Consider the following 72,089-nt stretch of genomic DNA (forward strand, 5'->3'; position numbering starts at 1 on the left):
TAAAATGTACAAAATTTTCTCCCCGGGGGGCATTCCCCCGGACCCCCCTAGAGGTGGTACACCAAACATATTTTTATAAATTACAGTGGGAAAATAATGTAGCCTACATTTTATGAATTTTACTCAAGAATAAAGCTCCTTTCATGTCAGTAAAGTTGTTAACAGAAAATTAAATTGTCATTGGACAAAAGTTGTAATTTCGTACAGTATAAACAGCTCATTAAAAAAAAAATTAAAATATTAAATTCAATAATAAATGTTGCAAATATTATTTGTGTTATTTATCTCATATTTTGTAATGTGATTTTTCAAAATAGTGTAATAGTTTAATAGTTTTTTGTAGTTAGGCCTACTGGCTAGTTATTTTGGTGAACTGTATTAAAACCAGACCAAAAATCTAATAATAAAATTAAATCATGATATTTATTAATGTAAAATGTGGAACCCACAACAATAAAAAATGCACTGTCCCCGTTTTTTAATTATTGGAAAACAACAAATGAGATTTTGGTGGTATTTTGACCACTCAAATAGGAAATGTCCCCGGTTTCCATTTCAGAAATCTGGTCACCTTACTTTATAATGGCAGTGGGAAACAATGAGTATGGAGCTCAAGAAAGTGCATCCATCCATCATAAACGTGTACTCCACACGGCTGCGGAGGGTTAATAAAGGCCTTCTCAAGGGAGGTGATGCATTTGTGTAAAAATAAAATCCATATTTAACAAGTTATACAGTATAGCTTCCGCCAGACCGTCTTCCGTATTCAACTTACAAAAAAAGTCAATGACATTTCCTCTCTCAAGATCCATGAATGTACTAAAGGTGCTTTCACGCGGCCTCGTAATTCCTGTAGTTACGAGATTCTAGCTTGTAAAAAGCGCTCACGTCCTCGTAATTACAGCTTGTAAGCTGGGAGTTTTCTGAAAGCTCCCACATGTACCACGTGGCCGCTGTACCACCTGACCGCTGTAGATTCATTTAGGTATTGACAGTGGGTGCCATGGAAACGCATAATTCCCAGTCCAAGGACCAAAAGGATGTGAACAGCTCTGAATATAACATCACGTGTTGTCATCTCAAGATTCCGGTAAATACGAAGGTGGCGTGAACGCAGCGTAAAAACATATTTAAGTCAGTTCATGTGAGTACAATGGTTCAATATTAATATTATAAAGCGACGAGAATATTTTTGGTGCAGCAAAAAAAACAAAATAACTACTTATTTAGTGATGGCCGATTTCAAAACACTGCTTCAGGAAGCTTCAGAGCGTTATGAATCAGCGTATGAATCAGCGAATTAGCGTGTCAAACTGCCAACGGCTGAAATCACGTGACTTTGGCGCTTCGAACCGCTGATTCGACACGCTGATTCATAATGCTCCAAAGCTTCATGAAGCAGTGTTTTGAAATCGGCCATCACTATATAAGTCATTGTTTTGTTTTTTTGCCCCACCAAAAAAATTCTCGTCGTTCCAAATGTAACGGAGGCCAGCTAGTAGTTGCTGTGCGAGTAAACCTCACTCCTCTGATCTCAAGAGATGCTCTAGCTAGTACGACTCCCACGCCAGAGGCCCGCGCATAACGGGGCGAGTAGGACCTAGGTCAGGGGTTACACAAAGATTAAAGGGTCATGAAACCCCCGTTTTACCTTGGTCGTTCACACACCTCAAAGCTCAAAAAAGTCTGTAAAAATGGGCGTGTAAAGCTCTGGAAAAGTGGAAGTGTAGAGGTGGAGAAGAGGGGAGAGAACAACCAATGAAGCACAGACATACAACACACTCATTATACAGAATAATGAATATTAATATATGAGCACGGAGAAAATGACAACAAACTCCCAAGCACAAGGGAGAAATGCGAAAGAATATTTAATAGGGCTAATAATAGGCTACTTTGATTACGTTTACGAGCACTGCAGTCTCAAAATCAGTCTTTCGTCTATTAGAATAATCGCGTCGTCGCGTTCAGATAGGCTACACCACTGTATCAGTGTCCAGTTTGCACATATAATTCATTTGAAGAAGACTTGATGAAATATGTGTGCATAACTACACCGTGCTGGTTAATGTTTGGTGCAGGAGAATGTGTGAAATAAAAACTTTAAACACGGATACTTTATTCTGACTGAGCTATGTGCCACATGGCTAGTGTTGTTAAACTCATCGCGGAGCTCCGCGCTGAAACCGATCATATGCGAACTTCGCGTGTATAGCATAACAATTGTATTTTTCATGTGTTTGTATTCAAACTCCAGTTCTGACCGCATTGTGGGCAAAAAACAAATCAACACTCATGTGCTGCTGTACTGAGGGAAACATACATACGGCTTGCGTGTCCGAACACAGAGGTGAATGAGTCCGCACTTTTGTGACATTTGAATTCTCCGCTATAATGCGAATCTCATGCAAACATATTTTCCATTTGTGCTGGTAGATTACAGCAAAACAATCCACATGCACACAAACCTCTGCTCTGGTCGCGTCGCAGGAAAACACATTGTGTTGTAGCACTGAGGAAACGAACACCAACGATATGTCTCTCAATGACAACAGACCGAGGCGAGAGAAGTGATACTTCCTCATGCATAATACCGCAATTATAATCTTATGCATACTACAGTGCAGTGATTGGATTAAATGAGCTTTAAGTCATGAATAAATGTAGAAACTGTTGATGTCAGCATGTTCGACCAGCCCATACTGGAGCCAATCAGCACTCCAGATCTTGCCAGTAGTACACGATGACGTCAGATTTTGTGATGTTGCTCCGACTTTGCTTTTCAAACCCGAAGACAGAAATCGCTCTGAAAAATGCAAAAATAACTAATTTTAACTTTTAAATAAAATTAATGAGTACCTTTAGTGTTTTCAATGATGTGTAGCCTATACATATCTGTTCACAGCTCAAAAAATGTGTTCTGGGGTTTCCATGACCCTTTAACGAAGGTCTTACGGGTGTGGAACAGCATGAGGCTGAGTAATTAATGACAGAATTTCATTTTTGGGTGAACTAACCCTTTAACACTCCAGAGCCATGTGGAGTACGTTTATGGTGGAGCTTCAAACTCATTGTTTCCCGTTCACTGCCATTATAAAGCTTGGACACTTCAGGATATTTACTCTGCGTTCATCAGAAAGAAGATTGTCATATACGCCTAGGACGGCTTGAGGATAGTAAACCGTGGGGTAATTTTCATTTTAAAGTGAACTAATCCTTTATTTCACCCTAAAGAAAATCCTTAGAGACATTTCTTAGTGAGAATAAACAAGAGCATTGTTTCCCCATATTTAGATCATTTGACAGCTCAAAACCCAGAGTCTCCTCTTCAAATCTTTTATTCTTCACATATGCAAAACAATCACTCATCACGTGTCTCCTATGTTGAAAATAAAGACTTCCTGTGTTTGATTCAGTGTAGACCATCGTTGACCCAACGAAGATAAGACTGTGTGTGTCTTGCATCGACAAGTTACCTTGTTCTTGAAGCACATGACAACTCCCGAAACGTGAAGCTGCTGCGATAAACCAACTGCCAGGTTGAAATTTGGTAAAATAACTTTTTTTTTCCTTTTTTTTTTTTTTCCTTTAAATGACTCAAACACCACATAGCTTCACAAGACACAGAATAAATTCATCCCATTATCCTATGTCAACACATTCTTTTCAAACACTGTAAGATGATACAATTTATTGCCATAAACAGTGTAGGAAAATGAAAACAAAAGAATAAAAACAGCCGACCTCTATAGTACAGTAAGAAAACAATTTTGAACTTCCTCATAATCCAGTAAAATGCGAAGAGAAGGGTTGCGATATGGATTTCCCATGAGGACTCTACACTCGATCCACTAGGAGATGAAAGTACAGCGGCCGGGCGTCGCCGGCGTGTCTGGAAATGTGCGAGCAGTTCATTTTTGTTCAATAAGCTTCATATGGAAAGGCAGTACTGACGGTGTTATGATCATAGTTTCTAATTTTCCTGGAAAGAAATACATTGCCGTCAAGCTGTGGATGACGCTGTAGATTGTAGACCCATGTGTCACCAACCAAACCTATCATGCATGCATGTTGCTCTTCTAAATGAATGAAATACATGTGGCACATTGTTCCTGAAAGCTCTGGATGAGCCAGATTTGGTCAGGTTCGGAAAATCTTTCGCAAAGACAACGCAAGAATTCAAACAGATTCAAAAAGCTCTTCACTGTGAAATGGTTTAATTAAGAATCAAGCTCAACGTTTTAATTTTCAAATACAGTAAAGAAATTTAAAGAGCAAAATATAAAAAGCACACGGCAGCAATTACGTCCGCGTGTCTACAAATTCGAAACACAAAGATGCTTTGGAAAGGGAAAGAGATTTTGAAGTCCTTAAACAACAATGGAATCAACCTGGAGATGTTGTCCTCCAAGTTTGGGTTCTTTGAGGCGTGTGGGAGGAGTCAGCGAGGACAGGCAGAGGCGGAGTTAAGACTGTGCCCCGCCCCCTTTCTAGAGCCCCCACCTCCACGTGCTTTTTAAGCCAATCGGATGAGGGCTCGTTTGGATTCGAGAGGAAACCAGCACCTCGTGCCTCTGCCTGCGTGTCACTGGGAGAAGTCTTTGAAAGATTTTATGGTGATCAAAGCCAGTAGAATCCAGTATAGCCTTCCGGAATAATGCAGCCACACTGACACAGATATTAATTCTTAAGAGAACGGAAACAAAACAAGAACAGAATGGTTACACAGGGTCCCGTTGTAGGAGATGGTGAAAAGTTGACATTTGCACATGAACATTTTAACAAAGCAATATTAGAATCAATTCAACACTAACAGGAAGAGTGCGGCGAGTCCGACTCGAGCGGATCTACCGATTAACGTCGTGAGACGCACGGCTCCGAAACCGAACGCTGACTGTACAACTGGACTACGTTGTGCTTTAACACGCCAATTTACAGACACCATGAGGACTAGGGAGAGGACAAGCACCACATGTACAATCCAGTGTGCGTTCGAAGGTTTGCGCGAGTGTTCGATTGGGAAAAATCGTGAAGGAGCTCGTGTCGTTTTTTAAAAACAAACAAAAAAAACTTCAACTGCAGTCCATCAAAAATCCAAAGAACAAAAAGCAAAACGATGGTAGTTTAATCCAAAAAAACCTAATACTGCTTTTCGCGAACGCTAATATGAATTGAATGTCAACCACGGAAACGTTAGCTAGCTGCCCCGCAAATAAAAGCGCACAAACCAAAACGGCATCGTTTTTCGCACCGTAAAAAGGACTCGGCGTTTGTAGTTTAGTCTACGTCTATAAAACAAGCCAAAAAAACATTTAAAATCAGTTTCCATTCCATTTAAGAGAGCAGCTCAAAAAAAAAAACCTTTCGGATCTCACCAAGGATGTGAAAGAACTTTTCCCCCGACGAAAACTACAGTACAGAGCAGGCACTAATTACAGGGAAGCAAAGGTGGACATAAAACCATTGTTCAACAGTTTTGCCATGCATTCACGAGCTGCTCGTTGGTGTGTGCAGGTGTCATGACGATCGATCGATGTGGGCGTGGTCTTGTGTATTTTTCCCGTTGAATAAATATATAGCCGCGCGATCTGAATTCAGAAGTAGGGACTCCGTTCATCTCTAACAGGTAGGAATGATAGAGGCCTTATCGCATTCCCGTTGGCATCACACGTTTTTTTTGTCGTCGCTGTCCCTGTACCTCGCCCTTCCCTCCCCGTATATCCCTCCCCTTCTTTCTCTCTCCCTCCCGTCCTTCCTTTCCTTCAGGAGCGGTGAGGGAGGCTGCAGTCTCTTAGTGTTTGTCTTTGGGAATTACCTCCTCCCTGGGTTTGGCACCCCCAAAGATGGCCGAGTTGGGGTTGGCCACTTGGTTAAGGGGACCTGCCACTGTACGCGGCTTCAGCTGTAGCCTTGGTCTCTGCGCTCTTTCCTCTGTGGAAAAAAATCAACATAATTGAGACATTAGGTGTTGCTATTGTGTAATTTATGTAGATTCAATAACTTAACTTGAAATCAACATGAAATTCTATCTGCAAACCGCTTTATTTCGGCAGAAAATGTTAAGAAGCAGAACGTTAAAGGCAAGAGTTGGGCGAAACTTCATTTTATTCAGTGGGAATTGACTGGATTATGAAAAGTATTGAAGATATATATATATATATATATATATATATATATATATATTTTGAAGAGTGTTTATGGAGTCAACCGTGGAGTGGATGAAAAAAGGCCATATTTATTTGAGTCTCAACTTGCTGGGAACTATAACATTTCCATTGCATCAAGATTATTTGGCATTAAATTAAAAATTAATTGAATAATGAAAGATTTTAGAAAAGCTGCATTATATCCTATATACTATTGGATAACATTGATATTTTCAATAACTGATAAATGGCTAATGTAAACTTTATACAATTTTGTAGAGCTGCACGACTCTGGATAAATTGAAAATCACAATTTTTTTTTTTTTTTTTTTTGAAACAGATCACGATTCTGAACAAACAACATGTAATTTACTAGAGGTTCTGACAACATGTTAATTTCTGCAGTCAATTTAAAATGTTTAATTAATCTGAATTATTAAAAAAAAAAAAAACTGAATGAATGATTCAATGACTCACTCATAAATACTTGTTTCATTACTGAATGAATCAGCATTTTTAAACATCTCTTGAATGATTCAATAAATACATTTTTTTAAACAGTCACTTGTCGCCACCTACTGGCACAATGTAATCGATACAATCGTTATTTGAATATATAAAGAATATATAATATTTGTTATATCCATTTTGAGAGTATTTTCATCCAAACTATAAACTTTTAACCCAGTACTTCAGTGATAATATGTGACCTGTGCTGGCAGTCGGAATGAGTTTACATTCTCTTAAAAAACCCTGATGTTTGATTTGTTGAAATCCGACAAAAAAATGACTGAGCTACACCTGTTTGAAGTCGATAGAGTCAGCAAAGTCAATTTAGAGAAAAATCAAATTAAAGTTTTAAACAAAATCTAGCAACCATACCTTAAAATCCCTGTTAATAACACCTAATTTGGCAGATGTTTTCCAACAGTTAACCAAACATTCATTTAAGACATAACAGATAATCTTTGTGTGAATACTCGCCAAGACACATATTTTGAAATACTGTATATCAGGAAATAATATGTATATCAGGATCACGTGCCGTCTGATGCGTCACTGTGCACACGCTTTGGATCTGTCAGTCAGTGCGAGTAAGATCGTTTTGTTTATATCAGTGCGAGTTTGAAAATCACATTTCATTGGTTCATCGAGAATTCGCTATGAATATTCGCAAGGTTGGAATGCTGTGTTTTACAATGATACCAAACTTGTGCTGAGAGGAAGTGCCAATCATCCAGAAGCCAGCAGAGAAAAGCAGCTTTTCTCATGGTCAAAGGAAAGGTACTCCTCTCAGAAAACAAACAAAGATACTTTCAGATGTTTAATTGCCATTTTGAGCATTGGGATCGCTAGATGAGGACTTAATTTTGTGAAAATCTCAAATTCGACCAAAATTGACATTTTTTGGGTTTTTTTGGCCCGTAGCTCGAAATTTACCTGTGCGCATTCTGACGCCTGCCAGCACAGGTCACAAATAAATATTTGTAACAGAAATAATACTGTGTGGTTACAAAAGACTGACTGTGAAGCTGTTTTATACCTAAACATGACAACTGCTCTCTCCGGATCAGCGGCAGTGCCAACACGGACCTGAAAATTCAGGTGTGATTTTGTCAAAGGTTTAATAGAGGGTATGCATGCGATGTCCCCGTCGGCCATTGTGACCCACTGAGTGGCAAAAAGACTGAGCGCCAGCATTGGTTTTCAGCATTAATACTGCAAAAACACAAAAAAACATCCTAAACGGGAAAGAGCTTTCTGATTGACTGTACTAATAGATTTGACACAAAATCTGAGGTATATTTTTACAGACTGCCAAAAGCGACAGAAAAGAAAAGCAAATGGATCGCTGCAATTCACAGCAACAACTGAACTACAGGTAGCGAAAACGTGGATTTGCAGTTATCAATTTTGTGTCAATTATGTTGAATTTTGAGGTAAAAATCATACCGTATATATTGTATTGTTATATATTGTATTGACAACTCAAATATTTACCATCTTATATTCTGCATAATTGGGTGTTTTTAAATGAACACTGATAAAATATACAAGCTTTAGGGCTGGACGATATTTTATTATATATATATATATATATATATATATATATATATAAACTGATAAATGATCACTCCAATTTAGACCTATTTATATAAAGAGTACTCAGGCAAATTTGCTTTATGCATTTCCCCGGCGTTGAAATCAGGCACATATAAATGACTGGAAACACGATTCCTGGCTGCATGTCAATATTCGTAGATCACTGGATCTTTGGTAAGTTGTAACACTAGAAACACTATATCGAGTCCAACCTTTAGTTTAATCGCTTGTTTTACTCATGTTTTCGCAGTTTCCCCTGTTAAATTCAGTCATGCGGCAGCTCTTTCGCCACTCAGTCCAGCTTAAGGAGCGTGTTCCGGCGGGAAAGTGACGTCAATGAATACCCTCTATAGACGGAGGCAAATCATTGTCATTTAGGAATAAGATCGCATGGCTGTTTGAATTGAGATAGCAATCTTAATTAATCATGCAGCTCTACTATTTTGCCTTAAATTTAAAAAAATAAAACTTATTGTTTTTAAAGATTAACTTAAGTGAGGATTAGATGATGTCAAAGTCTATATATATATATATATATATATATATATATATATATATATATATATATATATATATATATATATATATATATATATATATATATATATATATATATATGTGCACATTATGGTGCACATATTTTTTATATATATATATATATATATAAAAAACATAATGGTACAGGTATATTGTGTCTAGGTAACATTAATCAAGCCATTTACATATATTAATAAATTGGATTACATTGGTGTTCAGCTGAAAATCAGTTTCTAAAAGAATGAAGATTTTTTTCCATCAACAGCAGGAACATGTGTCAAGAGTAAATAGGATCCAAATGGATTTCATGTTGACTTTTAAGCACATATAAAGGTATCTGCTTTTCAAAAAGAATAAATCTGTGACACCGTCGGAAGGTTCTCTGAAGTCTGTCGAGCCTCCACGAGGAGGTCCGTCTCTGAAGCGTCCCATGCCTCCACCCCCCCTTCTGTCGGCAGGGCGACCGCCTCCTCGACTCCTCCCACCCATGAAGTCATCATCTCTAAATCCTGTGGGGAAAAAAAGCAGTGTGTGAGTAACTGGTGCCGCACTCTCCCATTCCACTGCAGAGTTGTGCAAAATACTGATACAGGAAAGGCGAGAAGTTAAGACTTGAGAGAAGCCTGATCCTAGATCAGTATTTACAGACAACTTCAATTAGGGAGGAAATCTGACTTCACAGCAGCAGGGAGACTCCGCTGACAACATGATTGATGGCAATGAGATGGAGTCCCTGAGAGATCAATGTTGAAAAATTAACTTGAAATATATGAAAAGGCCATTAACAAAACACAAACAAACAATGCCAAGAACCCTGCTGATAATGTAAGTCCTGTGGCTCTGTTACATTTATTTCTGGAAATATTCTGGGTTATTTTCAGAGGTTTATGTTCATTTTGAGTACTTCCTCAGTTTGTAAAAGAGAACGAAACCTGTTTTCTGTAATAGGGTGAATGTCACAAAAATAGTCAAGTTGTCAAATTTTTCACCCAAAAATCAAATTATAAAAATATGTAAAATATATATATGCTTGTTACCGCAGTGTGAAAAAAATTACACATAATGTGCACAGACATAATACTCACTGAACTGTCACATTACAGTGCTTAATTGTAATGAAAATTACGTAATATAATAATATTAATAATAATAATAATAATAACACAATATTAATAAATTACTATTATTATTAAATATTTTTGACATTAATATTTTCATTATAAACTAATACACTACTAATGAAGTCATGAAAATCTTGTCCTGAAACTCCATAAATAAAACTAAAGCTTAATTTCTGTTAATTACTAGGCGTTCATTGAGTTTATTTGTAAACATGTTTTCTGTTCATTTTCACAAAGTGAGGAACGCCTCTGAATTATCTGCGGTTAAAGCATACCACAGATGTGTCCTCATTCTTGCTAAAATAAATGTTTATCTAGATTTAAAACCCCAATGGTTCGAGTTCTTGCCCAATTCAGACGTCGCACCTCCTCCAGAGTGGTCGTAGTCGTCTCTGGGGTCACGTCCCCCTCCTCTGGCCCCACGTGAGCCACCACGGCCTGAAAGGGACAGGGGCTGTTTAATAGGGGCAACAATTCAAAGACGAGATCAGGGTGAAAGAGAGGTCCACCCAGATAACGCTTCTACTGAACCAATCAGATCATCAGCCAACACTGCGTACAGGAAGACACCAGCCGGACAGGGAAGTGCCGCCTGTCGGAAAGCACTCCGTTTGTTAGAGGGGAAGGAAAAGGAGCTAGAAAGTTTTTCTATTGAGGGGTGAAAAGAAAAAGAAAAAACAAAAAGATCTAAAGATGAAATATGTACACATGAACAATGAGTGCGAGAAGCCCAGCTAAAGTAATGCTCTGTTTGTGTAGTATGAGCAGTGATGTTTTCCAGCAATATACAATAAAACAAAAGCAGAAGAATTCAGAATAAGAGACAGAAGACAACGCATTATTGAGCACTGATTAGGGATTGGTGGTCTGGCCAAAACCTTGATTACAGCACGTGTCACAATATCAAATTTATTTAAATGAAATAACCATATGTGACCCTGGACCACAAAACCAGTCTTAAGGGTCAATTTTTTAAAATTGAGATTTATACAGCATCTGAAAGCTGAATAGCTAAGATTTGTTAGGATAGGACAATATTTGGTCGAGATACAACTATTTGAAAATCTGAGGGTGCAAAAAAAATAAATAATAATAATAATAATAATAATAATAATAATATTAAGGTAGGTATCATTGGATAGAACACTTTTTAAATTTTTAGAAAATATAAATTACAATTGGACATTCTCATGCTGAGAAACTGCTGATAAAAATCAAACAAATGTATATATTAATGTTTTCATTGCTAGGTGGCGCCAGTGGACGGTACACTCCGGTTTATAGAGACTACTCAGCACTAGGAGTTGATCAAAATTGTTAGATGCATTGAAAAGCTGAGTTTCTAAGCTTTAAAATGATACCTATTTTGTGTTATTCCACGGTGGAAAATAATCATGGACAGTTCCGGGAACATTGGGTAACCCATTGCATCCCGGAAAGACGAGAGACATTTTTAGCCAAATGTGTTACATCATTCCGTGAGTAATATCTTTTTGTGGCTCATTTTAATCTGTAAATGATGAATGTGCCAGGATCTATGATCTGTGCAATTTTCATGAAGTTATGAGCAAATCGCCACGTGAAATTGACATTTGTTTTCAGTTAGCGCCTGTGCGCTGTTTTTGTTGTAAACTCAATTTGTGCAGACTCAGAGGGTGAAAACAATGCAACAGGAGCATGTTGGGGGCATGATCTGTGTAAAGTCTATGCTTTTGTATGCAAAAAGAATTATTGTGCTACCTACTTGGTTTCAGTTAATATTGGCTCTTAAAGTGAGACGCAAACGGGAGTTGTTAGCAAAGCATATTACTTACAAAAATGCATTTTTTATATGTTTATGGTAGAAAATTTACAAAATATCTTCATGGAACATGATCTTTACTTAATATCCCAATGATTTTTGGCATAAAAGAAAAATCGATAATTTTGACCCATACAGTGTATTGTTGGCTATTGCTACAAATATACCCGTGCGACTTATGACTGGTTTTGTGGTCCAGGGTCACATATGGTAATGCAACTGTTTGGGTAACTCAACGAATTAAATGTTTTACAACTTAATTCCTACTTTCTATTCAAACTTAAAAGCTTATACAAATTAAAAGAATTACTCAAATAAGTCTAAAAACTAGGGCTGCGCGATTTATCGCACGATACAAAAAAAAAAAAAAAAAAAAAACACTGAACTTGAATGCGATTCTTAGTGTGATTTATGAAATGTGATTTTATTTTTTATGCGCAGCATGTCAATGAAGTATAGCTCCAAATGCTAATCCATCTGAAAGCACTGTGAGTTTGAGTCGCCTATAAAGTGCATTTGAAAAAGCAACACGTGTCAAACATCTTTCCAGAACATGAGATGCATTTATTAACATCTTGTCCAACAAAAGATAACATTTAATAACATGTTTTTACTCCAAACTCACTTCATAACAGTTGAGCGTGAAGCCCTACTAAGAACTAAGAACGAGAGATCACGCATCATGTTAGTTTTCTTTATTTTACAAAAAGCACAACATTTTGTTTTTACTCCGAGTGTACACAAATAAAAGACGACATTCTATAGTTTCAATTGACACATTACTTATGTCTCTATGACAAAAAAAATGACAGTATTTTAAGTCTATTTTGCTGCAACGTGAAAAAAATCCTGCAAAACGCGCCGGCGCGTTACCCGACTCCAGAGAGTTAAGGTTGAACCACTGTAGTCACGTTATTTTAAAGATGTTTTACTACTTATCCAGACCACGAATGACAGTAATTATGTTGCTTTCTAAAAAACTCTTGGATTTCATCAAAAATATCTTAATTTGTGTGATAAACGTAGGTCTTGAGTAATTAAAGGTCCCGTTTTTCGTGGTTTTTTGAAGCTTTGATTGTGTTTATAGTGTGTAATATAACATGTGTTCATGTTTCGCGTGTAAAAAAACACAGTATTTTTCACATGGTTTACTTATCTGTATACCGCTGTTTCCACGGTCATAAAAACGGGCTGATGACTTCCTTGTTCTATGAAGTCCCTCCTTCAGAAATACGTAACGAGTTCTGATTGTGCCAGCAGTTCCTGTGTTGTGATTCGACAGCAGTTTAGCGCATCTTGCCCGGAAAAGTCACGCCTCTTACCATAACGTGGAGATGCACGCGCTCAGTGTTATTGTAAACATGTCTTTAATTTTACCCTATCAATCTGAGCCGGAATCAGACCCGGTGATTGGACTGCGGGATGAAAATAACAGCGTTTCGACGACATGGCGACAAACACACTCTACAAACGCAACTCTTGTGTATTCCTGTGGGCGGAGGTTAGTCAAAAAACTGTTTTAGTGACGTCATTAAAGGAGGAAGTAGAGGGATGTAGTCCAAACTGGCCGTTCGATGTAGGCGACTTCTGTTAAATAAAATATCTCGCTTGGCATTGAACTTTGAGCTTTAAAATTTTACAGATTTTATTTATACTCTAACAACAACATTACACACTAACTAAAGTTTGAAACATGGGATCACGAAGAACGGGACCTTTAATGACAGAAACTTTCATTTTTGGGTGAACTAACCCTTTAAGTATCTGATTCCGGAAATGGAATCGATTTGCGATTCCCAACCCTCTTGGAAGACTGGATAATTTATTGTGATATTTTAATGAAAAACACTATTATGCTTCACAGAGTGTGACAGGATCTCTACTGGCTGGCAATTATACTGTAAATAAAACCAGAACCACCCAGCCCTAGCGTTGCTCATTTTCCTGAGACTGAAAACACTACTTACAACATGCAAAAAAAAACAAAAAACAACATGCTAAAATGTGAGTAATCAGCACCAACAGAAGTAGAAGATAAAGGACTAATGAATGACAGCAGTATTCGACACACACGGTACCTCTGTCGTCTTTCCGGAAGCCGAAGCCTCCAGCGCCACGTTCTTGTTTTCGGCCCTCTGCGATATCCACCCTCAAAGATCGGTCGCCTAGTAGCTGTGCAAGAACATAATCAGGAACACACAATATATCAAACAGTACACTACCGTTCAAAAGTTTGGGGTCGGTTGTAATGTTTTTGAAAAAAATAAAAAGTTTCTTATGCTCAAAGCTGTATTCTCATTTCTACAGTGTTTCTACAACAGTGGTTCTTCACTGCTTACTGACCTCAAACTATTGAACGGTGCACTTCACCCCAAAACCCCATTCATTACTTCTGCCTTGGATAATAAAAAGAAACAACTAAATAAATAAAGTGTAATTAAGTAACTTACAGCGCCATCATACGTCAAAGCCTCTTTTAGAGATTCCAAGTCATCAAACTCTACATAACAGAAACCTGGAGCAAGAAAACAATTTACCATTTAGCAAATGCTTTTATTCAAATTTTCAGATTCTCGATATTTCAAATATGTGTTTTAACAGCACGCGGTTTCCCTCAGGATCAAACCCATGACCTGGCCATTGCTTGAGTCACATACTTCCTATTAAGCAACAGGAAGATAAACTAGCCACATATTTTGAGGTATAATTCATGTTTGCAGCATCAAGTTTAATACTTGGGGGATTCCAAAAACCAAGCATGAGTAGTAAGCAAACAACGTCCCTCATTAAACATGCACCGTGTTGCAAAAAGCGGCCCACCTTTGAACTTGTCTGTCTCTTTGTCTCGGACTAGTCGAACGCTCCTGACGCTGAGGTCTTTGAAAATGGCATCTATGTCTCCTTGCACTGTGTTGAAGGGCAGGTTGCCGACGTACGCCGTGTAGGGCGGCTCTGTGGGAAGTTCCTTCTGCTTTCGGGGTCCGCCTGGGCCGCCACCGCCTCGGGGTCTGCGGTCCAAAAACAAACAACTTGATCAGCTTTACATTTTCTAGAAATAACTGAATGCAGGTAAATTATTGATCTATGAATGGGATTCATCAGTTGATCCTTCATCCAGTGGTTTTGCATCATACATGACAAAAAAAAAAAACCCTCAGAAGTCAAGCTGAACTGCAGTGGAGGATGGACGCACTGGAGTTTTCCCTGAAGAGTATCCTGCATTTCTCCTGAATGTCTGAATCAGACGTGCGTGCTATATTTAGTGAGCTCACTTCAGAATGAAATTTTCCTGATAATTTACTCACCTCCATGTCATTCAAGATGTTCATGTCTTTCTTTCATCAGTGGAAAAGAAATGAAGGTTTTTGAGGAAAACATTCCAGGATTTTTCTCCATATAGTGGACTTCACTGGGGTTCAACGGGTTGAAGGTCCAAATGTCAGTTTCAGAGCAGCTTCAAAGAGCTCTACATGATCCCAGACGAGGAATAATGCTGCGTTCACACCAGACGCGACTTGCGCGAATAAATCGCGCTATTCGCGCGTAGTTGGACGCTTGAACATTTTGAGTTTACTCGCTTCATTCGCGCGTGAAAATCCCTTCACAACAGACGCGAATTCGCGTCATGAGAGGGGCTCTCCCGCTCCGTTATGTGTCCCAGACTCTCCCATTGCTTTCTGCACACTTCCTCTGAATAAAAACTACTTGTCAGTGGGGAAATAATTGTAACTTACAGCGAATAAGCTCAATTGGTCGTCTTTAGTTGGCTTGTAGTCTTAATATGCATCTATATATATCTAAAATTGAGTAAAGACCGTTTTTTACAACTTATCATATTGTCCGACCTCCTCACTCACTTTCTTTCAAACACGATCCTTTTTATTTCTGTTTCTATAAATGTATGAAGATGAATAGCGACGATGATTTTGTCCTCCATTGTTGTTTCGAATTTCTGCCTCAGCTCGCTATGTCACGTCACTACTAGAGCAAGCTCCTGATTGGTTAACGCGGCGCAGAAATTCGCCAAAGTTCAGATTTTTCAACTTGCGCGATTCGCGCGAATAGCTCAATTCGCCGCAGGATGTCAATTCGCGTCTTTGCATTGACTTAACATGTAAATCACTCGCGCTTACCGCTTCATTCGCGTCCGGTGTGAACGCACCATAAGAGTCTTATCTAGAAAAACGATCTGTCATTTTCCAAAGAAGGACAAATTATATACTTTTAACCACAAATGCTCGTCTTGCACTGCTCTGCGATGTGCCACGCATTACATAATCACATTGGAAAGGTCGAGTGTGACTTAGGCGGAAGTACCAACCCACTGTCTACAAAGCAAACATGCAAAGACCAAGTCAAACAGCCTTTACAAAAAAAAGATAAACAACGATGTTGGGCGATTTTGAAGTTCGAGGAGTAAAATAATACCCTACCGCAGTACTTCCACCGTCGTCATGTGACCTTTCCAATGTGATTATGTAATGCATGGCACATCGCTGAGCAGTGCAAGACGAGCATTTGTGGTTAAAAAGTATATCAATTTTTATTATTTTTAGAAAATGACCAATCATTTCTCTAAATAAGACTCTTAATCCTCGTCAGGGATCATGTAGAGCTCTTTGAAGCTGCACTGAAACTGACATTTGGATGCCAAAGTCCACTATATGGAGAAAATCCTGGAATGTTTTCCTCAAAAACATTAATTTCTTTTCGACTGAAGAAAGAAAAAGAAACATCTTGGATAACATGGGGGTGAGTAAATTATCAGGAAATTTTAATTCTGAACTGATGAACTACTCCTTTAATTTGTGGTAAAAAAAAAAAAAAAAAAAAAAAGAAAAAAAAAAGAAAGAAAAAGCCTTGCTTCCGATACACATTTTTTGACCAGCAGAAATTTTTCCAATGGCATATATAGGGCCCTATAATTTCCACGAATCGCGGAATCCATTCATAAAAACAGGAATTTACTATATAACGCGGAATGTCACGGAATTTGTCAAATTTTTGATGAATGAATTAAAAGCAGGTCAGTACACTTAAATTAAATCGCGATATAGACTAGTGTCTATGAATATTAAACCGCAAAAAGATTATTTAAACATGAATCCTGCATGCCTGTGTGCCTCTGAAATGAATGATACGGAATCGCAGTTTAATTTACCTCACACAGCCTCACACACAATCGCGCGGGCTGAAGCACATGTGACGCTCGCAGTGTTTTCGTCCTCTGTCGCCTCCGAACGCACAAATTCATTCAAAGTCACTTCATCAGCATTTAACCGCTTCGTTTGAGAAAACTACCATCATAAACACAGAGAAACTCAAAGGCTCTAGGCAAACCGTCAAAATAAAAGTTCGAATTTAACTTGAGAGAAAACATATTACTGTTGTACAGTAGAATTTAGATAAATTAAACAATTATTAATATATATTTTTAAACAATAATCTGTGTTTCTTCCATGTTTTAATTTTAACAGTAAAGCTCTGTTGTGCAGCACATTGTTTGACAAAAAAAAAAAGTTTAATTTCATGATTAAAAGATAAATTAAATGGTATGTGTTCATTTGATTGCCAGAAAAATTTTAAATACACAACAGAACTTCTGAAAAAAAAAAAAATCATAAAAATATATTTTTTAATTAATAAATATTGTTGTTTTTAAGAATTCAAATAATTAGACACGCTTTTTGATTATTAAAATGGAATTAATCCATTAAAATGGAATCCAGAAAACAGAATTTGGTAAAAATAAAATTTGAGGGGAAAGAATAAAACGTTTATCATAGGGCCCTAAAAAAAATGTAATTTTTTTGTTAAACTTTTATTAAATTGTTGGTAAATTGGACAAGATTCATTATTTCAATTAATTAGACATGCTTTTTGATTACTAACATTTAATTTAACCATTAAAATGGAGTCAAAAAATAAATAAAACCAAAAAAAATGGAATCCAGAAAAATTAAAACGGAAAAAACGGAATTTGGGGAAAAAATAAATGGATTTCATAGGGCCTTACATATAATCAAATGACATATCACATTTACATCAGTGACAGAACTAACTTTTCCAAGGAGCAATATTTACACCTTCAAATTTACTTCCATTGACATTTTTACATTCATAAGTGTAATTTTTCTAACCTTCTTATTAGATGTATGCATAGCCTCAAGCTCCCATTAATTTCCTGATTTAAATTATTAAAATTATTTAAAAGGGCAACATTATGCCCTTTTACAAAGTCTTGATTTTGGTTAATTCTGTCTGTTTAGTTCCTGTCTCTATAAAGCCCCTCCTTCCGAAATGCTCAATGTGCTGTGATTGGTCAACCGCTTTGAAAGCATTTCAGAAACGTCGCACCCCTTACCATAACCGTGACTTTCAACACTACTAAACAGTCCTCGCCCCTTTATTTTGCATATGCCTTGGGAATTATTTAAATGAGGAATATTGTGGCATGTTCGTTCCGGAAGAAAACTCAAGACTTCAGAGGAGGTGTTTCAGGGAGTTCAGAAACAATGACACCGATACAGAGAATAACTCCCGCTGGAGGGACTCTGTGCTTTGTAAGTCTGCAGACCTTTTTCATGCTCAAACAGTAAGTAAAAGTTGAAATGTTAAAAATGTAAAAAGCACAAGTCCTCTTTAATGAGAGCAAATGAAAATGGCTGAACACTCAAGACAAGTAGTAATCAGTGCTGAACAGAGGACAGGGGTATTATTCAAAAGGAGCAAATTATCCGTTGACACGGCTGGTTTATTTTGAAACTGGCATGAGGGTGTCGTACTAACACTTCTGTTAGCCTACATAGTGGACAGTTGTCAGCTGATGCCAATATTCTCAAAATGGCCAAATATCATATTGGCTTGGCCCACATACCGGTCTATCACTGGTGGAAAAATAGAGAAAAATGCCATAGCTACTGGACAGATGGAAAGTGCTTTGAACAGAACGGATCTTCACAGCACGTTAATTTATTTTCTGTCTGTAACAGTAGATTAAATTCCATGCAAAGCAAATCTGAGAGAGCTTCCGCTGGGATCCAGTGTGCCAGAGACATTCCTCTGGTGTCAGACAGAGGCCTGAGACGAGCGGATAGCGTGACATCTCCGCTCCACCTCGGCCCAGTGCGTCTGATGTTTTCAGACCTGTGCTGTCCACAGCAAACGCTAGATTACTGCTACTGCGTACAGCACAGAAATCTTCAACCCAAAAACCTGTGAGACATCAAAACCTTTAAGTACTGTGGTGGTACAACGGCTCAGAGCCTACCATGGTGCCCTGACCAATATTATGACAAACCAACAAAGAAGCCAATATTTGTCCATGTCAAGCTTGTAGAGATATTAAGATAGTGGTGTAAAATTGGCTGATTAACAGAAGTCATTAACCTGCCCAATTCATAGTTTTCAGTCACGTGACTGGCATGGAGACCTGGAGGGCAAAACATTTAAATAACCGCAACACAGGTCTGTCAATTTTCCATCTGTTTCAAGCCACTAATAAATCACCTCTCAAAAAAGAAAAACAAAAGGCATGCAAACAAACAAGTTTTGGCCACAATACACAGCATCTGCTGCAGTATTTCAATCACTAAAACAGCAGGATGTTCTAAAACATAAAGCTGCAGTCCATATATTCTGCATCTTTGTCGCCACCTCTGTTTGAAACCTGCAACTGCAGTTATTTGCAGAATTGACCCTTCACAAAGACCCGTCCCCCTTATTTACTGTTGCTTTGTTCAACAAGCCATGGCGCTGGCACACCACACAGAGTGAAAAATAGGTTACATATGATATGACACAAAGTGTCAAATTTTGTACTTTTTAAATAATAAATACCTTTTTGTAGCTCTTCAATGTGTCGTGTCAGATCACTGTATAGCACCTCAGTTCAAGCGGCTCGTGAACCGATCATCTCTTCCTACTAGTTCATTTATAGCATCAAATAAACAGGAACGAACATCAGAAGGAATGTTGTTTCAAACACGGAAAGACGTAAATACATAATTTTTCAAGATCAAGTCCACTGGGGTTAATCTAACTCTTCACTGCTTTGTCGGACAAAATGGCGGATTCGGCATTATGATTGGTTAGATCGCTTGTCAATCAAACTCCCGGCAAAGGATCAATTATCTTTATGTGGGTTGTGCCTCGGCACGGCTCCTCAGCGTGGATGAATCTAATGTTTGCTGTCGGTCCACACCGGTGTGGATACTGTACTTCAGAATCACAGATTGTAGTCTTGAAGTATGACCAAAATAAGAATTTTTACCGGAAAATATCTGAACAAGTAACGTCTTTTGTTCTGACCAACTGAGGAGGAAAAAAAGCATTAGGCCTACAATAAATCACGCTGCCAATGGTGATTAAATCTAACGATCACTTAGCTCGGATCACATGCAAATTATTATTACTTGTTATACTTTGTTCTCAAATTGTTAATGTTAACAACATCAGCATTGCGTGACTATCGCTGCATCCAAAATTGATTACTACTCTACTATGCAGTATGCGAAAAACAGTATGCGAACGTAGTATGTCCGAATTGATAGTATTCGAAAAAGAGTAGGACACTTTACTATCCCATGAGGCCACAGGAGTGGATTTGTGACTGCAACTGCAATGGTAGGTCACATGACAGTAAAAACATAGCGTATGTAGTACATCCAAATTAATTCATGCTACACCCATTTGTACTACATAGAACGTACTTTTTCAACGGTCGTGAAGTCAAATTTAAATTCAAAACTCAACAGTAAATTATTTCAGATGCAGCATGTGTGTATTTAACGTGTTTTAGCGTTACCTGTAGATTTCAATGTCTGTAGCTACTCTACAGTGCGAAGTCTTTTGCTTTTTGACTACGGGTGAATCTCCAGTTGTCACTGATGATTGTCATTTGGATCTTTCTGGATTACAATCCACCATCAAAATAAGTTTAATTATTGCAGCTGCTGTGAGAAAACGCTATAAATGATCAGTCTACTAGCTGGGACTCGTTCTTTATGTAAACAGACATGATGTAATGACACAAAGACGCATGGCGACATGCTCGAATTTCCCACAGAAACCCACCAGTACCACCTGAATGATAAAACATTATCACAAGCTTACTGTTGTGAATCGAGCTAAGATAAGGAGATAGGTTTTGAACACTGGCTGTTTATGCATTTGCTCAAATTGATTTTGGATAATTTTTAACCAAACAAAAGTTATGGACTGTAGCTTTAAAGTGTCTTAATACACTAAGACAGTGATATTAAAAGATCAAACTCAGTACAACTCTACTGGTGATGCATACCAGCAAGCAGATGAGCCCAGAATATGAATGCAACACACTAAACATTTTTTATAAATGTTTTTAATGGTAAAACACTTCACATGACACTTTTGCATATTGAGTTCATATTCTGGGTTCATCTGTGTAGAGTTTATTTATTTATTTTTTTTTAATAACCAGATCTGAATTTGGTCCTCCAATATCACCGATTTGATGCATTAAGCATTTTCTTTGTAATGGTTTTCTATGGGAAAATTATTAGCGTGCAGTTAGGTCATTGCGTTCATATTCTGAGTGCATCTGCGTGCCTGTATTATATAATATGCATCATCAGCAAGGTGTGTATTAGGTCATTATCATTTTAGTATCATTTGCACTTAGTAGAAAACTTAAAAATAACTGGCAGTCAGCAGAGAAAGCCTTGTTTTGCCCTCCAGACTGGCATTCCCATAAGGATGAGATATATACTAAATAATGCAGCATGATAAGAACTAAAAAATCCCATTTTGACAGGTTTGCATACATCAAATAGGCACTTACTTTCTGTTTCTATATTCAATAACTGGTAAATGCCACACATGTCTGTGAGAGGCCTCGTGCACGTATGAAAGTAAAGACATCTGCACGCTATTAGGTTGATCTGATGGAGGGAAAACATTTCTGTTTATCATAATCATACTGGACTTGTGCTGCTGGTCCAAGAACAACGTGAGCAGGAGCTAAAACAGAATTTGTTTATGTTAATATAACGCTACATGGCACTTATACGATTCTCCAAATGTATTTCGAAGAATACCATAAAAGGTGAACTTTCTGTAATAATCCTCCTCATAAACATCAGTGTATCGTCCGGAGCGCGAGTGAAATCCAGAGGGGAGTCAGACCCCTGTTCAAGGCCCAGTGCAGACTGTGCTAAAACACGCTGTCGCACTAATAAAACACAACCATTATAATATCATTGCTGATATTCAATAGAGATAAATGAGCAGGAACGCTTCACATAGCGTCCACGGGCAGCGAAACGCTGAGGCGGCCTCGAGACAGCAAGCCCATGTGGGCTGAGTTTCGTGCCCGGCCTCCATTCATCATAGCGGGAGCGCGCCGCCGCTGCGTGGCCTACACTCGCTCGAGCTCCCGCAAAACTGCGCTCGCACGCACGGACCCGCTTGCTCTCGTCATGTACGCTCAGATGTGTGCTCTACCGCTCCTCTGATGCGGGGTTTCTTACCCTCTTCCCCCGCCGAAGCTCCCGTAAGCCCGATCCCGGTCATCGTAGTTATCGTAATCCGCCATTGCCGAAGATGCTGTCCAGAGAAAGCAGCAATCTGACGCTGAAGGACCCCAAAATATACGACTGCGAGGTTTAGCTGTCCTCTGCGTGCCTGAAACATGACACTTGAAATTTTATAAAAATACATTTGAATAATGATAGCTTATAATAGGTGCAAAATATTAAAATAGGACGTGTGTATATTGTTTATTTGGGATGTATCCAAATATACATTTTTAATGAGGATTTTAGGACGATTTTTCAATTTGGCAACGGCGAGTAGACTCAAAGTGTGATCTAACGTGGATTTACCAGCTAATTGTTTTGGAGGAACTCTAGCGGAGGGGATTTTGATTCATTGGTGTTTCGAATCTTTTAAATCAGTTCACACAATAATAACAATGATGAGGATGATAATAATAATAATGTCCTCAGAGAACCGATGAGCTGCTGATGAAGCCAAATCAGTGAGGTGAAATTGTAAGGTGGACTCCAGTCCTGAAGTTTTCAATAAAATTTATGAGGCTCCAGGAAAATCCTCTGAACAAAATGAGAGTAGAGTGTTTTAACCCTCAGATTCTGACACTATCCAGACCAGCAATAGCAGCATTTTGGTTCTCTCAGTTCTTCAGTGGTGAGTCTTCACTGGATCCGTGAACTTAAAGGTGCAGTGAGCGATTTCTGAGAAATGCTGGTGAAAGTGGATTGGACCTAGCACCAAAACACACTTGTAGCCAATCAGCCATTACACTTATTAGAGTGGAGGAGGTGCGTGTGTTGCAGTGTTGCCAGATTGGAAATGTCCAATTATCGTACCAGAAGCTCAAAATTATCGTATTTGAAAGAAAATTATCGTACACGACTTTTTAGTATAGGTAAATAAACTAAATTAATAACTAATGATTTTTACAACGTAAAGAATCAATACTGAACTAACTTAAACTGGACAATCACACTATTTTAGCTGCTGTACAGCCAAAATGATGTTCCCTCTATCTCTGTAAAGCTATACTTTGACACAATCTGCATTGTAAAAAGCACTACATAAATAAAGGTGACTTCAATTTGGCAACGGCCAAAGAGAAGAACATGAGATGAGATGGAAGACGTGCCTAACAATGTTCACGTTCTCCTTACAATCATGACGTAGATACACACAGCTAGATCAATGACCCGATTTATAACGACCATCATATTCAAAGTGTCACAAAATACTGAAATTATCGTACAGTTATGGGATTTTTTTCATTATCGATCGTACATCGTACAGAGGTCAAAATTATCGTACAAATACGATAATTATCATACGTCTGGCAACACTGGTGCGTTGCATAGTGTGTTTGTGATTTGGGGGCGGAGCTATCAAGATAGGGGTGTGATCCTATTGGATAGGCAGGACTTGGCAGGATTTTGTGACCTTTTGTCCTGCCAGGTGCGACTTAAAGGCAGTCCCTCCAGGATTTCGCGATATTTTTTTTGTGATTTTTGCAATCAAAATGACTGATTTTGTGGTGGTAATTTCCATGTTCCAATGATTTTTTTTATTAGAATACAACATTTACCATGTATTATGTTAGATGCACAGTAGTCATACATGGCAATAGAACAAACAAAATGGACAAATCTTGTTTATTGTGGTGTCTTGCCAAAAAAGGCTAGTCCAGTGCTGTACTATCTAACTTTAAAAACATGATCACTTGCAGTGGGAAATGTGACCAAAATCTGTATAAGCGCTGTATAGGCTACACAAACTCAATTTGGCTCTGAAACACTGACCGACTGGCTGCGGTCAGTGTTTCAGAGCCGAAATTAAGTTCGTGTAGCCTATACAACGCTTTTATCAACTCTTTTTTAGTGCTATCAGGCATATCATACTTTTTATTTTTCATTCATCCATGTCGCATAATCGCTTCACCCGCTCATTGGCACGGATGCGAGACGACAGAGAAATATTCGCTTTTGCTTTCACAGACGCACAGACCACATAGCCTACTGTGCATGTACATTGCACAACGGTCTGTAGGCTATCCTCGTGAAAATAATGCATTGCAGCTTTTAAGGATTAGGAATTAGGGATAATTCAACTAGATAATATTATTTTTTTTTGTGAATAAATTATTATTTTTTTCGATTATTTTGCGGTGAAATGACGAATTATGCAGGTTCGCAAAAAAAATCGACATTGTGTTGATTTTGCGTTGTATTCAGCGATCGCAAAATTGCGAAAAACTGGAGGGACTGTAAAGGCAGGAACACACCAAGCTGGGCAGCGTTTCCCAAAAGCATCGTAAGCCTAAGTTGATCGTAGCTCCATTGGTTTCAATGGAGCTACGATCAACTTAACCTTAAGATGCTTTTGGGAAACGCTGCCCTGAATGTTGAATCGGCTTCGGTCCGTCGGGCCATCTGATCATTCTGATTGGCTGTTCAGCTACTGCCACCTGCTGGTACGGAAAGGCATTTCATCTCACGCAGGCGCAGAACGGACGTGCTCCTTGGACACTGGCTGTCAAGTGTCGGTTTGGTGTGTCGGGGCAACTTTGAACACAGACACTGCTGACGTGAGCCAACCCCGCAGTCTGCTTTCATCGCCATTAGTTCGTCGGCATCAACTTGGTGTGTTCCTGCCTTAAATTTTGATCTGAAGCAGTGTTTCCCAAACTTTTTAGAGTGGAGTACCCCCTGAGGCATTTCCCTGCATACCCCCTCTCTTCCACTTAGACTGTACCTTTTCCTTTAAGGGACAATATTTGCCCCCTAAATTGACTTTACAGTACATTTATTATCTTTATAAATACCTTTACATCATTGATAATGTTTTAAATAAAAAATGTTCAATAGTAAAATATGCAATGATGATAAAAACGTGAAAAGTGATTCTTTTACATACTAAAATTTAATAATTTACTGACCCCCATGTCATCCAAGATGTTCATGTCTTTCTTTCGTCAGTCGAAAAGAAATGAAGGTTTTTGATGAAAACATTCCAGGTTTATTCTCCTTATAGTGGACTTCAATGGCTTCCAAACAGTTGAAGGTCAAAATTACAGTTTCAGTGCAGCTTCAAAGGGCTTTAAATGATACCAGACGAGGAATAAGGGTCTTATCTAGAGAAATGATCAGTCATTTTCGAAAAAAATACAACTGTATATGCTTTGTATAAACTTTGTATAAATGTTTGCCTTGTACGTGCTTCCGCTTTCCATATTCTTCAAAAAGCTTATGCTGTATGTCCTACGCCTTTCCCTATTCAACTTATGGAACGAATGCAGTGCCAGTTTTGTTTTTTTCTGTAAGTAGAATAGGGAAGGCGTAGGAAATACAGCGTAAGCTTTTTGAAGAATACGGAAAGCGGAAGCACGTGCAAGGTGATAATTTGTGTTTATAAAGCATATACAGTAATGGCCGATCGTTTCTCTAGATAAGACCCTTATTCCTCGTCTGGTATCGTTTAAAGCCCTTTGAAGATGCAATGAAACTGTCATTTTGACCTTTAACCGTCTGGAGGACATTGAAGTCCACTATAAGGAGAATAATCCTGGAATGTTTTCATCAAAAACCTTCATTTCTTTTCAACTGAAGAAAGAAGGACATGGACATCTTGAAGGACATGGGGGTGAGTAAATTATCAGAAAATTTTATTTAAAAGTGGACTAATCCTTTAATGAGTGAGTCACCGAGTCATTCGTTCATTCAGTAACGAAGCAAGTGGCTGTATTTATGAATGAATCATTGAATCAATGACTTTCACAAATGATTCGTTCAAAGCCACAGATTCGTTCACGAAACACCACTGTGTCTGTCGTAGTTCGACGGCTCTGACGTAACCATCTATAGGGACGTAACCTATAAGCATATGCACGCTGCTTATATGGAAATGGATTTAGTCAGTTTGACCGCAAAAGAACAACAAAACAGCATTTTGTTCGCATACCCCCTCTGTCACGTCGCGTACCCCAGTTTGGGAACCACTGATCTGGAGCACGCAACACCGTTAATACACAGCGCTGGGAGATCCAGTGAGGAAGCGTTTGCATTCGCTGCAGTGGGATCTAGTAGGAAGCATTATTCAAAAATATTTTGCAAACTCGATTCGAACACCCACACAACCTCAATCCTACATGACAACGATTCGGCCATGTCTATTAAAGCTTTGTCAAAATCACAGCGGACATTCAGATCAGCATTTGTGCTGCCGCTGACCCAGAGAAAGCAGTTAGGCTATCTGGGCATGAAACAGCTTCACAAACAGTCTTTTCAACCACACAGTATCGTTATTTCCACTTTGCAAATAGTTCAAATATCACAGAAGTAATAGGGATAAAAGTTTATAGTTAGGATTTAAACACTGATGTCTACAGTAGTGATCAAAATTGATAAAAAAAAATCAACTTTTGAAAGTAACTTGCCCTTCAAATAATGATTATATCGATTACATTATTACACCAGTAGGTGGTGACAAGTGACTGTTAGAAGATGTATTTGTTAATGAATAATTCATGCAAGAGATTTATTCAAAACTGCTGATTCATTCAGTAATTAAACAAGTGAATTATGAGTGAGTCATTGAATCATTCACTTAGACTGCTTTTATTTTATTTTTTTAAATAGTTCATTTAAATGATCTAAACATTTTAAATTGACTGCAGCAATTGTTTTGTCAGAACCTCTAGTAAATTACTTTTTTTTGTTTAGCTGTTTGTTCAGAATTGGGGGAGAATTCATGATCTTTATTTGAAACAGATCTTTATTTTTATTTTTATTTTTTTGAAAAAAAAAAAAAAAAATCTTGATTCTCAATTTATCCAAGATCGTGCAGCTCAATAACTAACTGACTAATGTTACAGAAATATTTTATGTAGTGGCCTCAGAAATGGTCAAAAGGGTATTTTAAACATGACATGTACAGAAAAATGCTCATGTCAAAGACCATGTATATCTAAATCTAGACTTCTAGAAATCTAGACCCAAAAAGTGCTTAACACAGTAGAACTAACAGTCATATGATTAGCCTTGATCATTACAAACCCATCACCAGAACAAATCACAGTGAAGAAGACTTTACTCAACTGTAAGATTTAAAATGTATATGCATCTTTCTGCTCAAGAGTCTCCTGGCCGTGATATAAAACTTTATTCCTGCAAAGAGCAATGAAGGTACTTGAAGTACTAAAGATTCAACGCTCACAGGTCCACAGCAGAGACAGTGATAGTGTTGGAAGATTATAGATCCACCCTCAGGGTGAGGCGGTTATCGTCACACCACGTGGACTCTGTGTTTTCACTGTTCCCACCTTAGTTAGTTTGCTGTCATGGCTGTTCATTTGATTTCGTCATTATGTTCAGGTGTGTGTCATTATTTCCTCTACTTAAGTTCAGCTCTCTTTTAGTTTCATTGTCGGGGCTCGTCAGTTGTTTGCGTTGTGACTGCTACCTCTTTTGGAATTTACCTTGTGGATTATTAAAAGACTGTTATTCTTCATCTTCTTCATCATGTGTTTGTTATTACTACACAACCTGTGACAGAAATACTTGGAGTTAGTATTAATGATCCTGTGTTGGACCAGAGTACACCCTGAGAAGGACGGTGAGAGAGTATAGATGCTAAGGACCTGGTGCTCATGTGTGGTTTCTGGTAGTAATAGCTTCTCAATGGGATGCTGTCACAATACATCAGGAGGGGAATTGACTCAAAGTATTGGATTCTATTAGAAGTATTCGAGAAGGGAATTACCTCTAGATACTGTAGTATTATATTGTACACTCTAAAAAATCTTGGGTTATCTTGGGGTATTTTTCCAGTGTTTGGGTAGTTTTTGTGTTACCCAGTTCCTGGGTCAGATGTAACAACCCAGTGTTTGGGTAGTTTTTGTGTTTACCAGATCCTGGGTCAGACGTAACAACCCAGCGTTTGGGTAGTTTTGTGTTACCCAGATCCTGGGTCAGACATGACAATCCAGTGTTTTTGTAGTTTTTGTGTTTCCCAGATCCTGGGTCAGACGTAACCCAGATCCTGGGTCAGACGTGACAACCCAGTGTTTGGGTAGTTTTTGTGTTACCCAGATTCTGGGTCAGACGTAACAACCCAGCGTTTGGGTAGTTTTGCGTTACCCAGATCCTGGGTCAGTCGTAACAACCCAGCGTTTGGGTAGTTTTTGTGTTTCCCAGATCCTGGGTCAGACGTGACAATCCAGTGTTTGGGTAGTTTTTGTGTTACCCAGATCCTGGGTCAGACGTAACAACCCAGTATTTGGGTAGTTTTTGTGTTACCCAGATCTTGGTTCAGACGTGACAACCCAGTGTTTGGGTAGTTTTGCGTTACCCAGCTCCTGGGTCAGTCGTAACAACCCAGTGTTTAGGTAGTTTTTGTGTTACCCAGATCCTGGGTCAGACGTGACAATCCAGTGTTTGGGTAGTTTTTGTGTTACCCAGCTCCTGGGTCAGACGTGACAATCCAGTGTTTGGGTAGTTTTTGTGTTACCCAGATCCTGGGTCAGACGTGACAATCCAGTGTTTGGGTAGTTTTTGTGTTACCCAGCTCCTGGGTCAGACGTGACAATCCAGCGTTTGGGTAGTTTTTGTGTTACCCAGATCTTGGGTCAGTCGTAACAACCCAGCGTTTGGGTAGTTTTTGTGTTACCCAGCTCCTGGGTCAGACGTGACAATCCAGCGTTTGGGTAGTTTTTGCGTTACCCAGATCTTGGTTCAGACGTGACAACCCAGTGTTTGGGTAGTTTTTGTGTTACCCAGCTCCTGGGTCAGACGTGACAATCCAGCGTTTGGGTAGTTTTTGCGTTACCCAGATCTTGGTTCAGACGTGACAACCCAGTGTTTGGGTAGTTTTTGTGTTACCCAGCTCCTGGGTCAGACGTGACAATCCAGCGTTTGGGTAGTTTTTGCGTTACCCAGATCTTGGTTCAGACGTGACAACCCAGCGTTTGGGTAGTTTTTGCGTTACCCAGATCTTGGTTCAGACGTGACAACCCAGTGTTTGGGTAGTTTTTGTGTTACCCAGCTCCTGGGTCAGACGTGACAATCCAGCGTTTGGGTAGTTTTTGCGTTACCCAGATCTTGGTTCAGACGTGACAACCCAGTGTTTGGGTAGTTTTTGTGTTACCCAGCTCCTGGGTCAGACGTGACAATCCAGCGTTTGGGTAGTTTTTGCGTTACCCAGATCTTGGTTCAGACGTGACAATCCAGCGTTTGGGTAGTTTTTGCGTTACCCAGATCTTGGTTCAGACGTGACAACCCAGTGTTTAGGTAGTTTTTGTGTTACCCAGCTCCTGGGTCAGACGTGACAATCCAGCGTTTGGGTAGTTTTTGCGTTACCCAGATCTTGGTTCAGACGTGACAACCCAGTGTTTGGGTAGTTTTTGTGTTACCCAGCTCCTGGGTCAGACGTGACAATCCAGCGTTTGGGTAGTTTTTGCGTTACCCAGATCTTGGGTCAGTCGTAACAACCCAGTGTTTGGGTAGTTTTTGTGTTACCCAGCTCCTGGGTCAGACGTGACAATCCAGCGTTTGGGTAGTTTTTGCGTTACCCAGATCTTGGTTCAGACGTGACAACCCAGTGTTTGGGTAGTTTTTGCGTTACCCAGCTCCTGGGTCAGACGTGACAATCCAGCGTTTGGGTAGTTTTTGCGTTACCCAGATCTTGGGTCAGTCGTAACAACCCAGCGTTTGGGTAGTTTTTGCGTTACCCAGATCCTGGGTCAGACGTAACAATCCAGTGTTTGGGTAGTTTTTGTGTTTCCCAGATCCTGGGTCAGACGTGACAATCCAGTGTTTGGGTAGTTTTTGTGTTACCCAGATCCTAGGTCAGACGTAACAACCCAGTGTTTGGGTAGTTTTTGTGTTACCCAGATCTTGGTTCAGACGTGACAACCCAGTGTTTGGGTAGTTTTGCGTTACCCAGATCCTGGGTCAGTCGTAACAACCCAGTGTTTAGGTAGTTTTTGCGTTACCCAGCTCCTGGGTCAGATGTGACAACCCAGTGATTGGGTAGTTTTTGCGTTACCCAGCTCCTGGGTCAGACGTGACAATCCAGTGTTTGGGTAGTTTTTGTGTTACCCAGATCCTGGGTCAGACGTGACAATCCAGTGATTGGGTAGTTTTTGCGTTACCCAGATCCTGGGTCAGACGTGACAATCCAGCGTTTGGGTAGTTTTTGCGTTACCCAGATCCTGGGTCAGACGTGACAATCCAGCGTTTGGGTAGTTTTTGTGTTACCCAGATCCTGGGTCAGACGTAACAACCCAGTGATTGGGTAGTTTTTGCGTTACCCAGCTCCTGGGTCAGATGTGACAATCCAGTGTTTGGGTAGTTTTTGCGTTACCCAGATCCTGGGTCAGACGTGACAATCCAGTGATTGGGTAGTTTTTGCGTTACCCAGATCCTGGGTCAGACGTGACAATCCAGTGTTTGGGTAGTTTTTGTGTTACCCAGATCCTGGGTCAGACGTAACAACCCAGTATTTGGGTAGTTTTTGTGTTACCCAGATCTTGGTTCAGACGTGACAACCCAGCCTCTTCAGGAGAGAGCAGTGCAGCTCCGTCAAATTGGTGCATGTCTCCAGTAAAATACAGGTTTGTGTATGTTTTACCTTATTTAAAGATTCGTTATTGTTCTATATTGTTTAATTTTATGCAAAGCAACATACAGGGGCGTGATGTGAGTCAGCTAAACAAGTGTCACATCAGCCTTTTCCCGTGATGGAAATGCCTGATGCCTTGCATAAAATTTTATGATTTTATTAAAAAAGATGACAGGTTATGGAGTCAGTCACAGCACATTTCAGTTACGAGTGAAACGCAGACGGCGGTCTGAAGTTATCAGTTTCTCCGCCGAACGCGAGCCATCTCCGGCACAAGATCCAATGCCGTCATGGTGGAAACGGGACAACGGAGACTGGTCAATTACATTTGAATTACTTCTAATGTTTAATTTTTACTTCTAATATTTGTTAAACGAGCTTTAATGAAGGCAATATGTATTAAAAATACTATACTATAAAATATGACCGAAAATAAAGGAATCATCATGCAAACCTGTTCTGTCCTATATTTACCCAGCCCTTGGGTTGAAAACAACCCAAATTGGTATATTCGGGATGGGAATTACCCCGCAGGTACTGTAGTATTATATTGGTACTGTAGTATTGAATTATATGGACAACTGGAGGTTGTTTGAATTGTCAGTGGTAAAGTCAGATTAGTAGGTACTGAGAATTTCCATGATACTAACTACCTGTGTACTCATAGTGTTACAGTAACTGCATTGGTCCCACTGACATATACCTCTTCACTTCTAATCCCGGCAACTGCTGCTGATTTTTTATTTTTTATTTTTTTATTTGCATCCACTGTTAATCTTTTTAGATTCTGTAATATTTCTGGTTCACTAATCCAAATATATATGACACCAACCATGTGAAACTTCTTTGTACAGTCTGACATTCTTGCCTCCATTGAAGCACAAGATGCACTTTGGATCATTTTCAAATCATGCATACACACACATCATATATTTTGTACATACATTTTATATATATATATATATGAAAAATGCAAAATCAAAATCATTAAATAGTGGACTTCACACACATACAAGTGTATTTTTTTACATTAAACCTCCACTGGATGGAGACAGAGTACAGTGTGATGTTAAAGCTCAGGCACAGAAGACTAAAACTAAGACAGACTCGTGCTTTAGCTCACATGCGTTGGGTCGAGCAAAACTGCTTTCCCTCCCACATCATGACCTTCTGAATCCGTAACCTCCATTTACATTGACAGTTACTGAATTACAACATCAATCTACTCCATAGAGAGGGAGGGTGAAACTCCTGACATTGTATTTAAAGGGCGTGCATGCTTGTAGAGATGTGGGAGGATGCAGTTGTTGTTTTTCTTTTATGCTAGCTGCCAAAGATAAGTCTTGTACAGAGCTCAGTAATGTGTTGTGTCCTCCACAGTGATAACTGATAGTAAAACAGCCCAAACACTCTTGTGAGCTGAGCTCATACCATTTCATTTGTATGCACTAGAGATGTATGATTGATTTATGTGGAAACAGGGCACTTTACAGCGCTGAAAGCTTTTCATAGCATTTGAATTTTGAGATTGATGAAGGGACAAGCTAAAAGCACCAAGCAGAGAATGCTAAAGAGAGTCATGTTTAGAAGAGGCTGTGCAGGAATGGTTCAGGCTTGTTTCGAATGGCGACTCCTAAAATGCTGAAGTTTGCCATTCATTCATACATCAAAATGTCATAAATACATGGTATTCAATCAAATGACCTCATGTTTTGCAGTCAAAACTGACTGCATCCACACAAGCAGCATGTAAATAATATGTGCAGAGTAGGCCTATGCTGCCTTAGCAAATCACACTACATTTCTGCCGTTCTCAACAATGTAGGCCTATACCTTTGTAAAATTGGGGATTTAGCACTTACTAGCATGAAGAACAAATATAGACGTTGACTGTTCATAGAGAGCACTTTAAGACTTCGATGCAGAAACATAGCCTGTGTGTGAGTTCTAGTTTTTGTTGAGAATATATTATACGAGCAAGAATGCAATTTTTTTCCAAATATCCACACGATTGCAAACGTGACATTGATTTTATACAACAGTTAAACAAATAAAAGGGTAACATTAAGTGATGTACAATTTAAACACAGTGTTGTCAGTACTGTTTGCCCAATTTTGCAACAAAATAATAGTTCCAACGAAAGCCACAGAGGAACTGCAACATGCAGCGGTGTTTCGAGAACGAATCTGAGGCTCTGAACGAACCGCGAGAGTCGATGATTCAATGAGTCGTTCATAAATACAGCCACTTGCTTCGTTTCTGTATGAATGAATCACTCATTAAGACTGTGACTTACCGCCACCTACTGGCAGATTTAGTTTAATATTAAAAAGTTTAATTTAAAAAAAATTATTTTGAAAAAAAGTATTTATAAAGGTAAAAAAAAAAAAAATCAGTGGAAAATCTATTTAAGGGGCAAATATTGTCCCTTAATGCCAAAGGTGTGACTGCAGTCAAGTGGAAGAGAGGGAGCACACCACTCTAAAAAGTGTGGGAACCACTGAAATAGGCAAATGCTTAAGATTCTGGATCATTATTGCAGTGATTGCTATGTTTCTAGCATGTTATATGTTTGACAACAGTTCTTCTAACCCTAACTGATGGAGTGTTTCATTTCTTAAACAACCATGTAGGAAGACACATCATGGCCATATTCCAGGATGACAATAGGTGCGTCCCAGTTTGCGTACTTATGCACTATTCTATGACGTTTTTAAGTATTAATAGTGCGAGTAGTGCGTTCACACTGAAAATTCCAAAAAGAAAAAGTACACTTTAAATACCCGGATGATGCACTAAATTAATGGAAAAAACAAAGTGTGGAATGTTGGACTATCTATCTATCTATCTATCTATCTAGCTAATCTTGAATTGGAATTGGCATTTTCTTAGTTTAAACCTGCCACCACAATGCTAGGATGTTGTAGGTGGTTGCCATTGTGAATCTATGCAGTTGCTAGGGTGATTCAATAATGAGGTCTCTAGATATGACTCAGGTCCCACGGTCAATTTAAGTCTATTTACATTTCTCTCAAATCTTAATGATTAGATTCTTCTTGTTCACATCAGATTTGAATTTCTTATTGATTTAAGCAGATTGGATGTGTTTTGGCACGTGTACAAAAGAATAAGTGAAGAGTTTCGTTACAAAACGAGATAACTCCGATTTTTTAATTTTTCAAAAATCTTGTTTTTTGGTTGTGCATTCCAATTAATATCAATTCAACTGCAGTTGGTTTGTTTTGATTTAAACCTTCATAACTTAAAAAATACAGCTAAGTAGCACCATAAAACAAAATAATAACATGATAACATAATAATAAACATGTTTTGACAAAAATGTTAAAAACTGAGTTATCTCGTTTTGCAACGAAACTCTTCAAGTACAACTGTCTACAGTTTGCACAACATCTAAATGCACATGGCTCGTTGATCAAAACTGATGATTTGATTCTCAGTGAAACTGTCAAACTCTTCACAGCTTCTAAACATTCTTTCATCATGTGAGCCTCCACATGCAAAACAATCCATTAAATTATCAAAATCTGTCAGATATGCATGTGTATTCATAAATACCTGTGACATGGAATGTTTGTAATGTCTGCTAAATTAAATGTCCTGCCATTGAAATGAAACAGAAATCACAATTTTACCAATCGACCAATCAGGTTTGGAAGCATACAGTAGGCTATATGGAGATTTCCCAGCACAATCACTGCCAGTTTTGAACATGGAGGAACGGCACAACCCTAAACCGCAGCAGCTACAGTTTGTATTTAAACAGTACATTTAGTTTTGATGAAATGTGTTAAAGATATACGGTATAAGAAAGTGTAGTGTTAGGGGAAGATATAAAATGAACAAGCAACATTTTTACAAAAATACATGCACTGTATAAATACAAATGTTTTTTCCAGTCAAAAATGACTTTTTCCAGTCAATTTGTACCTACTGTCTGAATCTGTATAAGCTCAGTGTAAGACATTCTTGTATAGTGTAGAAAACAGGCAGTATCAACTAAAAAGTAGAAAAAACATGAAATTTGTATATAACAAATATTTCCATGGTGAAAAAAAACCAGTGTGGCTCACATGATGACAAAAACACTTTTTATTTTGGTGGCACTGGTCAATTTGCTGACACATAACTAGGTTTTGAAGCATGAATTAAATGTTTTGGGTGAGTAACTACATTTTTCAGAGTTCTGATATTCCAGCGAACAGTTGTGACAATTGAGCTTACAGTTTAGAGAATGATAAAATGTGCCAAAATTATTGAGAAAAACTAAGTTTTATCCACCATGGTAATCTCTTAAAGGTAATTGCATAGATTTTGTCAATAATCCGGTACATCAGAGGTCGAAATTCTTTTATGCTTAAATTATTAATTTGGTCACTCCGACGATTATCAGAGGCACTGGATTGTGAAAGATTAATTGACAGAAGATGCTGAGCAGGTGGAGTGATAATAGAGGTCACTTTGCACATTTATCGAGCACAGAACAAATGATGTAGTAATTAATCTCTACGGGGATTGGATAGGCCTTTGGAATAGATTAGTGGCACGATTAAAATGCTCTTTAGCAGTAGTACATGAGGGACGGTCGTGTAAAATGGTGTGTTGGATTTCATTAACAAACTTTAACTTGAAGGGTACAACACCTCGTACTGAATCTCAGCATATGGCCAGGATTGTGCGTTTCCGGAGAGCCAACACATTTATTTCTCATTACAGAAGGTTAAACATCATACTTGACAACTTGGAGCAGTGCTGAATCTCTCAAAAACATATGCAGCTCAAGTTTGGTTTTAAGACTTTTAGCTTTTTGCATTGTTGCATTACTTTCATGCCAATTAAGTACATTTTCATGAAAAAACAAGATAAGTTTCATTACTGTTTGCATTTGCATGTTTTACTATTATATTATATATACTATAATAGTAGTATATACTATGCATATTTATTATTTAATATTTGTAATAATCCTTATTTTAATTTATGTTGCTTTTTCTTTTGATTTTGTGGTTCTTGAAAGATTTTGTGAAATTTATTCACATATAATACAAAATACAAACAATACAAAAATATATGCCAAATGTATAAGAAAATTCATTGTATATAATTTGTATATTTAATCAGCTTTAAATTATAAGGTTCTATCTGACATTTTTGTCAAAATTGAGTTATTCACATATTCTGTGATTTACATTATGTATAACTTATTTACACTGTGATTTTTTAGTCGCCCTGTAGTCAATAATTTTATTCCTTAAAACTCATCTTTGATCACCAACATGACATATGTTAAATGTTTTTCCTGTGAAAAAAAAGTCATGCCTTAAAATATGTAACTCTACACCCCTGCCTCATTTAATATACACTGATCTATGAATATGCAAATTAGCCCCGCCTCTACTCGCTCACGCCAGCTCAGAGATCCACTCGGTCAACTTACTGAGGTAAACGCTGCACAATGGTATCGCTTTTTACAACATCGGACACATAATGGTAATTAATATGATTAGCCTTTTGCTTTACTAATGCTACTGTTACACATTCACGAGTCAGACAGCTGCCTTCTAACAATCAGTATCCTTAAAAAACACTTTAATAACTCAGAACATCAGTGGAGAAAGGCATATAGTTCATCATAACATCGTAATATACATCATACACCCAATATATTGGTAAATCGACTTGATTTTTCATATCAACAGAAAAATATACTGGGATAACCTAGCTTCTCTCGAGACTCCCCTGCTAGTTCGCTGTTAATGATATGCTAAAACCCGCCGGTACATTGACGTGATTGGTTACAGGGTAGTTTGTGACGTAAGAAACACCAGCGATTTTAAACCCAGAGTCTTTTTTTCACTGCAGTTTTAAAGAGAAAATACTCAGCAATGGTGTTGACTATGAATTTGCACATGGTTTGTCTTAAAGCATCTTAAAAACACCACACAGACATATAAACAACATTAAAAACTTGATTTTCACCACAGGGTGAAAAACCATTTTGGGACTTTATTTTAGAAAATAAAAAGGGTCTATAGAAAGGAGTAGGGAATGCAAAAACTTTGAAGCTCAATATCTCAAAACTGCTCAGAATGCAGACTGAACCTTAATTCCTTAATAAAATAAAATCTTAATAAAAAATAATTCCAAGGTGGTGATTTGTAGACGGCTCTGTTGGATCAATATAAGCAAAATGAGTTGCTCAGGAACACTATGGGTTAAAATTTAAATGATTCTTCACCTTCATTAACCCCACAGACTTTGAAAGGTCAAACTGTGGCCAATTAAATGCTTGGATATGCCATACCCTACTTTTAGAGGAATTTACCAAGACAATGTACCATATTTTCATTATACTTAGTTAATATATTTAAATTACACAGCTATGCTGGAAACTGGTTGCCTAGGGCAGTGGTCAGTTACACAGTTTGCTAATTAAGCAAAATTGACCAATCAGAATCAAGTATTCCAGAGAGCCGTCAAAGTTAAAGGTGAATATGGAAATATCCACGCAATTGTGAAGTCCACAGAATAGCAAATGGCTTTTCCGAACAATCCCTCCATCTGCCATTGGTCGAAAAATAGATAGCCCAGCCTAAAGCTCACGCCATTGGTCAGGATGTTCAAACAAACAGAGTTGATAGCACCACAGAGACATATTGGTTGGGGAATCGACCTATGGGTGGCTTCCTTGCATATTCAGAAGGGATAAGAGAACTTATTTTAATGTCAAAAAATGTACACAACTTATCACTTAAAGCATCCATTGAATTTGTTTGACCACTTCTGCTTCTTCCTCAAATTTCACATCTAAAGAAGAGCAAGTGTGACAGGCTGTATGTTTCTGGCTACATTGACATCGACAGCTCAAATTCAATTTTCACCAAGCAGATTTCTCACTGGAATGCAATAAATCTCAGTTTGAGTCTTACACATGAATCTCCATCTTGGAAGTCATGGTCAAGGTCTCTGGTGAGTTTAATGCTCTTGCTCGTATCTTGATAGGACAGCTGATTATTTAATTGGATACTGACACTGTCATTTCATTCTTCTTCCAACCCCGTCCCAAGAGTCAATAATGAACTGCAAGCAACACAGCCTGCAAAGAGCCTCTGAATGGTGTGATCCAGACCACACAGATATTCTGACAATTCAGTGACTTCACTGGTTTTGCTCCATACTGCATAGACAGTTACTCAATCAGTCTAATGTTCTGTGAAACCATGGCCTTTAGAATAGAGATTATTTCTGTCAATAAACCAAGAGACCTCAAACACAAGTTCCTGTTGTTGTGCCAAGAGAGATACTGAATGGCAGAATAAAATGGCTACATTTTGAAGGATTTGATTTCTAACAAGTATGACTATGATAAATTTAGAATTCATAAACTGGCTTCCTTGGAACTAAGTTGGAATTTGAATTGATTTGAAAAACAACAAAACATGTTGAATTTACTGAACAGTAACAGCACAGTCACGTAACACATGAATTTCATTAGTCTAGAAAATAATTATGGCTGTTTATTCCCTGATATGTGTAGCAAACATTTTTCTCAATAGATAAAAAGTTAATCTTTTTTTTTTCTATTAATTTAAATTCAATTTAATAGTCAAACTGCCATCAAAACAGACTTTAATTTGGCGATACAACATCACAAATAGTCCACCACATTATTTTCATCAGTTGTCCTCGGTGTGAAAAAATGGATCTGAAAATCACACAGTCACTGCTGGAAAGGGTTCAAATATGCAAAAAATGCTTGAAAACTGAAGAATCTGCAGGAGCTGGAGGATTTTTCTGAAGAACAGAGCTCAGTTTAACTGCTCAGGACAAACAAGAGACTCATGAACAACCATCACAAAACAATAAAAACAGTTGTGGATCATCCAGATAAGCACACACAGTATTGAGAATCAATGGTTCACATACTTTTGAATGGGGCCATTTGAATAAATTCAGCTATTTTTTTTTTTTCTTGTGGACTATATGTAAACATCTTTTATGTAAAATATCTTACTCAGTACAGTACTAAACAAAAAACAACATGCATTTTGTATGATCTCTCTTATTTTGTTAAAATGTTTCACATTTTCACAGATTCTGCAAGGGGTTCCCATACTTTTTCATGCCACTAGCTTGTCTCATTCATCAGGAGATAGTCATAGCAAATGTATCAGCATCAGTGTTTATCACTTCATTACAGATTTACATTGCAAAGCTCCAACCCCAAGTAAACAAACCTGAACAAGCTAATTAAGGTCTTAGTAAGCATACTAGAAACTTCCAGGCAGGTGTGTAGAGGCAAGCTGGATCTAAACTCTGTAGGACAGTAGTCCTCCAGGACTGAGTGCACTACACTCATAAAGCATCCGTGGCTCCATGATATCCATAGAACCTTTCCATTCCATAATTTATAGCAGAAAAAGGTTCTTTTGATCATTAAAATGTTCTTTACACTATGATTCTTTGAAGAACTGTTCACTGAAAGGTTCATTTTGAGAGCCAAAAAAATGGTTCTTCTTTTCATACGAAAATAACCTTATTATGAATGTATGATGTAGTTCTCATAAACGCGGGTGCTTCACTCAAGCTGACAGCACATTAACCCCGATAAATGTGAATAACAACCCCAGGATTGTCATCTGAACATGCTGTATGTCTGAATGAGGTTGCTGGAGCGTTCGGATGATCAAAGGCGATACGTCATTGCGAGCTGCAGCGATTGGCTGGATTCAGCTCCTTTTTCTCCAGAATTTGCAACCACGACCGGTCTTCGCCTCCGGAGCAGCGACATCCCTACAGTAGAGGCAGGTAAACTACCGGTTTTATTGTAGATCTTCACATTTCCATTTGACTGATGAAGCTAGGTATTCTTTTTCCAGTGTATGGGCTACTTTATGGTTTTCTTCAGACAGCAGCCTAATTGCCGAACAGCCCTGCCGCTGGCTGATCTGAAGGAATGCCGCAGTTGAGAAACGAATGCTGAAACCGATAGGCTTTTTTTGTAATTGTAAAAGAATAGCTTTGCGAGCTGAGAGAATATAATTTGCGCACATAAGTTACAGCGGCCAGCGCGCGCCCTTTAGAGGTGTGTGAGGTCGCTTTTGTTCTTAAACACGTTCTGTATGCGTCAAAGGTGTGGATTTGAAAGTGTTTTAAAGGACGATTTCCAATTGTGACTGATCTTTTGCGCTAAATCCCACATGCTCTTGTCTAACCCTGGATTCCTCATTGGATCTATTTTAGGTGGACTTATTTCCCTCAAGAGAAATGAATGCAATATAGCGCGCGCATTCGCAGGGGTGGACATTTCTTTTCGCTCTCATCTCCTCAATTCTTCCCTGCAATACAGACACTGCCCGAACTGGACTAAATGAGTGCCCGGACCTTGGAGAGACTGGCGCTTTCCATTCCCCACTGTGCCTTAAACGGAACCGCTCGGACCAACAATGGCACCTGCTTTGACCGGGTGGATCAGTTGTTCCAGGCGTTCTCGTCCACCGTCGTGCTTTTCGTGCTCATCGCGATGATCATTGGGATAATATTCGTGTCCGTCACGACCTTCCACTTTCACAAAAGCAAGATGAAAAAGCGCAAGATACAAAAAGCCCAGGAGGAATACGAGCGCGACAACTGCAGTCCCAAAGCGGTCAAAGGCAAGCCGGCGGTCCGGCAGTGCATCATGGTGAGACCCCCCACGGCAGTGCGGAAAAGTGATCCAAACACGGAAGATCCTGGCGTGACAGAGGACATGAGACACTCGGGACAGACGAAGGATGATAACTTGTTGGAATCGGTCGCTGTGTCTTGATAACGCAGTGCCAGCCTCGGAGGACACTGTAAATAACCTCTGTATTCATATGATATTACCTACGGAATATATCGATTCTTTGTATAAGCGTTACAGTTGATAAGTTTTCATCGTGTAGATCCCGGAGGAGTCTTTTGAAAGAAATCTAGGAAGAGTCTCATTGGTTTTCGAGAAGGAGAAAAGACTATGCTGATGGAATTTCTGTCATATAATTTGGAGCCAGTCGTAATGGGATCGGGCGAGAGTGTTGAAAAAGATCCCATTGGATAAAATGAAATTATAAGGCGTTAATGAGCTAATCCAACAGGATTTGATTGAATACAAATGGAATCTCCATCATAATTAGGAGACAATCCCAATGAGATCGAACAAAAACCTCTAAGAATCAAATAAGCTAATACTGGATCAAATTAAATTCTCGACATTATTCAGTAAAATCCTACTGGGTTAAATAATTGATTGGATAAAACAAGAATCTTTAAAAAAAAGATTCAATGAAAAATTCTTACTGAATATTAATGGAATCAATTCAGATCCAATCCAAACTAGATTAAATAACAATCCTCAACAAATCAAATAAGATTTGGGGGAAAAGACATTGGTCAGTCAATCCAATAACATGTTACTGAATACTGATGGATTTCTAATAAAATTCAAGATGTGGATCAAACAAAACTCCTCTAAGAATCAAATAAGATCCTACTGGATCAAATTAAATTATTCAGTAAAATCTCACTGGATTAAATGATTGATTGGATAAAATACGAATCATATAAAAATCAATTTCTATCATACTAGCAATCCTCAACAAATCAAATAAGTCACTGGTCAGCCAATCCAATAAAATGTTACTGAATACTGATGGATTTCTAATAAAATTCAAGATGTGGATCAAACAAAACTCCTCTAAGAATCAAATTCAGTAGGATTTTACTCAATGCTGATGATTCGGAAACAAATCCAAACCGGATCAAATGTGAATCATCTAAGAATCAAAGAACTGAGGTGCCTATTCTTTTTCTCAAGCCTCTTAAGTTAATGTTTTTCAGAATGTCAGTTAATCCAGTGAGATTTTGTTTGATCCCATTAGGATTGTCTACAAATTATGATCCTTTAGGATATACAGGCCCAGCATCTGTACATGGGGATTGTCTCGTCCACTCTTCTTCATGTTGTTGTGCCACCAAGAGGAATTATTGTAAACAGGGCCGTCGACACGGACAAATTATGAACCTACTGACAGTATTTCAGAGTTTATTGCTGAACAGTGAAAGAGTTCCTCAGAGTTAAAGAGACGGCTCTCTTGTATAAAGTCTGTACAGATGCTGTCCATGCTGTAAATTAAGGACAGAGACAATGGTCTTTTTCGTGTAGAATTCCAATACAACTCGCAACAATATCCTTTCCGTTTTGGGTTTCAGAAACTCATCATTAGTGTTTCTTTTGACAAATAGACTTCCTTAATTGGGATTTTCCTTTATCTCAGTGGCTTTTTCAAGATAGAAGCGCAATTCGTGCCATTCTGGCTTGGCATGGATAGGTTTAGTGTTTTAACCCCTTTATCCCCGAGACTGTTAATGTGCAATTGCAGCTGCTAGTGGTAGTATAGCCTATACTTGTTTTGTTCATGGCACTGTATAATCATAGTAAAACTTATGTAACCTGAGACATTTCAGTTTTGTGTTACAGCTCTGTATTAATGCTCTCTTTTTGCATTTTTGCTCTAGATTAATATAGCACTAATGATCGAGTATTATATTTTTATCATTCTAAACTAGTGTAACAATCAATAAGAAACAAGTGAACATTTTAAAAAGTCATTTTATGTATTTCCTTGACGTTGTGTTGAACCGGAAATGGGAGTCATAGAGCGAAATCACGTATTGTAACAGATCGGAGTTTGAATCTTTGTTTTTATTTTGTTCAATGCATACGATTTTGAATTACTAATAAAGTATTGTGCAAATGGGTGTCTCATTTTTTAATTCATTAGCATGAATCATCTTAGAATCATGGACTCATAACTGAAGAAGCTCTCTTCAGTAATCAGAGTGCTAAATTAAAACTTTTAAAACCATTTAAACTTAAAGGGTTAGTTCACCCAAAAATGAAAATTCTGTCATTACTCATCCTCATGTCGTTCTACACCTTCGTTCATCTTCAGAACACAAATTAAGATATTTTTGATGAAATCCGTTGGCTCAGTGAGGCCTGCATTGACAGCAAGATAATTAAGACTTTCAGTGCCCAGAAAGCTACTAAAGACGTATTTAAAACAGTTCATGTGACTACAGTGGTTCAACCTTAATGTTATGAAGCAACGGGAATACTTTTTGTGCAACAAAAAAACAAAATACTGACTTTATTCAGCAATATCTAGTGATGGGCGATTTCAAATCACTGCTTCATGAAGCTTCGAAGCTTTACGAATCTTTTGTTTTGAATCAATGATTCGGAGTGTGTGTATCAAACTGTGAAAGTCACATGAACACTTATGACGTAATGAAACCTCGTTTACTGAAATGACAAGGCTTTGGCAGTTTTTTGAATAAAAAATAAAATAAGGATTTTATGAAAAATATCTTTTATAATATCTTACATCTTACAGGTGTAGAACGATATGAGGGTGAGTAATTAATGACAGTAATTAATGACAGAAATTTCATTTTTGGGTGAACTAACCCTTTAATACATTAATGACTCTAATTGTGTTAATATTCTATTTACTCTAATATTTCTATTTACCTTTAAATCAATAATTAAATAAAATGCAGTGATTAAAGTGCCCCTATCTATCTATCTATCTATCTATCTATCTATCTATCTATCTATCTATCTATCTATCTATCTATCTATCTATCTATCTATTCATCCATCCATCCATCCATCCATCAAGCCTATTACACTTATTTTATGTTCGCAAACAGCGAGGTTTTTTTTTGTGGGCGGAGCTACTTGGTGGCAGAAAAGGACAGTTCTGCAGTAACAGTGTGTGGAAACCACAGAATAAAAGAATAAAAAAGTTAGTTTAGAGTTTATATCTCACAATTCTTAGAAGGAAAAACAGAATTGTGAGATATACTCTTTATTCTGTCTTTTTCCCTCAGAATTGCGAGTTTATATCCTGCAATTCTGACTTTTTCCCCCTCAGAATTGTGATACAAACTCACAATTGTGAGTTATAAAGTCCGAAGTGGGAGATATAAACATGCAAATGCAAAAAAAAGTAAAATGTTATAGGTTTAAATATGATTTCATACTGTAACTGCTATGTACTGTATGTATGTTCCATATGAACTGCATATGTGAATATAATGTAGAATTACTGTTTAAATTCATGCTTTAATAGTAGACTACTCATTGCCGGTTTCATCAGTCCAGTCTGTGTTTAGCTTCAATGGGCGTCTTCAATGATGCTATTCAATAAAAATGAAGACTATATTTTTTGCATTCAGATTCTGACATCTAAAAGCACAACAAAACATTTTTCTCTTATTCTGTGGATTTTGCCCATTTTCCTCCATTTATTACCGCTAATTTTCTGCCACCACTATGACCACACAGCTGCAAATGATGTAACTGTGACGTCTGCTCCAATTGGTTTATAAATTTTCAAAATTGAAATATTTTTTCAATACTTTTTTTTTTAAACCTTTCAAACAAACAACATTCAAAAGTTTTTCTGTACAATCTATCTTTTTCTATTTAAAAGTTTATATCATACAATTCAGACTTTATAACTCGCAATTGCTAGTTTATATCTCACAATTGTGAGAAATAAAGTCAGAATTGTGAAATATAAACTTGCAATTAAAAAAAGGTAATTGCATCTTTTTATCTCACAATTCAGACTTTTTTTCTTGCAATTCCAAGTTTATATCCCACAATTCGGACTTTTTCTTGCAATTTTGAGTTTATATCTTGCAATTTCGACATTTTTCTCGCGAGATAAAAAGTCACGATTACCTGTGTTATTTTTTCATTCCTTAGCGGAAACAAGCTACCCAAGCTACCCAATTCCAAATCAGCAATCTAAAAGTCATTCTCAGTTCAGTTGTGAATGCAGCACAGCCCTGATCCAGAAACACAACGCTGCCGCTGGTGTGTTCCTGTCGGAGGTGTAGGATGTGAAACACAGGAGTAAAGCACAGCTGTCAGCTGTCTAAACTGTACTTGGGAGCCAAATTCAATCACCCTTCACAAATCAAATAATTATCATCCCTCTATTTATGTTAAAAGGCTAATTGCTTGACTGCAGCAATATCCACTTTATGTGGGACATGAACAATGGTGACAGAGCAGCACCGCTGGGTAGAGAACAATATCTCCTCTCTTCTCTGCTCATTGTTTTCATTTCTTCTTCAATTGAATGTTAGAGCACAGCGGTTAGTGTGATACCACTGACAAAGGGAAAAAAAGAACAAACAAAAGATGTGGGAGATCTTTGCGCCTCCCCACCGGCCACACAGAGAGCGTTTGAGTAAATACACCTGTGTGTTCCACACTGTTCGGTGTGCCAAACTTGTGCCCACTACACAGCCCACTCTCCTCTCTATGTCTCATTGTGTGTGGGCCGTCGCAGCCATTGGCAGCACACTGTACACGTAACGGCTCTCTCGGCCCACATCGCATTAGTGTGTGAATTTATTATTCGGTATGAATAAGAAGATTAAGATCGGATGACTGTAATTAATCTGAAAGTTTTGTTTTTGCTAAATCATTATGTCTTCTGTACGTTAGCTATTTCATCCCACATAATGGAACTGTTTGGTGATTTATCAAACACAACACAAAGTTATTCCAGGGGCACATCTGCATCAAAATGTCAAGGTCAGTAAAGGTTTTTCCTGAACGAATCTATTAACACAGTTGGCCTTGCATGCAGTAATGGTGTGAAAAATGGAATGAATGCCAATAGAAGTGCAGCTCTTAACATTAAGGACCTTTTTGATGGCCTGGCGGGACAGCAGGTTGTTCCACTAGTTAAGTAAGTAAATGTACATCAGGTACAGCAGGGGGAAGAAAACTTCATATAAAATTGCTTCTTTTTTATTAAACAGTGGGACACATTGTGTCTCTCTCTTTAAATAAATTGAATTCTAATTAACATTTTCTTAATTTACAATTAACAACAGAGCCCAAACTATTAAATTGTGTCATAACTTGTTTTCATGACAAATTTATTTAAACATATATTAAATAATTAAGACATTACTAACAGGTAAAGTAAATATATGGGTTGTGTTAAACTTGCGAAGATGAAGAAGATTAAGTTGAATTAATGAAGAAAATACAGGATATCAAATGAAACAACGTAGACGAGAATGGACAAGGAATGCAGGAAAACAGGGTATATATGCACAGGGATTAACGAAATGATTAACAGAACAGGTGAATGAGACAAACTGGGTCAAATTACTGAACCTAAATACAATGAAAACATGATCTAAACAGAACATAACTGTGACAAATATAATGCATATATTTAGTGAAATGCTCCCTCTAGAGTTTATTTCTCTAGTCAACTAACATGCTGTGGACACTAAATGACTTGCCTGAGGTAAATGTGATGCTGCGTGAGATATTATTCTCAAGCTGTTTTATTGATGTCTTTTAGAGGTTGAAACACTGGTTAAGAGGTTACATGTAAACATATCTATGCATAGATTGCCTGTTCTTCTGCTTCTGCGCTTTTTCCTGTTGTGGCGGTTAGTAAACAACTGCGCGCCCCCTTCTGGATTGGAGTGTGGATCACCTGTGACTGACTGTATTCGTCATCTAAATGTTTAGATAGATTTTTTTATATTTTTATATTTTTTATGAACTACTCAACACAATCTCATGGCAATTCATAACTATCTTTGTTTTGGCAAATTCTTGGTAAATTCTTATGAATTCTTACAATCTTATTTGTATATTTTGTACGATCTGCCTACTCCCCAATGACAGTTATGTTTAGGGGTGGACCTTCATGCTTTTCTAAAAATCTTCATAGTCAGGTCACATAAATACAAATTCATATGAAATCCCCATCTTGTAAATTGGTCGCATTTTCCTGTGAGATCAGGTTCTAAGTACTACAACTAAACAATGTAAAAATATGCCTTTATTTGCTTGAAATTGCACAGACATAACACATGTAATGATCTTTTTTTAAGATTAAAGCAACTTCATAACAAAAGCAATTAAAAATTTTATTTTGAGTAAAAGTGATATTTAAAAGATATTCAACCTCCGAATAATCTCAACATGTAAGATCCTCACAAGAGTGAGAACACAAGGAAAATAAATTGGGAAGGAAATAACGAGGGAGAGGGAAAATTAACTACTAATCAGATAACAAGAAGGGCAGGGTCAAGAAGACATTAAACAGATGAGCACATGGCACATAGAAACAAACATGAGAGAAGCCATGTGCTGACACCAGTCATGGCTATACAAGAACATCTGAATGTCCGCTGAAGAAATAATGTACAGCATTTTAGATTTATTAAAAAAAATATATAATCTAAATCAGAAACCTGCCTTGATCCTCAGTCAGATTTAACAGAAAGTCTTTTCTTATGAGAGTACCTCAATTTAAATTGGACTCTGACTTCTAGGGCACTGATTTCATGTTTAACACTTCAATCAATCAATCAATCAATCAATCAACATCAATCAATCAATCAATCAATCAATCAATCAATCAATCAACATTTACAAATGAATTTACTTTTCTCAACAGCTCCATCAGCATTCTCCTGTTGAGGTGTGAGAAGGGGCCCTCTGCCACCCGTTATGTCCTATATGCAGGGCCGCATTAAGACTACAAGGGGCCCCTGGGCTTTACCTGTTGAGGGGGCCCTTCATCCACCAGCACTATTACCTACATTCAGGGGTTAAATTGGGCCGGGGCCGTCCGGGGCTGAGCCCCGGCACATAGGCTTACGAGGGCTCGACATACGCTTGTCCGGGACTGTGGGACAAGTGGATTTTTTGAAGTGAAAGAGAATTTTACTTGCCTGACCAGATAAGTAGCTTGATTAAAATGTCAATAACAACCAAAACGCGAGAATAATCTAGCTTAAGTGGCGACTGATGGATGTAACGTAGCCTACTGGCGGTGATATTGCGCTGTTGAGGATCACGTAACCTCTTGAGGAGAATTCAAAACAAATGAACTCTGTTCACACAAAGAAACTCAGTTATCATGTTGCAATAAAAATTCAATAGGGTTTAGCTTGCTATTTATGACATATGAAAAAGTTAAGCATCACACGGCCGAAAGTACTGAATTCCTGAATATCACCTCGATTGAAATTGACACTAATTTCATACAACAGTTCAATAAAACAAGTAGTTAATATCAATCACTTACGTTTTAGATGCAATATGCTGTTTTTTGTGCTAATATGCATCTGTTTTTTGTGCTATTGTAGAAACATCGAAAATCGCAGTTCCAAACAAAGGAGAAACAGCGCATCTCGCAGCTGCGCTCAGCCGTTTTGAAGGATTCAGCGTTTTGAACGAATCGGTTGAGTGAAGATTCAATCGCCCATTCATAAACAAGTGCTTCATTCTTGATTCAGAGTGAATCGTTTGAATAAATGACTCAGTGGCTCACTCATTAAGACGGTCACTTGCCGCCATCTACTGGCGGTTTAATTTCATGTTTAAAAGTATAAATTTCCCACCAGCATTTCTTATTTGTTTATTCAAAAATATTTAAAGAATCTCATAACATTATTGAACGCAGTTGTACTTTTTCAGTGTAAATTATTTAATTTGGTAACAGCCCTATAGTGTCTTACTATTTTAATTTATCAAATGTAAGAATATGAAATAAAAGATAAAATATTTGAATAATAATATTTTTTTTTTTTTTCCAGACAAGCTACTTTTTTACTCTGACAAGTAAATGACCAATTTAGTTGTGCAAAGGACAAGCACAAAACCAGGCTTAATGTCGAACTCTGTATTTTGTATTTATATTCTATCCTTTAATGGTAGCATCACTCTTATATTTGATACTGACACAAAGGAGAAGGCACAGGCCTACAGAAATATTTTATTGTCATCAGATGTAGCTTTCACAATACCAGCATCTATAATGATTTTGATCAGCATTTTATTGTTCATAGCAGAGGGCTCTCTCAACTTGTTATATTTTAGTTTGTCAAATGATACGATTTTGTAGTCTTTGCATACACATGAACCCCTCGAAAGCCTGAAACCGCAGAGGTGCCCCAAAGTGCAAGTTATCAGCCTTTTATTTTGCATGAATAAATGCCATTACCAAAACATCTGAATCTATAGGTCTGTTATAAAATACAAATATCACTGCATGAACTACATATTGGCACATAGTCTGAACTATTTGTACAGGCTACTCATTTTCGAAGGCTGCATCCTCCAGAGTTCGCATTTGTAGACTGTAGCCTATAATTCATTGAGGCCGGCTCATTTAAGAAAAACAACCGTTGAAAGAAAGAAAAAACAGCATTTTGCACCTCACGAGGAATAACCATCAATTTTATTATGGTTACTTTTCTTAAATAAGACATCCTTAATGATGTATGCAGTCTTCAAATGCGAGCTCCGGAGGACGCAGCCTCTGAAATGAGACGCAGACTGGAATTGCTGAAGACTCATTTCGGCAGTTCAAAATCAATTAATTGTTTAAGGCAAAAATTACTTTTTTATCCTGCACTTTGATCTTTAAAACAATGTGACAAAAACACACGCAAGTTCGAACTAATGTTTAATGTCATGATTGTTACCATTAGTACCATTAGTATTTGCATTAGTTTATATCCAGCTGGTCGCTTTTATCGATTCGTTATGCAGCACATTTGCATAATTAAAACTAGTGTCTTCTAAAACATTGTCTTCTTTGGGGCTGTTCACACAGAACGCGCTTTTCTGCGCTACTTTTTCTTTGTAATAGCTAAACATGCGCTAGAATGACGTGCAGAACCGTTGCGCTCGCGTCTTGATGCATGACATGGCGTTCTAAAGCCATGAAACAGTTCAGCTTAGTTAAAAAAAGTTTTAAAAAGCGTCTCGAGACCTTGCAGTTTCCCCCATTCCACTTCCCGCGTTGTGTACGCACACAAGCAGCGCCACTGGGTCTGTCCGCGTTGTCCAGATACTGATACTTAGTTGCTTGCAGACGCGGCGCGTCGTAATGAACTTCACGCGCAGAACAGCACATGTATTCAAATCAAAGCGATGTTAAAGCGACAGTCATCACATTATAAAATGCGGTTATATTTTTTTCCTGCATCACCGGGGCCCTCCCTCAGCCCGGGGCCCTGGGCTTAAGCCCAGGTAAGCCCGTGCATTAATGCGGCCCAGCCTATATGGGAAAATACAGCAATGCAAAAAACAAGAATGAGACTTCCAAAAAACTGTGCAAATACAGACATGTATACATACACTATATATATCTATAGATATCTGTTTGTGTTTGTGTGTTACACTGTATCTGTATGATGAAAAATGCAAGTGTACTACTGCAATATTAATCATTACAGTAAGTATACAGTGCACATTTTTGGATTACACGCCTGTCTACAAAACATTTTAATGATTGAGGACACAGTTGTTCTCCCTACTTTCGGCTGAATCCTTCGACCAGCCTTGACCATTGTAAGGACATAATTTAGAACACGGTCCACAATAGTGGAAATGTGATTACGTCCTTGGCCTCTTCTACCTTATCCTCTTTTTTGTCCCCCTGTCCTTCCACCACACATCCTCACTCTTTCTTTTTCCGGCTGTTGACCCTGTTCTTTCCTTGTTGCTCCATTGTCAGAAATTGTAACGCTGTGTTGCCCTCTGCTATATGCTTGCAAACTGAAGGTTCATGAGATGCACCACTGAGCTATTTTAGAGAATCATTGGTTGATCTAATGCTTTACATTCCTCCTCATTAGTGAAAGTCAAGATTCACCTGTACAATTAATCAATTCAGGATGCATTTACAAAAAAAGTCTATAAGAAATGTATATAAAATATGTTTGACAGATTAAGACAACTGGTTCAACCATTTTGTATCTAATTTGGAGGGTATACATATTCAACAGAGAACCAGTATAATATATTTTGGTCAGCATGACAAGCAATTGATAATGACAGAAGAAAATTGGTCAATGTGTACCAAATGTAACAAATTAATGTACAAAAGCATTAAAAGCTTAGGCAGCTTACAATTGACCTCACTGCCTTATCAGGCAGTGACTTGTAGGCAGTGTTTGTGCACGAAGGTATTTTACAAAACTGAATTTCGGATAGACTTCTGAGGCAGAGTAAAGGTTTAATGATCTACAACCAAATAAAGTGAGCTTTGCTGATAACTAAGTGATTTTTTTTTAAATACTACAATAGTAATTGTTTGCCAGAAATAGTGGAAAAAGTTGGTCAAAAACTTACATATACACAGACTGAACACCAACAGCAATTTCAGACGCCATCTTTATTTTTTTAGCTGTCATAGAATGGAAAGCACAGGATTGTGGGATATCTAAAGGCAGCAAAGGGTCTATGCTGCCTTGAAAAATCGATCAGATGAAACAAACAAACAAAAACAAAATGAAGCCCTGAGTTTATCAAAATATTTGAAATTAATGATAAATGTGCATTGCTAACAGAGACACCATATATGACCACAGGCTGAATGATTAACATGAAAAATGTTGAAATCAATGATCCCTGAAGCGATGACATAACCACAGCTAGCGTGATATGATGAAACCATCCCTTAGCCATGACAGTCATGACTGATGTTACTTGATATGCTTCTCTCCCAAACACATTTAGACTTGCTGGAGGGAAACTAAATGAGAGAAGGCATAATTACCCAGTAAGACAAGGCAGCATGTCTCCAGACTACTGTGGCAATCTGTCAGTGTCAACAGTATTGGTGTTTTCCTCTCTCTATTGCACTGGGAATACTTTGTGAACGGAGCTCAATTCAAACAGAGGCCTGTTTATGGTTGGTTCTGCATTATACTGAAGCTAATTAAGCAATGCAATTCTTGCATTATCTTTTAGCGTTCTACAACCCAAATGCTAAAATGCATCTCATCATCTAGCATACCCTGTTCTTTTCAAAACTGACGTGAAACAAAAGAGGTTAGTGCTGAGCGCAGAGATGCTGACTGTCCAACCACCGAGACGAGCGCCAGATCTGCTTCCTCAGTGGCCCTGCATTGATCTGACTGTGGCTAAATTTAGATCTCTTTGACTTATGGTACAGTGGGTTATTGCTTTTGGCAGTATTCGGATTTAAAGGGTTTTACCATTTCTTTCTTTTTACATGTACGAAAGGCCTGGGATGGCTATCACATGAGGAAATTGTTGTATAGTATTAACTAATTAAGGCTTTTTTGAGTAAAAAAAAAAACATTGCCTTCTCTAGCAATGGTTTTGTATGTTGGTTAAATTAGATCATTTTCTATGGATTGTCAAATCCATACAAAAAGACTAATATCATGTTTTTGTAATAGATTAATATGATACAAAACTCATGTTGTTCATTTTGTCACATGTTCTCATGTTTTATATGTTGCATTTATTTTATACAAATAATAGTTTTCTATTTTTTTTTTTTTTTTTAATTATGTCTTATATTAATTAGCCGATAACGATTTTCTTTTTATGGCTGATAAAGGATGAATGGCTGATATTAAAATTCTTTACTAATTTGTCTAATTCCAAATAAAGTCACCATGAAATCAAAATTGACCTTTTTTAAAATTTAAATATTGCAGTATTTATTATAAATGATTTATCCTTGAACATATATTTTTTTAAATATACGCGCCTCATAATCTTTAATCCAAATAACTTTCCCTTGCTCTTGCAGCTCATCTCTTCTCTTCTCTTCTCTGATGATGTTTATTGATGCAAGGGCGGTACAATGTGTCTCTCATATGAGATCCACCAATAGCAAACCAGAACCATCCAACCATCCAATCAATTCCCCATGGACAAAATCAATCACATTTTTACTTATTCAAGAAGCCGTTTCACTTGGATATACGTCACAACTGGGAAGAAAGGACTATTGTAACTTCTGTTTCATGCCATCTAAAATTTTTAAAAGTGAATTTAACCCTCATTATTATCGCAGTCATGTTTGGTTTGTCTTAGTTTTTATGGACTTTTATTTTGTTTTCATTCATTCATTCTCATGTCTCTTTGTTTGTCTACTCCTTTGTTACCATGGTCACCATCATTATGAGTTCATATGTATCAGCTGTGTATCATTGATTACCTCGTTTGCATTCACTACTTAAGTTTCTTCCTCACCGTCATTTAGTGTCCAGTCATGTCTGAGGTTGAAAGAAGCTATCATCCGGTGTTTGGAGAGCATTGCACCTCGGTCCAGAATGCAGCCAGACACAGAGTCTGAACCACCTCCATCGACTGTGGAGTACTCGAACAAGCCCCCCCCCCGGCAGACTGAGAGGTACCACCCACCACAATGCATCAGTCAGAGCCCAAGAGAAAGAGGACAGAGATGATCCCTCACCCCAGAAGTGGAGCTCCATAATGAGTCTGACTAGAGGTGTGAGCCCACGACATCAGCGGATGAGGGAAGGGTGTCTACAGAAAATGTGGACTGGCTGATTAACTTCAGTGAGGAAGTACTAATTTCCATCTTATCCCACCTGGTACCTTCATCATCGCTGTTAATAGACAGCACTAATGACTATTTGGACCATGATCTCCTCTTTTTATTAACCTGCATAAACTGTGTTATTCTTACCGTTGCTCTGTCAACTTTGGTGAAACTGCAAAGCTCAGCCTGTCGTATGGATTGCTATTGAAATTACTGGATTGAAATGACTGGCTTCACACTTGCAGGGTGAACTGTGTTATTGACAGCTGGTCGAAAAAAGGCGTTATGAGTGGTCAAGAGCATCCAAAAGTTGAGAGAAATATGAAGTGAAAAAAGCCAGGTGGCAGCCATTCGCTAGTATTGTCTGTCCCCTTTCTGTCAGTCAAGGGATCACAAGGGATCATTCTTGAGAGCCCCAAACACCTCTGACGTGTGGAATTTGCATGCCAGGCCATGCCCCCAGTCATACGTTTATATAAGGTGAGCCGGCTGCACTACACACTTCAGTTTTGTTCTTCAGAGCCTAACCCAGTGTCTCTTGATTCTAAAAGAGAAGCAGTTTCCATTCACCTCTGCAGGAAGCGGTTGCTGCTGGATTGGTTGCAGCACAGAAATAGTGTTCTCTCTCCAGCGTGCAAAGAGAAGTGCCGAGAGCTCCTCTGTGTGCATCAGCAGCATTCTGAAAGAGTCAATTTCCTTATTAAAAGAATGAATTCCTCTAAAAGAGCTGCACGGTGGATCATATATTTTTAAAGATACTTTTCTGACAGTGTCCTTCTGAATGTGGGCAATTTCTCTCTCCCTTGGATGTGCACGATCGCTGTCTGCACTGTCTGGGCCATGCCCATACTGAAAAGACATTCGTGGATGCATCATGCTCTCACTTTCTGAATGAGTTTGATGACGCGCCCCCAGGCACACTTGATTTCTCATTCGGGGTTCGAGATGAAGATGAAGTGTCACTCGCAACAATGGAGGGCGGGCTTATGCCTTCTGATGTGGATGACTCATCTGTGCTGCCGCCTTCTGGTGTGACACCGCAGTCTGAGGTTGACACTGAGTTGGCAGCCATGCTTTCCTGGGCAGCCGTAAAAGGCTGGACGATTGGTTCCTGGGTTTGGAGTGTGACATTGCGCCACACTCCACCTTAGTGCCATTTTTCCTGGAAGTGCACGAGGAGATCTTGAAGTCGGTGGGGCAGCACGGGGGTATTCGGATGTTCCACAGGTGGAGTGGCCTGGAGGAATCGGCCGAGACTCCTATCCAAGGCTTGTAAGTTAATGCAGTTAATGCAGAAACTGTGTTCGGCCACCGACTACGCCCCCCAGGCTACTAAGGTGTCGAAGGAGGCCATGGGTCAGGTGATGCCCTCTAGGACCCTGAGAGCCCCAGCTCTGCCTGCTCATCACCAAGGGCCCCACAACAGCCTGGACCAGCAGCCAGACCCCAGAGGTGCAGTTGCAGGAAGGTAGCACTTGCCTGCAAGTAGACAAGGTGTTATAGTGTTCATGAGATGGGTGACCAAGGGAAGAAGATGCTGCGCTTCCCTTGCTCCCCCTTGCCATGAACCCCCCACTTCGGTTAAAAAAAAAAAGCATTTAATATATTGTTTGTATTTTGTTCTAGGCAGGAACAATACATACAATAGGTTCTACACTACCTATCAAGACCTGTTTGCATCCCAGGAATCCTCCCACTGTCCAATGTGGTATTCCCTGACTGAGGCCCCCATCGGCATGGACGCACTTGCACACAGCTGGCACCGGGGCCTGCACAACTATCTATTTCCCCCAGTAAGCCTGATTGCACAGACTCTGTGCAAAGTCAGGGAGGAAGAATAACAAGACCTAATGGTCGCATCTTAGGTGGCCCAACCAGACTTCTCGGAGCTCACGCTGATGGCGTCGGGCCACCCTGGCTGATTCCCCTGCGGAAGGACCTTCTTTCTCAGGGGCAGGGCACAATCTGGCACACACACACAGACCTCTGAAACCTCCACATCTGGTCCCTGGATGGAATGAGGAGGAATTCAGAGGACTATCACCAGCGGTCATAGATACCATTACTCAGGCCAGAGCCCTCTCTACCAAGGCTCTATGCCTTGAAGTGGCACCTCTTCACTACATGGTGTGCTCCCCGAGGTGAAGACCCACAGGATTTGTGGCATCAGGTCTGTGCTCTCCTTTCTTCAGCAGGGCCTTGAGAGGCACCTGTAGGCCTCCACCCTTAAAATGTATGTGGTCGCAACAGCACAGTGGGTGGGAGGTCCTTTGGAAAACACGACCTGATAGGTAGGTTCCTGAGAGGTGCACAGAAGCTAAACTCTCCTAGACCTTGCCTCATACTCTCTTGGGATCTCTGTCTGGTCCTTCAAGCAAGGAAAAAGGTGTAACAAATGTCATTTGTGCCAACTGCCATTAGAATTTTAAATACTGGAATCTGAATGCGGGGGAGGATTGTGTTACTTGTTGTCTTTTATGTGATTTGTGTGATGATATTGAATGTGTTTATTGTGGTGAAGCCAAAGACAAATTTCCATTTGTGGACAATAAAGTGACTAACTAACTAACTTCAGGGCCTGCAGAGAAATCAGTTTGAGCCCTTACAGTCAGCTGAGCATAGCGCCCTCTCTATGAAGACAGCCCACCTGATTGTGTTCACTTCACTGTTCAGTTTCCCACTCAGTGAATCGACTGACTTCCCTGGATGGAGCCAGCTCCACCACCAGTCACTGTGAAGCCAGGTAGTCTCCCACTTGTCAGGTGGAGCCCACCACAGAGACTCTTCCCTATGTAGTACTCCCCTCTGGTGAGTCCATAGGATGTATATTCCACATACTAACCTCCCCCTTTGGGTAGGATGTGGTGTCTTCTAGTGTTCCTTTCTCAGCGAGAAGGATAACGCTTCCCAACGTTAACAACAAGGTTCACTCACCATAAAAAAGAAAAGAAAGAAAAATTCAGAAGAGGCCTATGGCTTGAGTGATCTCTCCCTAGAATTAGAGGAATTCTGAGATCTGAGGTCATTACCCTAGGCATTGGTAGGTTGCGAGTTATCGTAGTTGCACTTGTTGTTGGTATGCAATGCTTGCCAGCATTTGTACTGCCATTACTTGTGATGCAGTTGTTGTGGCGTTTAGTATAGGGACCCCTAGTGTTGGTACTCCAACACCATGTATAAAGTGACTGACAGAAAGGGAACGCCTCGGTTAATGACGTAACCCTCGTTCCCTGACAGAGGTGTTTATCATACTGGAGTTCCTGTTGAATTTTGTGGTAATTTACACATGAAAAAAAGATTAAACACACTCACTAAAGACATACCCATGAGCCTATACAAAATAATAATAATAATAATAATAATAATAATAATAATTTAAAAAATTCGTACCTTTCCAAATATTCGCTTGAGTAAAAAGTGTTTAAAATAGCTGTGGTCTAAATGTATGTTAGAAGTTCAGTTGTATTAAGTGAAATAAAAATGGATCATTTTTGTCATTTGCAAGAACAAAAGTAGTCTATACATTGGAGTAAAAAAATTCTATATTAGTGTGCCTGTTTTTGAAAGTTCTTAAGAGAGATCAAAGGACATTTGAAGGTTTAGGAATTATTTGAGATATCAGTATTTATGGTGGTTTACACTAGTGAAATTACACACTTTTCCCTTACTGAATTTTAATCAGTTCATTACAAGATATGTTCAGTATTCTTAGGAGGATGTTTCTTCAGATTGAAGGGCTGTAACAACCCTACATGGAGGAGGTTGAGGGAATGAATATCACTTGAGCTGATGTTTTTTGGAATTTGAGATATAATATCAATTCACAAAGAAGCCAACATCACAACTTAAATGATAACGTTGTCCCTATACCTACCAGAATACACTGCACTAAATGTTAAGTTTTCATTAGTATGTTAGATGAAGATTTTCTTTTCAATTAAATGTTGCATTATATCCAACTGTTATATTAAAATGTACATGTTTGTCTCATTTTAATAAAATGCATTTCTATTCTCTACATTTCAATGCAAACTTAAAACAAACAAACAAACAAACAAACAAACAAACACAAATATTTAAAACAAAAAGGATAAAATGCAAATAAAGATATGCTTTAGTTTTTTCCTAGCAGAAAAAAATATTGTGTCTTCTAACATAAATTGCTAGTAGAAAAATTTAACTAGTACATAAATGGGTAGAGTCACAAATGGGTTAAAATGTAAAATTCCACATGGCCAAAGTGTCCATAGTTGAAGAAACACTAGATAAAGATTTTCTATCTCATCATATCTGTCTTTGAAAGCTGTTAAGAGTGAACAAAGTGGAGGAAGGGGGCGTTTGAAGGTTGAGGAACCACTTGAAAAGCCAGCATTTATCTTTAGGCTTCAGCACCCTGCAGCCTCTCAACTGCAAAAAGACATGAGGGAGATGATTGCTTCTCATAATATCGGAAAATTCCCAGGAAGCAATTACTAAAAAGTGGTATATCCACCCGTTCCTCTGGAAATCATGATGATAAAACCCACATGAAGGACATGAACTCCCTTCAATTTTTAAAGGAACGTACAGGATTGCTAATGGAAATTCATCAATTAAGATCCTACTGGATAAACTGACAAACAGGAAGAGATTCTCATTAGAATCCTTTAGGATTGGCTCCAAATTATGACGGAAACTCCATTTCCATTCCTTTATTAGTGAAGAAATTACTAATTTATCTCACACACCTGTTCTCACCTTGAATAAACTAGTTAAAGACGCTGTATTCTGGAAAATGACGTCAGTTGGAATTAGAATATCTGGTGAAGCTTAATTTTATGAATTTAAGTTTTTGTTGAGAGCCAACTTTATCCACAACAGGAAACTATTTTAATGAGTTTAATTTAATGGTTGTAATTAAAGAGATTGCCCTCACTGGGTGTCTATTTATTAATATATATTGCCTTTCAAAATGCCTTTCCCATTAAATCAGCCCCTAATGAAGAATTATGAGGGGTTTACTAGAAATGTGCTGTCATCCTGCTGTGATTATTAATTTTCACCAGTAGCCTGAAAGATGAAATTCTATTATGTGTGGATGCCTAGTCAGCTTTCAACTGCAACTGGGTATCTCGGAAAACAGCAGAATTCAATTTCAGTGATAATTGCAATGAGAGCACCAACAAGAACCAAATGTCTCTTCTCCGTTGGTTATTTTATCTGTCTGGGGAAAGAGAATTGGAAGAAACAAGCCAAGCACTTTCAGATACAATTTAAAACGACTCCCGGAGCGCTCTGCTGGATCGCAGAATTCCAATAAAAGCCCTTGGAGGATTTTAGTGAGCTTGAAGAGAATCCTTGTCAAGCAGTGACTCAAACAGATATGTCACACGATGCTAGTCTGATCCAGACAGACTTTTGACCAGTGGCATTAAGTCTGGTCCACATGGCAGCTTATTCTGGCCAAGAATCGCCTACTTAGGCATAAAGAGACCATCTCATTGACATCCAAAGTGACAACTACAGTTTATTTTACTTACATTTTAGGTGTGGGTGCATGTGAAATAGATTATACCACAAAAAAAGATCCAGTAATTAAATAGTGCTGCAGTGACAACGTATTGTCACGGTTCACAGGTTTACTGGTTCACTCTGTCTCTCCCTGTGTCCGAAATCACCCCCTATACCCTTAAGTAGGGCACTAGGGAACAGTAATTTGTAGTGGTGTCCGAAACCTTAAGTGGACATTATTGAGTACACTCATTCAATCCCACAATGCACCGCAAATAACTAGTGTACAACTGATGTACGCTCAATGGCTAGAGAATACCCATAATGCATAATGGGAATTCCCGCCTTTCGCCAGATGATGACGCCCACAGCTGAATCATCTATGCATCCATTCATTCATTTTTCAAACCGTTTGTCTGCAGCGTACAACGTAATATAATATGGATATAAATTCATTTTTAATTGATTATTAAATTGTTTATCTAAGGTTTATACATAATTTCCATGACAGAATTCAAGATAAATCCTTTCATCTTACTACTAAAGCTGTTAGTTTGCTAAGTTTCAAATGCTTATTAAACAACAAGCGAAAACTATGCAAAGGCGGCAGCCCTTCTGGTGCACTCAGTGTCTGAATTCACTCACTTGTTTTCATTCACTCCTTCAAGTGAATTGTATTAGTGAACTAATGTAGGGAAGAGTGAATGAGGGTATAGGGGGCAATTTCGGATTCAGCCTCTCTCTGAGTGTGTGTTGCTGCTGATGAGCTGATCAGCATCAGCTGGGGCTCATCAGCTACGTTATTTAATGTCTGTGAATTCTGCCCTGTGTTGTCAGATTGTTGGTGTGTTTGTACAGTGCTTAGTTCTGGCTGTATTTGAGTCTCTCGTTCCTGTTCTGGATGATCCCTGTCAAATCAGTTTTGGATTACCTGTTGGATTCTTGTCGGAGGACTGGTTTGCCCATTGCAGTCTCTGCTTCCAAGAAGGACTTTGCCATCTGCACCCACAATGTCTGACCCTTGCTATCTTGCCTGCTACTATTTTTCTAAATAAACTGTTATTTATTTATATTTATTTATATGACCACTACTTTTATGAATTTTTAAGCCTAAATACAATCAGCAGAAGTAAAAAGCTAATGGTAGGCTATAAACGAACTACTTGTGTGTGTCAACCAATTTTTTAAAATAAGTTTGCTTGGTTTTTAAAAGTATAGGTTGCACCTAATGACCATGGGAAATGTGGGTCCCATGGTCAAACCAGGTGAGAACTACTGTATTAGACAACCTAATATTTTGAACTTTTGTTAACCACAGACCTTATTTCAGGCATTTAACCAAAAACCCATTAAAAATATGTAAAAGAAATATGTCATACCTGCAGCAATCTATAATTTATTATTTATTTAAAAAAGTGCATGTAGATCAATTAAGTGACGCGCTCAATAAAAAACTAAAACAAAACAAATTTTTGAAAAAAAATATTCAAGTAGTTTGACACACTTTTATTATTATTTGAATATTTTTAATTTAAATTTTTAAAAAAGCTTCAGAACTTATTCATTTTTCCTAAACTTTTGTTTGCTGAACCAAAATCTCATGGTGCAAAAAACATACAAAAATATTCAAATCAATCAATCAATCAATCAATCAATCAATCAATCAATCAATCAATCAATCAATCAATCAATCAAATAATGAGACCCCCATGACTGTGTCAAGGTCAGTAAGTACAGTTGTGGTCAGAATTATTGGCATCCTGGTAAATATGATCCAATGATGGCTGTAAAAATAAATCTGTATTGTTTATCTTTTTGATTTTTAATTTAAAAAACTTGCAAAAATGCTGATTTTTTTTTTTTTTTTTTTAACTTTTTTTTAAACTTATTTATTACAAGACAGGTTAGTTGGTTTTAAAATGTCATTTGGTGCAACTCCCTAAAAACCTAATGATATTTATGACTTAAAGGTGCCCTAGAACTTTTTTTTAAAAGATGTAATATAAGTCTAAGGTGTCCCCTGAATGTGTCTGTGAAGTTTCAGCTCAAAATACTCCATAGATTTTTTTTAATTCATTTTTTTAACTGCCTATTTTGGGGCATCATTATAAATGAGCCGATTCAGGGTGTGTGGCCCTTTAAATCTGGTGCTCCACGCCCCAAGAGCTAGCGTTTGCCTTAAACAACATAAAAAAAGTTCAAACAGCTAATATAACCCTCAAAATGGATCTTTACAAAGTGTTCGTCATGCAGCATGTCTAATCACGTAAGTACAGTGTTTATTTTGATGTTTACATTTGATTCTGAATGAGTTTGAGGCTATGCTCCGTGGCTAACGGCTAATGCTACACTGTTGGAGAGATTTATAAAGAATGAAGTTGTGTTTATGCATTATACAGACTGCAAGTTTAAAAATGAAAATAGCGACGGCTCTTGTCTCCGTGAATACAGTAAGAAACGATGGTAACTTTAACCACATGTAACAGTACATTAGCAACATGCTAACGAAACATTTAGAAAGACAATTTACAAATATCACTAAAAATATCATGATATCATGAATCATGTCAGTTATTATTGCTCCATCTGCCATTTTTTGCTATTGTCCTTGCTTGCTTACCTAGTCTGTTGATTCAGCTGTGCACAGATCCAGACGTTCTGCTCTTGTCTAATGCCTTTCATAATGTCTTGAACATGGGCTGGCATATGCAAATATTGGGGGCGTACATATTAATGATCCCGACTGTTACGTAACAGTCGGTGTTATGTTGAGATTCGCCTGTTCTTCGGAGGTCTTTTAAACAAATGAGATTTATATAAGAAGGAGGAAACAATGGAGTTTGAGACTCACTGTATGTCATTTCCATGTACTGAACTCTTGTTATTCAACTATGCCAAGATAAATTCAATTTTTCATTCGAGGGCACCTTTAATAGCTTATGATATTTCTGTCATGACAACTCTCGGGGATATTGGTATGGTAATAGAGATTGGCATGGTAATGGATATGACAATGTTAATGTATTTGGTCTTGGCACAATAGATATGCTACACTGCTGCTGCAGAGCAAGAAGTGAGACTTGCTACTGCCAGTACATTCACAGACATTGCTGTGAGCATGTAAGACATGCTGCTGCTGCTGCACATATAACATACATGAAATAAACCCCATAGCAGATCTATACAGGTGGAGCTGGGGAAGGAGGAGGGTTGTGAAAACACACAGCAGACTGCTAACAGCAAACAACGGCAAGTATTTGAATGTTTAAGCAGCAAGCTCATTGGCCGCTGATGCAACAGCAACCAATCAGCTGTGCTGTATAGATAATGACGTGATCACTACCAAATGAGTTAAAGACCCATCAGCCTGCATCGTCAGAGTTTCAAGCCAGAACTAGGTAATTATAAAAATACGTTTTACCTTGAAAAAATATATTTTAAAACTTTTTTGAAAAAAAAAAAAAAAAGATTACAATTTTAACACTCACATATAACAATAAACAATTTTCACTCATAAATTGCCAGTAAATTGCAAGTAACACTCATATTTTGAAGTAGAAAGACTGAAATAGTATTTTCTTGTAACATATTATGTTACAAGCAAATTTGCCAAATTTAGCAATTAGTTTTACCTCAGGAGCACTCATAATATCATTTAGTCCCTGGCAGATTGATAACAAACTGACATCCAAATGTGTAAGGCTGGTGTCCATATTGCTGAAGGACAGTCTGTGCAATTAAAGAAAGTTCACAATGGCTAAATAAAGTAGTTGGACAAAATGCATGTATTAGATTGCCTTGATAATTTTTCAAAAGTTCCTTTCTTACCATACGCAGTGGCATTTATGTAAAGATTTGTCAGCACCTTTTGACCATTTTGTTGACATTTTGTTTTTTTGAAGATTGGGAAGAGTATTCCTGAACGTGTTGAAGTGCAGTAAACAAAGCTTAAGATGTCTGAGTTTTAATGAGCACCTCTTTGTTTTTTTTTCACACTTAACAAGCATTTCTTTACTGAACAGTCTTTACACTTTGGTGAACAATTCTGAACTGTCTGGCCTCAAAATGAGACATCTTTATTGTAAACAACCTACTCTTGCTCTCAAGACAGCGCTGCTCATTTCCATAGAAACGGACCAAATTAGCACTCTGCCTTGTGTGTCACAGCTTTTCTTCGGTATCTACAATAAATAACGGTGCCTAAGAAGAATAAAAAATACAGATAGAAATTGTCAAAATATCTTTCATCATTTATGCATGCCAATTAATTGCACTTTTTGCACAACAGTTAGAAATGTATTTTTGCCTGCATTGCTGTACTGAGGAGAAATCGGGCGTCTACACTGATTAGCGTTTTCACCCACATGTTGGGATGTGGTTGTCGGTGATGATTTACATTACAAGAGGATACATTTTTAATCAATGGAATAGGTGTCTACAGCAGTTCTTCTGAGACCCATTAATGATAGCAGGAGAAACGCTCCACCCAAACATCTTGCAAGACATAAAAGCAGCATCAGCAAAACTTGCAGGCTGAAAAAGAATGAGACAGATGGAGAGGGAGACAGTAAGTGAGACGCAGTAGTCATGGATATGAGGCAGAGGAGGGGGTTATGAAGAATGAGAGATGTGTGTGTGTTCAGTATGTGAAGTAGACACCAAGGACTTAACTAAATTGCTGAGTCAATCCAATTCAGGTCATTAAAACATGACAAAGACTCAACAATGTGCTGAGTTCAGGAGGGTTCACGACTGAATTTCACAAAACCTGTTATGGCCACATTCTAAATAATACACTCTTAAAAATAAAGGTTTTTTATTGTCATTGATGGTTCCATGAAGAACCTTTAACATTCTGTTCCACAAAAGGTTATAGTGGAAAAAGGTTCTTTAGATTATTAAAATGTCAGGATTATGTTGTGTTTTGCATTAGTTTCATTCCTGTGTGTTTGTTTCTTGTGCTTCAATTCAGTTTAGTCCTAATTAGTTAATGTCCTTGGTAACTGATTGCATTCAGCTGTCTGTCATCAAGTTTCGCTGTGTATTTATACTCCATATCTCATTCAGTTCATGGTCAGTTCTTGTCTGTAATGTGAGAAGTTATGTTATGTTGCTTTATACCTTCGTCTATGTATTCTCTTAGTGTCCATTAAACAAGTCTTCGTCGTCATGATTCTGTTGACTATCACATCAGTTGACTGATCACTGGTCAGTTGTGAGATTTTGGGCTGTTTGGTTTTTCATAATGTGTTATTTCATACAAGTGGAAGGAAACACACTTTTAAGGGTTTATTTTATTGAACTTTATCTATTTGCGTCTGTAGATTTCAGTTACAATACACATCTTTAAAGGTTGTTTCCTCAAAACAAGCTTCTTCACCGAGTCAGAAATCTCCACTTCAGTAGTGTTACATTCACCAGTTTTTACAGTTTTATTACTATCTGGTTTTTACAGAGGGATTTTTTTTCATGTAATATTTTTGTGAGTTCATTAGACAGCATGTGTAATTTTTAAGCGGGTGCTTGATTCACATTTGTGGAGAGGCTTTTGTTGGTAATTGGTTTTAATTACAAGCAAGTTAATTTTATGAACACATAAGCATTTCTTATTTTATATAGTTTCCAGTAATGCATAATTAATGCAAAATTGCCCGCGTGGAAACACAAACTACTCAGATTGACTTTATTACCACAAGCGATACACAGGATTCAAGAATTTCATATGAAAGTTTAAAGACAAAATAAGGTTATAATTTACTTATAATTTTCATTTCCATGTCACAAATTAGTTTTTGTTTTATAAAGACAAACCAGCATGTTCAGATAAGCCCTTATAACTGATGTCAGATCAAAATGCTTAAAGGGGTGGTTGATTATGATTTCTCTTTTTTAACTTTAGTTAGTGTGTAATGTTGCTGTTTGATCATAAACAACATCTGCAAAGTTACGACGCTCAAAGTTCAATGCAAAAGGAGATCTTTTCTTTTAAATAATTCACTGTTTAAGGACTACAACAAACGGCTGGTAGGGACTACAACGAGCTTCTTCCCATGACATCACTAACCTTAAAATTTACATAAACCCCGCCCCCGAAGAACACACAACAAAGAGGGTGAGGCTATATTGAAGATGGTCCACACTGCAGAACATGAGATCCAGGGGGTGAGGTTGGATCCAGATCCAACTCCTCCCACTTTACATATCCTTGACCCTACCAGTCTCCACCCCCTGATCCTTAAACCTACCCATCTCTAACCCCTTGGATCTGGATCCAACTCCTCCCACTTTACATATCCCTAAACCTACCCGCCTCCATCCCCTGGATCTGGATCCTGGATCTTGTGTTCTGCAGTGAGGAGCTACTGCCATGTTGGGCTGCTTTAGAGAAGAGGAAGACTTGTTGTAGTAGAGTATTGTTGTCATGCCGTCATTTTACACCGGACTGCTTCAAAAACGAGGGTCAGTTCAATGCTGGATTTGCACAAAAGATTAACATGACGGCACATGCTAGTCGATGAGTTGAATCAACTCCACAGAAATTACATAAATTTATCCACTAACCATTCAGAAACGTCTAAAAGTTGTAACTTCTTCCTGAGTCTCTCCATCAGTGTCGACTCCGGTTTGAACAATGTAAGGCTGAACACCGTTACTGACAATCCTCATTTTGGCTGCGTGAGATTCTCCAGCTTTGTTGTTGTTGAGCTGTTAAAGCTCCGACCTCTTCTGGAAAGTGGGCTGGGAGCAGCGGCACATTTGCATTTAAAGGGACACACACAAAAAAGGCGTGTTTCTGCTCACAGTCAAATAGAGGCAAATTTGACAAGCTATAATAAATGATCTGTGGGACATGATGGTGAGCTCTTTTGACTTGTGCAAGTGAAAGCTGGAATACACTACATGACTTTTAAAATGGGAACAGATTTTAGACATTATACACTTGCAGACTTTGTAAATGGTTATGGAGAAAAATTGGGCATCATACATTAAACAACTGAGGATCACACGCAGGGGCATAGCCATCATTTCAGAAGTGAGGGGGACAGAAATGTTGGGTGTAATACCAGTTTTTATCTGACCTTTGTCTAATTGATTTATATATATATATATATATATATATATATATATATATATATATATATATATATACATATATTAATCTCTTGCTTGTAATGTGAAATCAATTTGCTTTTAATAAGAAATCAAATACACTGCTGAACAATAACCAATATCTAATATTTTCCCCTATATTTTATATGACAATTTTATGATTGGTTTATGTACTACAAACACTTGTGAAAAAAAAGATAATAGAATAAGGCAGAAAATACAGTACCTAAAAAGTTTGGAAACATTACAATTGTAATTGTACAATTGAAATATGTCTTTTCTGCTCATCAAGGCTGGATTTATTTAATCAAAAAATGCAGTAAAAACAGTAATATTGTGAAATACTATTAAAATTTAAAATAGATGTTTTCTATGTGAATATATTGTAAAATATATTGATACATGATCTTTCAGAAATCATTCTAATATGCTGATTTTATGCTCAAGAAACATTTCTGATTATTATCAATGTTGACAGTTACAGAGATATTAATACTTTTATTCATTAAGGATGCATTAAATTTATCAAAGTGAGACAGTGACAATAAATGCAAATCAATGCTGTTCATTGAACTTTCTATTCATCAAAGCATCCAGGAAAAAATGTATCATGGTTTCCACAAGCAAATCAGCATATTGGAATGATTTCTGAAGGATCATGTGACACTGAAGACTGGAATAATGATGCTGTAAATTCAGCTTTGATCACAGGAATAAATTACATTTTAAAGTATATTCACATAGAAGAACAGCTATTTTAATTTGTAATAATATTTTGCAATTTTACTGTTTTTATTGTATTTTTTTATTAAATAAATACAGCCTGGGCGAGCATAAGAGGCTTCTTTCAAAAACATTAAAAAGGTTGTCAATTAGCACTGCATTATTACTTTATTGTCAATAAATACCTTGAGATGGCTTGAAAAACACACATAAACCATATCTTGTCGCAATCGTGTGTTTGTCTTTATGTTTCATCACTCAATACGTTTCTGCATTTATTCAGCTGCTGCTACAGCGAATAGCTGAATTACTTCTACGAAACCGTTTTGGACATTCTGCGAGAGAGCGCCCTCTGGCTTCCAGTATGAATGAAACATATATTACACGAGAGTGAGCACTCCATAATGTTTAGATCGCCTCATTTTAGTTAAGAATAAAAGGAGAGGTCATGCAAAAAGTGCGGGGGGCGAATTTACGTTTTATTAAAAGTGCCCCGCGTATTCTACGCTCTTGATCACATGCTACCACACCACCATCACTCAAGTTTTTCCAAACACAACAAACTGTAAAACTGGCTGAAAATATCAAACATGCTTGATATCCTCAGACTGGATGTAATCATAGTCAGAAGCTGAAAAAAAAGAAAAAAAGAAAAGAAATCAGAGCCTGTGCCCATCCTACACTACATGATTTTTGGTTACACTTCATTTTAATGGTCTCCCTTAGGCATTCTATTGACTAAAAGAAACGTTCCACCTACAGTACATGTAAACTAACTCTCATTAGAGTATTAGTTGATTATTCGTTGACTGTTAGGGTTTGGGTTAGTAGAATAAGTTGACATGTAGCTGCAAAGTTACTTTTAGTCAGTAGAATGTCTGTTGAGGAACATCAAAATAAACTGTTAGCAGATATCAAGCAGACAGTCTGCTCTAATGAGAGATAGTTGACAAGTAGGTGGAAAGCTTCTTATAGTCACCATAATATCGAAATGGGACCATCGGTATTAAGCATTACCCACTTTTCTGTGAAATCTGTCAACTCTGACCGCCAAAAATCTGCAGACTGGCTCTGAGTTTCGGGAACTAGCGCTGACTCTTCCAGGTTGTAAATCCAGGCAAAGCTGTGGGCAAACGTTGTGTAGTGTATTCAAGCTAGAGCTGCAGGATTCATTTTTAAAAGACCGCGAGTATTTATGTATGAAACATCTTCTCGTTTTTCAACCGCACAGTATCATTATTTCTGTTACAAATATAAATATATTATCACAGAACTGGCATAAACGTTTATAGTTTGGATATAAACAATGATGTCAACGGAAGTGATCAAAATAGAGTAAATCAGCTTTTGAAAGTAACTTGGCACTTCAAATAACGATTATATCAATTACTGTACATCATTGCGCCAGTAGGTGACAACAAGTGACTATTAAAAATGTATTTGTCATTGAATTATTTATTCACGACATTCTTTCAAAAATGCTGATTCATCCAGTGGTGAAAACAATGAAAATATTTAAGAGTGAGTCATTGAATCATTCATTCAAACATTTTTTTTTTTTTTTTTTAAAAAAAAAAATGAATTCAGACATGTTATTTTGTTTAGAATTGTGGGTGAATCGTGATCTCTGTTTGAACCAAAAATCGTGATTCCCAATTTAATTCTAAAGAGCCTTAAGAAATCACCCAGAACACACCATAAACCACATATCAATGTATAATAACAGCCAACACAGCAACATGCTAACACCATTAGCAACCTCATAGCAACACTGTCAACTACCCACAACAGCCTAGCATTGACATTTTCTTCAGAACATATAAAACTAACTTTTGCCACTGTAACTTTGGATTTGTTAAATGTAGACTCTGGAAGAAGAAAACTGGTGATTTTATTCCATATATGCTTACAAATCATTCAGACTGGTGCCATAACAGTTTATTCAAATGCCACAGAGACTCATTACATTGAATATTGCAGTATTACATCATGAATGGTTCAGCTTCAGGGTGATGTGTTTGGGTGTTAAATTGCTTGACAGTAGAATAACATAAAATGCACAGATCTGACATTCATTATCAGAGCCTTATAATAATTCATGTTGTGTAACAGCCATTTCTGTAAAAATGTCCCTGGTGTGGGTGACTGAGGTAAAAGTAGGTAGGTATGTTTCATAATACTTAAGCATTTCGCATATTTGAATAAAAATTCACATTTTGTGGGTGTGCGTGAACATTGTGTGAATGATTCTTATTCTGTGTGCAAAAAGTCAAAAAGTTTTATGGTAAATAGCGTGATACTGCACATAATTCTCATTCCAGGCATGTGTATCATTCTTGCATCCAGTGATTTTCTTAAATGGTCCTATGAATGATTTATAAAATGTCTGTATGCACAGACAAAATGGTTAAAAAGAATGAAGAATGCAACAAAGCTGTTGTCTGGATGCCGCAGTAAATTCTCAGATTTGTTACTGAGTAACTTTTTAGTCTATACATTTCTAAAACAAACACAAGCATAACATCTCAGAACAGAATTTGCCAATATAAACAGTTGCGGAGTTGATGAATTAAGCATTTGTCAGTTTTGTTGGCTAGGATCAGCAGTGCTGTGGCTCAATAGGTAGCACTGTCGCCTCACAGCAAGAAAGTGCAGAGTTCAAGTTTTGTTTGACAAACTTGTAAATAAGCGAAATCTGTGGGGGACATTTCCGCCCTCATGCAAAACTCCTGATCACATGGATTCCTATTTAAATGACTGGATATCACCTGCAAAATTTAGTCGCACAACGGTAAATGTGACCACATCTTTGCGTGTGGAGTTTGCATGTTCTAACTGTGTTGGCATGGGTTTCCTCAAGGCGCCCAGGTTCGTTCAGGATACAATGAATGTTGCGATGGAATGGAAGTACATTTAAGAAAAACTGGTTCTAAACAGTACAAAATTAGGGTTCTTTGGCTTGTAACAAAAGCACAACAATTTTTTGGTACTAAATAGAACAATTTTATAAAGCTCCATAAAGAATCATGCTTTGAAAGTGCTATATAGGACCTTAAAGGATTATTCCACTTTTAAATAAAAATTTCCTGATAATTTACCCACCCTCATGTCATCCAAGATGTTCTTTCTTCAGTCGAAAAGAAATATTTGGGTTTTTACATAAAAAACAACAACAAAACCAGCAATAGATACTTTTATTTTTTTATTGACTTGGAAAATTATAGCAAAAAGGACAGTGCTCTAACAACAGTTATTAGCTGAATACATTAATAAATAACAATTGACACATGATATAGATGTAATGAAGACCAAGTTCCAGTGAAATATCTTCACAATCCTCTATGATGTCTTTACGTCCATCATGTGAGTATTTTGAGTGGCAGTTTTTCGTTGCAGATGATGGGGACAGCATCTAGCTTTAATGTTTTTCTTTTTTTGTGACTGGGTATATTTATACATATGGATCATAATATTCAATATCTCTGTTACTTACTTAGTGGAGAAGAGAAGAGAATTATTCTTAACTGAACAGAGCTGCTCACACTTACATGTTCTGTTAAACTAAAAAGAGAAAAAGACATGATAGGTAGAAAAAGCAGTTGCAAATTGAAAGTTAAAATTGATAGACATTTTAAGAAAGAAATCTTTTACCTGTTGAGAATGTGTAGACAGTCTGTGTAATTGAATGGCTGAGCTCCAGACAACTCAGTAATGAGGTGGCTTTGACAGTTACAGATTTGAAAAACAAAAAGGAAGGAATGAAGAACCCTCAACTCTGAACACACAAGAACCATTTCATCATATAATGGGTTCTTCAGGATGATACGGTTCTAAATAGAACTGTTACTATGTCTAAAGAACCATATTTTTTTTAGATTGATCTATTCTTCTCTATTGTGATGTACATTCATGTGTAATGGATCATCGGAAAAAATGTAGGGTGGGTTAACAGGGTGGGTTAACAGCCCCCCCCCCCAATATTTAAATGCTTCAGTTACAACCCCCCCAATATTTCAACATAAAAATCACAGTAGATCAGATGAAAAATATGTAGAATTAATTTATTTTGAAGCAATAATTTCGTTTCTATTCAAATATGAGTTTGTCATAATAAATTAGAGAAAAAAATACTCCCCCTCCATTGAACCGATTGGTACCGTCCAACCAATGCGCGTCGCACTTTCACCAAAACAACGCGAGTGGCGCTCTACTGTTTGAATGAGAGAGTACGGGTAGCTCAAAAATGAAGAGAACCGCTGCCCAGCCGACTATATTAACCTGCTGGTCAAAGAGAGACGTTAAAAAGAATAATGTCCTGAGAAGGAGGTATGAGGTACACTCCACATATATTTTAGCTAGCTAATCCATTGCAATTCAGCCATAACTAACAGTGTAACTAAAACCAGTTACCAAAACAGCCGTCTGTTTTGTTAGTTCATGTTTTAATAGTGTCTGTATTTATGACAAAAGTATTCACATTGGTGTTTGTTTTCTTCCTAAATTAATCTGACATTTGAACGAATTGGCTGAATGAACGATTTAAGTGACTGACTCAATAAAAAAAGCAAATCGCTGCCGCCCACTGGCGGTTTCAATATTTAACATAATTTCTTTCTTTTTAGAATCACAGTTATGTTAGAATTTGATGAATGATTATACATAAATTTCATGAAGTTATGATAGATAGATAGATAGATAGATAGATAGATAGATAGATAGATAGATAGATAGATAGATAGATAGATAAGAAATAAATTATCCAATAAACGTTACACACAAAACAGATTATTATTTTTTTAATAAAAAAAATAAATAAATAACAGACAGCATACCAACGTTCAACCCCCCCAATGTTGAAACCAAATCTACGCCCTTGGGTGGGTATATTCATCGGTTGTTGATTGGATTTTGAAATGCGGGCATTGCATGCTTCAATTGATCACCTCCATTGTTGAATGCAGTCGATTGTAGAGGGGCGGGGTTTAAGCAGACAAACAGCATAAATTAGGTCAGCCGGAACCGGGAACACTTCCTATAACACCAGATGTACTCGTTACATCAGAAGAAGAATGGCATCTACGCTAATATTAGTCTCTCTCTTTATCCCGAGGTTTACTGTAGATCAAGGACCTGCGCCTTGACACGACCACAACGCAGCCCTGAAGTGTCAGCAGAGATCGAGTCAACTAGATCATCCATTGTGAAGGCCTAGTTGACACAACAGCCAGTGGCACAGATCCTCAACAAATACCGGCGTGATGAATACGATCCTCAACTGGATGGAACTGGAATAAATACTTTGACTGTTGCGATACCCATCGGACTGATAGCTTTCAGAATCATAACAAAGCACTGTTCGCCAGAGGAGAACTGGCCCCCCGACTAAGCCTGGTTTCTCACAAGGTTTTTTTCTCCATTTTAACACCTGTTTGCCACCTGTTGGAGTTTGGGTTCCTTGCCGCGGTCGCCTTTGGCTTG

At 37.9% G+C, this 72,089-nt stretch overlaps 2 protein-coding genes across 4 annotated transcripts; one reads left to right on the forward strand and one right to left on the reverse strand.

Annotated features, from left to right (window-relative positions):
* Nucleotides 1-4,200: 4,200 nt before the first annotated feature.
* On the reverse strand, nt 4,201-22,894 carry eif4h (eukaryotic translation initiation factor 4h). Of its 3 annotated transcripts, none has more exons than XM_048160125.1 (9): nt 22,571-22,893; nt 22,217-22,370; nt 14,529-14,716; nt 14,159-14,223; nt 13,787-13,880; nt 10,256-10,345; nt 9,155-9,295; nt 5,816-5,931; nt 4,201-4,686 (listed from the first exon to the last, which is right to left on the reverse strand). In XM_048160125.1, exons 2-9 carry the CDS (start codon nt 22,279-22,281, stop codon nt 4,681-4,683), a joined length of 765 nt encoding a protein of 254 aa, XP_048016082.1. In that variant the 5' UTR covers nt 22,282-22,370; nt 22,571-22,893; the 3' UTR covers nt 4,201-4,680. The 3 variants fall into 3 exon arrangements, with proteins under 3 accessions (XP_048016082.1, XP_048016083.1, XP_048016084.1); XM_048160126.1 differs by having other exon boundaries at nt 10,274-10,345; nt 22,571-22,892; XM_048160127.1 differs by lacking the exon at nt 10,256-10,345 and having other exon boundaries at nt 22,571-22,894.
* A 16,413-nt stretch (nt 22,895-39,307) lies between these two features.
* Nucleotides 39,308-42,644, forward strand: si:dkey-35i13.1 (uncharacterized protein C11orf87 homolog). Its single transcript, XM_048161994.1, has 2 exons — nt 39,308-39,678; nt 40,114-42,644. The coding sequence occupies exon 2, from the start codon at nt 40,241-40,243 to the stop codon at nt 40,676-40,678; it is 438 nt and encodes a 145-aa protein (XP_048017951.1). The 5' UTR covers nt 39,308-39,678; nt 40,114-40,240; the 3' UTR covers nt 40,679-42,644.
* The last annotated feature ends 29,445 nt before the right edge of the window (nt 42,645-72,089 follow it).

Source organism: Megalobrama amblycephala, linkage group LG16 (genome assembly GCF_018812025.1).
Source record: "Megalobrama amblycephala isolate DHTTF-2021 linkage group LG16, ASM1881202v1, whole genome shotgun sequence".
Lineage (NCBI taxonomy): Eukaryota > Metazoa > Chordata > Actinopteri > Cypriniformes > Xenocyprididae > Megalobrama > Megalobrama amblycephala.

Coding starts and splice junctions, on each gene's coding strand:
- eif4h (XM_048160125.1), bottom strand. CDS start 22,281: ATGGCGGATTACGATAACTACGATGACCGGGATCGGGCTTACGGGAGC. Junction 14,224..14,528: donor AGAGACAGACAAGTTCAAAG/GTGGGCCGCTTT, acceptor TTCTTGCTCCAG/GTTTCTGTTATGTAGAGTTT. Junction 10,346..13,786: donor CTTCCGGAAAGACGACAGAG/GTACCGTGTGTG, acceptor TGTCCCTTTCAG/GCCGTGGTGGCTCACGTGGG.
- si:dkey-35i13.1 (XM_048161994.1), top strand. CDS start 40,241: ATGAGTGCCCGGACCTTGGAGAGACTGGCGCTTTCCATTCCCCACTGT.